At 39.3% G+C, this 72,089-nt stretch overlaps 1 protein-coding gene across 1 annotated transcript; it reads left to right on the forward strand.

Annotated features, from left to right (window-relative positions):
* The first annotated feature begins 6,169 nt into the window (after positions 1-6,169).
* Positions 6,170-44,989, forward strand: LOC131996102 (uncharacterized). The gene is made up of 2 exons (XM_059365552.1): positions 6,170-10,234; positions 44,861-44,989. Exons 1-2 carry the CDS (start codon positions 6,170-6,172, stop codon positions 44,987-44,989), a joined length of 4,194 nt encoding a protein of 1,397 aa, XP_059221535.1.
* Positions 44,990-72,089: the final 27,100 nt, after the last annotated feature.

Raw genomic sequence — 72,089 nt, forward strand, 5'->3', positions numbered from 1 at the left:
AGAGTCGAAAGCTTATAATTACAGAATTAATGGTAACATAATCATTGAGAAGCTTCAAACCAATTAAATCACCCGGACTTGATGCAATATTTTCGGCGTTACTACAGAAGGCACCCCATCTGGCCAATATTTTCACAGCGTGTCCTACAGACCTATATGCAATACGTTCTTTCTACTCAAAACCATGGAACGTATTGTGGACACCATTGTAAAGAGTAGGACATTCAGCGAACTGCTCAAATACAAACAGGATGCTTATGTCAAGGGAAGGTCAGTGGAAACTGCCTGCCGGATGTTGAGCATAAGATAGAAGATTCCTTCGATGCCGAAACGTACACAGTGGTGGTATGCCGTGACATCGAGAGGGATTTTAACAATGTGCGGACCGGCACGCTGATCCAATGCTTATAACAGTACCGGGTGGACCCGGTACTTAGAGGCTGAATAAACCATATGCTAAGGAACAGGTGGATAAATTGTGTGTCCTATGACATAAATGTAAGGGAAAAAATGGCAAAAGGCACGCCACAGGGGGCATTTTATCGCCACTCCTATGGGTGACCACCCTAAATGACCTATTTCGGATGCTAACTGAGGAGAGATTTGAACCCATCTGCTACGCAGACGATGTTATTGTACAATACTTTTAAGAGGTAAGGATCCCAACCAGCTATGCAGAGGGGCAGTGGGCCATCTGCGACTGGTCGAGACCTAGAGTTGTCAATGTTAACCCAGAGAAAGAAAGGTGGCCCAATTTGACGCACCACGTTTTCTAAAAAGAACGATTTCGATATCTGACAATGTCAAACACTTAGGTGTGATCCTGGACAGACAATTGGAAGTGACACATTCAGGACACTATGTAGACGGAGAACATGTTGTCTTGGTATAAGCGGAGCGATGAGGACCACGCCCCTAGGATACTGGAGTTTGTTGTGGATATCCGATCCATAGACATACTGTACAAATTAATTGGGAGACAGCCACTGCCGTTATGAGCCTTAAGGTAATGGGAGAATGGATTGGGGATAGGGTCAGCTCATACCATTGCCGTATAATCGAGGCGACGATAGGAAACCTGGAAGGAATGGAAGAGGTTTCCGATTGGATACCAGAGACGACACTTGAGGTCGAGTATTTGGAAAATCATGTTACACGGATGGATCAAAGTTAGAGGACAGAGTGTGCCTGGGGTTCTACATTGAGAATCCAGGTACTGAGGTCTGTTTAAGACTGCCTGACCATAATACGGTCCTGCAGGTGGAGATCCGGGCGATCATGGAATGCGTGAGGTGGTGTGGTGTTAACGCGAGAACGTTGAGTATGAACATCTTTACGGATAGTAAACAGGTCATAAGGGCAATAACAACCAATACGGTAAGATCACGAACAGTCTTGGTATATAAGAAGGTTATTAATGCCTTCTCTGAGGATGGCACGATCCGCATCGTTTGGGTGCAGATCCATAGCGGAGTAACTGGGAATGTGAAAGCAGACGATTTGGCTGTGAAGGCCGCAAAACTGCCGTCAATAAAATTGTTTAAGATTGTGGGCGACGAATGCGCATGTAACCCTGTCGAAAATCCTATGGGGAGATCCAGATCGTGAGAAGTCGACGCTATTACTGAAAACAATTAGGAAAGAGGCTCATTTATGAAAAATATTAAATTAAATTCTTTAAATTTAAACATATCGCAGCCCATATTTTGACTTGAAATCGTGAAGACTTTAGTACCATGAAGGGAAGCAATACATTTGGCAATAGCAAAAATACGTTAACGGTACGTGCCTAAGTGGTGTGTCGCCTCTTGTCTAACAGAGCTGTTCTTCAGCTGTGTTACTGTTACTGTATTGTTTTGTCCTTATACTGATTGGGCGGTATACGTTCCATAACCTTTGTCATCTCTACTTTTTCGCACGAAAATTCTCCTTAGCCAAGCTCATAACTACTCATAGCAGGGTTCCTGTGTATACCGCTTTTTTACCCACCACCATAGGATACTTATCTAGTCATTCCGTTGGCAACACCTTAGAATATTGATCTAGGACCCCATACAGTATATATATTCTTGATCGTTACGACATTCTGAGTCGATCTAGCCCTGTCTGTCCGTCAATCGAAACACGATAGCGGTCGAACGCGAAAAGCTAGCCGCTTGAAATTTTGCACGCATAACTAATATTGATGTAGGTCGTTGGGGTTTACAAATGGGCCATAACAGTTCAAATTTGGATATAGCTCCCATAAAACCGATCTCCCGATTTGACTTCTTGAGCTCCTGGAAGCCGCAATTTTGTTCGATTTGGCTGAAATTTTGCACATAGTGTTCCATGGCGGTGTGTTCCTCAGATTCGGCCCGTGCGAATTTATGACGCTTTTACTTGTTTAATTCAGTAGAGTCTCGGCACTCCTGGTAGTACAGTAGGTTTTTTGGAGAAGGCTTTTGAAATCCAAATGCGAATTTCACGTCGTTTTTCATTTAATCTGCAATGATTTGACGGTGCGCCGTTATGTCATCAGGACAAGTAGGGATTTCATTAAGCAATTGGATTAGTCGAATGGAATATTGTCGGATCTTCAGTAACGAGATAACAGTTCGTAACCCCAAGACATTTGCCTCATATTTGTTTGTTAAAAGTTGAGATTCCATTGCAGGATATTGTCCGGCTTTAGACCATTGTTAAATGCTTTCTATTCAAAGAATCCATTTGACATCTTCTGCTGATGTTTTTTCTTGGTCGAAAATGAAATCGCGATACGGGAAACCAATCAAATGCTTCCAGCACTACACACTTTTTGCCGACTTTTAAATGTTTTTGCTATACTATTCTTTGAATAGAAAGCATTAAGCAATGGTCTAAAGCCGGACAATATCCTGCAATGGAATCTCAATAAGATTTTAAGCAAAAACAAGTTAAAGCGTGCAAAGTTCGGCCGGGTCGAATCTTATATACCCTCCACCATGGATCGCATTTGTCGAGTTCTTTTCCCGGCATCTCTTCTTAGGCAAAAAAGGATATAAGAAAAGATTTCCTCTGCTATTAGAGCGATATCAAGATATGGTCCGGCTTGGACCACAATTAAATTATATGTTGGAGACCTGTGTAAAATGTAAGCTAAATCGAATAAGAATTGCGCCTTTGGGGGCTCAAGAAGAAAAATAGAGAGATCGATTTATATGAGAACAGTATCGGGCTATAGACCGATTCAGACCATAATAAATACGTATGTTGATGGTCATGAGAGGATCCGTCGCACAAAATTTCAGGCAAATTGGATAATAATTGCGACCTCTAGAGGTTCAAGAAGTCAAGATCCCAGATCGGTTTATATGGCAGCTATATCAGGTTATTAACCGATTTGAACCTTATTTGACATAGTTGTTGAAAAAAAATTTCAGCCAAATCGGATAGGAATTGCGCCCTCTAGAAGCTCAAGAAGTAAAGACCCCAGATCTGTTTATATGACAGCTATATCAGGTTATGAACCGATTTGAACTATACTTGGCACAGTTGTTGAATATCATAATAAAACACGTCGCGCAAAAATTCATTCAAATCGAATAAGAATTGCGCCCTCTAGAGGCTCAAGAAGTCAAGACCCAAGATCGGTTTATATGACTGCTATATCAGGTTATGGACCGATTTCAACCATACTCGGCACAGTTGTTGAAAATCATAACAAAACACGTCGTACAAAATTTAATTCCAATCGGATAAGAATTGCGCACTCTAGAGGCTCAAGAAGTCAAGACCCAAGATCGGTTTATATAACAGCTATATCAAAAGATGGACCGATTTGAACCATACTAGGCACATTTGTTGGATATCATAACAAAACACGTCGTGCAAAATTGCATTCCAATCGGATAAGAATTGCGCACTCTAGAGGCTCAAGAAGTCAAGACCCAAGATCGGTTCATATGGCAGCTATATCAAAACATGGACCGATATAGCCCATTTACAATACCAACCGACCTACACTAATAAGAAGTATTTGTGCAAAATGTTAAGCGGCTAGCTTTACTCCTTCGGAAGTTAGCGTGCTTTCGACAGACAAACGAACGGACGGACGGACATGGCTAGATCGATATAAAATGTCGCGACGATCAAGAATATATATACTTTATGGGGTCTCAGTCGAATATTTCGAGTAGTTACAAGCAGAATGACGAAATTAGTATACCCCCATCCTATAGTGGAGGGTATAAAAAAAAGGGTAAACAGACATATGTTAAAAATCTTATTTTATAAAATACAAGCTGACCCGGGCCCATTCCGCTGCGCCTTCTTTTACTTTTGTTAACGTAGAAGAAGCCTATACGATTTTATAACTATAACCCTCATTAGATTGAAATGCAGAGGGCGTTCAAATGTATCGTTAAGTGCCATATTTACACTATCACCTATCTTAGCCTTTAAGAATATTATAAATAAAATGTTCACTTTGGATTCAACCTCGAACACAAGAACATTGGTAAGAGTTTCCTTTCCTCCAAGATTTTCCGCTTGTGGATAATTCGTAACTCCAATATTGTCTTCGACTTCTTGCATGACCATCTCTCCTCGAGATTTAATTGCAAGAAGTTATTTCGCTTCAGTTGCTTATGGTCGTGCTGTGATTTTAGTTCCATTTCTTCACCCCCCAAAGAGATCCAACATCCTACATTTATTCATATGGTCCCATCGAGCCGGATTTCTGTACTGGGTACTCAATTACACAACAGCGATCATTGCAACAACTAAGTCATTCCTCGCAACAAAATCATTCTCGGATCATTCCTCCATTTCCATCATCCATTTCCATCATCCAGGTTCGCATTATTTCCATATTGGGTATGAACACTCGTTTTTGCATAACCAGTTTTAGTTTCTAACGAACTAATAAAGTGACAGTGCGATTAACCGGGAGAAGAAGAAGCTAAGAACGTGAACTTTTGTAGCAAAATGACTGGCGTTATTGTTTTTCTTTAAAAATCCATTTAATTATTAATTGTGAGACGTGGTTTTTAATATTAAATCGTGATTTTCTTATACATAAGTAGATGAGAGTATTTTAAGTGTTGGTCGCATATTTAGAGGTTAGGCCGTCTACCAAAAAAAAAAAAAAAGAAATTAACACGATACCGCGATAAACATTTCTTGGAAATCCAAAAGTGAACAAATTTTATCCGCTGATATTTTTTCGAAGAGAAAGAAAAGATTCAGAATCTTTAGTGAAACTATAGGCTTCCAATTGAGTGTCAAAATTCAAAAAAAAAGGAAGAAAAGAAAAAGATATTTGGAATACATAACCTCTTCTGAGACATGTGCTGAAATTTTATATATGTATATAGGCGAAGAAATGGATAATCTCCTATGTAAAACCTCATAGCCCTCAACTGTACAAAGTTTATATAAGCCTTATATGAAGCTGAAGCCGTTACATACATAACGTACGTACAGAACATATGTATATACATATTTCTTTTTTTTTTCTCCTCCTTTGTTATCCATATTTCGTTATTTATTGCTTGCCGATGAATTCAAATGAGAAGAAAGACAAAGAGTAATGAAAGTAACGAGCAATTTCCAGTGAGTTTTATCCATATATGCTTTACCAGCAGTCCAGCCTAGTAGAGTACTCTCAAGTTGTTTCAAGTTCCATTTGTTTCAATCATCTCACCCGCATCGATTTGATTTGCTTTTCTAGTGTATTTGCTATCCACTCATTATTAGGCTGTCTGCAGCACTGATGTTCTATTTTATTCTGACTGCGAGTACTCTCGACCGAAACTGGGAGTTTTTTTTTTTTTTTTTTTTTTTTGTTTTTAATATATAGAAATGCAAAGAGATACTTGTGTAATCTTAAGAATTCCGATTCAGATTTTATGCTTTTGAAATAAAATAGTCTTTGACAGCCGTCTCTAAAATTTACAGTGTTTTCCCCCCTTTTAAGACATTTCAGACAATTCAAACGAATTTAACGCATACATCAACGCTTGATCAATATTTGTGATTGATTCCTATCCATTTGTTTTGGTTTCCAATTGGTTTTTATTTATTTTTTTTTTCCTATTTTCCAAATAAATAAGTGTCTACTACACCTCTCCGAATAACGACATTGAAGTTCAGAGAAATATATAGCGAATTTTGTAAGAGATTGTTGCACAGATCTCACGACCAAGCCATGAGTACACTGGACCGATTTATACGCGCTAATATAAAGCTCGTTCACTTCGAACAGGAGCTTACCGATGCGTCCATAGAGAACTCTTCAGTTTTTGCTCTCGAGGTTCATCGAGAGGAGCTCAGGTCCATTTGGGGCTCAGTTAAGTCTCTTTACGAGAAATGTGTAGACGAAGTGGACCAAAAGGCCAAGAAAAAGGGCAAAGATGGGACAGATCCATTATCCTCTAGCGACGTCAGCGACGAGACTCATATGGAAAGCATTAATGCACGTTATCATGCATCATACGAAACGTATGTTAAGATAGTATCAAAAATCAGCGCTGGAATACATGACCGTGGCCGGAACACTTCTTCATTACCTCCCTCACCCTTTTCAATCACACCACACTCCAATTTCCATCTGCCTGCGTGTGATACTGAAACGTTTTGTGGGGACTATAAGTCCTGGCCTTCCTTTCGAGACATGTTCTCGGCAATTTATGTCAATAATTCCAGCCTATCTAACGTCCAAAAGCTTTTTTATTTAATGAAGAAAACGGAAGGTGAAGCTCATGACATCGTGATGAAAGGTCCTTTGACGAACAGTGGTTTCGACACGGCTTGGGCAAATCTTGTAGATAGATTTGAGAACAAGCGAATGCTAGTTCATAGCCAGCTGCGCGTTTTGTTTAATCTCTCCCCAGTCAAATCCGAAAATGGCGAGGATATAAAATGCTTACAGAGAGACATCAATTCTTGTATCTCATCACTACAGATGTACCATATTGATATCTCGAGTTGGGATCCAATCTTTGTTTATATCTGTTCGACAAAATTGCCCCGCACAACTCTTTCCTTGTGGGAACATTCAATACAAAACAAAAAGGACATTTCCAACTGGTCCGATTTAAATAATTTTCTTTCCAGTAGGTTTCAGACTCTTGAGACTATTTCTGAAATCAATTGCCAGTCGTCCTCACACGATTCTAGACAAACTGGTTTGAGAAAATCCAGTCAAAACGTTTCGAAACAAATTAACTCCAACCACACTAACGTTTCTGCTACCCCAGCGAAACATCTTTGTAACCTATGCAGTTTAGAGACTCACATTATCCGCAAATGCCCAAAATTTATTCAGATGTGTCCAGAGGAGAGATTATCGTGCATCAGGAAATTGAATTTGTGTTTGAATTGCTTTGCTGGTGGCCATAGTGTAAAGGAGTGTAAAAGCTCACACAACTGTTTTACATGTAAGAAACGACACAACACGCTACTTCACCGTGATGCAACCATTCAAGTTGCGCAATATCCTAACACTAATGCGCATGCTGTGCTAACGGATTTTGACCCAGATACATCCATCATACAGTCCACTTCTCTTAACCCAACTGAAACCTATAACGCTGTTTCAGAATCCGTAGCATGTTCTCCGACCTCTTTAAACAGTGTTCAGTCATGCTTTGCCTCGCACACCCGCAATGTCCTTTTAGGTACAGCGTTGGTTCAAATCAGGCATTCAGGGTTGACATACATCGTTCGGGCTTTAATAGACTCAGGTTCACAAGGAACTTTTCTGTCTGAGAAGATATTCCATACGCTTAAAATTCCATTTCAACGCATTGATGCTGAAATTACGGGCCTTAACGGCGTTCCTTCAGCCACCGTTAGGAAACTGGCAAAATTTACAATAAGTCCGCGTTTCGATTCTCAACTGGAGATGAACGTAACTGCGTTAGTAATTCCCCAACTTTCAAGAGACCTTCCCTCTAGATCGATCAATCCTTCAATATTAAGTGAGTTTCCGAAAATACAACTCGCAGATCCTCAATTTTTTCAAAGCTCTCGTATTGACCTTTTACTTGGTGCAGACCTTTTTAACAATATATTGCTTGATGGAGTAAAACGTGATATTTGTGGGTCGCTGGTTGCTCAAGAGACTATTTTTGGCTGGATTGTGTCCGGTTCAGTCCAAAATACGGAGAATATTTCCTCTTTTTCATCTCTAGTTTCATTTCTTTCTGAAAAAAGTTTGGAAAAAACGCTAAGACGTTTTTGGGAGGTGGAGAATCTTCCTCGAAAGCAGCATCTGTCCGAAGACGATGAGTTTTGCGAGAAACTGTATAAGGAAACCACAACTAGGGATGAAAGTGGCAGATTCACAGTTGGCCTTCCCTTCAAACACACAATTTTGAATTCAACGATGCAATTGGGACAGTCCAGGACCATTGCAAAGGCACAGTTCTTGCGGAATGAGTCTCGCTTATTGAAGAATCTGGAGCGAAAAAATGAGTACGATGCCGTAGTCGAAGAATACCTGGATTTAGGGCACATGAAAAGCGTTCCAGCTCCCATTCATCAAAATTATCCGCAGCACTATTACCTTCCACATCATTCAGTCGTTAAACCGGAGAGCACCACCACGAAAGTTCGAGTGGTATTTAATGCCTCCTGTCCGACTTCCTCCGGAGTATCCTTGAACGATATCCTTCACACTGGACCTGCATTACAGAATGATCTGGTCCTGCTTCTTCTTAGGTGGCGCTTTTATCGCTTCGTCTTTTGTGCTGACATTCAGAAGATGTATCGGCAAATTAAAGTCCATCCCAAAGACACTTGCTACCAAAGAATTCTATTTCGCAGGGATCCGTGTGAGGAAATATCTGATTATGAGTTAACGACAGTAACATTTGGCGTCAACGCAGCTCCTTATCTGGCAATAAGAACCCTCCTACAATTGGCGGAAGAGTCCGAGAGGTCCCTTCCCATTGCCAGTGAAATTATTAGGGATTCCATGTATGTTGATGATGTTATAGCTGGGAGCCATCATATTCCTGACGCTCTCTCCGCAAGGACACAGTTGATTATCGCGATGAGTTCGGCACATTTTCCTCTGCGTAAGTGGGCATCCAATTGTATTGAGATCCTTGCGGGTTTACCGAAAGATCATCTTCTGAAAGAGGACTTTTTAAGCTTCGACGATAGTAGCCACACTAAAACACTTGGTATCAGATGGAACGCCAAGTCAGATAACTTCTTCTTCAGGTGCAACGCAATTTCAGACAAATTATCCTATACAAAAAGGGAAGTGTTATCGGAGATTTCTAAAATCTTCGATCCAGCAGGCTGGCTAGCCCCCATTATAGTCCTGACCAAGATACTCATGCGAAAAATTTGGTTGTCTAATGTTGGTTGGGACGAATCCATTAATTCCGATTGCCTGCATGACTGGAAACGTTTCCTTAGCAGTTATTCATTGATAGACACCATTCAATTACCGAGATGGCTCTCATATTCCCCTTCCTGTCATGTTCAGTTCCATGCCTTCTGCGATGCATCGGAGAATGCATATGCGACAGTGATATACACCAGAATTCTTCTGGAGGACGACTCCGTTTATGTAGCACTATTAACCTCCAAGTCCAAAGTTGCTCCAGTCAATACGCTTTCCATACCCCGTCTGGAACTCTGTGGAGCCACACTTTTAGCTGAGTTAGTTGATTCTGTCATTCCATCCATGCACCTTCCAAGCTATGAAATATACAAGTGGACAGATTCTACTATAGTCCTGGCATGGCTTCGAAAGCCTTCATGTTATTGGAAAGTGTTTGTAGCGAACCGAGTATCTACAATTACCGAACTAGTTGGAATCGACAATTGGTTCCACGTTGAGTCTGAATCGAATCCAGCAGATTTAGTTAGTAGGGGAGTCTACCCCGAAGATCTAGTCGCCTGCAACCTTTGGTGGAATGGACCGCAATGGCTGCAGTTATCGCCAGAATTTTGGCCCGTAACTTCAGATACCGCCATGGATACAAAACTGGAACAGAAACCAATAGCTGCCCATATTTCCATACTGCCAGAAGAACCTGATCTTCTGGAACGTTTTTCCTCTTTTAATAGGGCAATTCAGGTTCTCTGTTACATTTTTCGTTTTTTCCATCGGACACATCCAAATCACCGGCAGTGCAAACAATTTACTTCAACACTTTTGACTGCCTCAGAAGTGACTCATGTGAAAAGACGTCTTATAACCTTAGCTCAAACCAGACACTTTCCTGAGATTTTTAAAGCTATAGAGAAAAAGGTAGACATTCCTAAGACATGCAAGATTATTAGCCTCAATCCTTTCTTGGACAAAGACGGGATAATAAGGGCATTCGGCCGGCTCGCTTATTCGCCGTCTTTAAGCTATGATGAAAGGTATCCAATTATATTGCCATACAATTGCCAGTTCAGCCGTTTACTGGTTTGTTTTACCCACAAAATCTCCTTGCACGGGGGCAATCAGCTAGTGCTAAATTTAATTCGCCTTCAATATTGGATACCAAAACTAAAAAATTTAATAAAGAGCCTTATTCATAAATGCAAAGAATGTATTGTCCACAAGAAGAAAGTCCAAACTCAGCTTATGGCCGCTCTACCCCCAGAAAGGACCCTGCTTCGGCGACCGTTTCACTGTACGGGCATCGATTTTGCTGGGCCCTTCGATATTAGAAGTTTCAGCGGGAGAGGAGTCAAAACAACGAAAGGTTACACCTGCGTTTTTGTTTGCTTCGCAACGAAAGCGATTCATTTGGAAGCAGTATCTTCCTTATCCACTGACGCCTTCCTTGCCGCCTTTGATCGGTTCATTTCAAGACGAGGGTGCCCTTTGCACGTTTATTCCGATAATGGAACCAACTTTCAAGGTGCATCCAAACAAATTGAAAAACAGTTCTTAGTAGCTGCCAAATCCAACGTCCAATCCAAATATGTGCACCAAAATCTGTCCTGGCACTTTATCCCTCCTGGAGCCCCCCATATGGGAGGTCTTTGGGAAGCTGGAGTGAAAAGTTTCAAGACCCACTTCAAAAGGGTCTCAAATAACTTTAACTACACCTTCGAAGAGTTTTCCACACTTCTTTCAAAAATCGAAGCGTGTCTTAACTCACGACCAATTTCCACCATGTCCGAAGACTCCACGGATCTTAACCCTCTTACTCCAGGACATTTTCTGACCGGGGGTCCGATTCTTGCATTACCGGAGCCTACCTTTGACATAGACCCAGAATCGGTTGTTAATCGATGGCAACGCGTTAAGGTTCAGCAACACCATTTCTGCCAACGCTGGAAAATGGAGTATTTAAAAGAATTACACAAGCGCTATAAGTGGCAGCATCCTAAAAAGGAAATTAAAATAGACTCAGTAGTCATTATTAAGGAAGAAAACCAGCCTCCAAATGAGTGGAGATTAGGTAGAGTAATCCATCTTTACCCAGGGAAAGATAATAGAACTCGAGTCGCAGATATTTATACGCAGAAGGGAACAGTCACCCGTCCAATCGTTAAACTGGTTTTGCTTCCCACTGAGTGATCTATATATACATATTTGTTTTTGTTTATCTTACGATTTTAATACTTATGTACAGCATGCCAAGAATAATTCAAAACCGTTCCATCACCCCAGAAGTTCCAATGAAACCAAAAAAAATCTACCGATGCCACGTGTGTAAAAGAGTTCATCCCTTACGTAGTTGCAGCAGATTTCTCAATATGGATGTCCATCAGCGGAGGAAAGTCGTCCACCGTTTCAAATATTGCCTTAATTGTCTGGCTCATAAACACTCACGAGGTAAATGCTTAAGCCGCTCTGGATGTCATATATGCAAGCGCCAACACCATACTCTTTTACACCACCGCGGTTCCCAACAGTACAGTCGCTCCGAACATGCTTCAACATCTCATCCAACGCACGCTATGCTACCACATCAAAGAATTACTGTACTACCCACGGCTATCATTAAAATTGCATGGAAAAAACCGCTTATATCCAGTAAGGGCACTTATCGATACGGGTTCTGCTGTAAGCCGTATTGCAAAAGCCATTGTGACAAAACACCACTTACTGACCAGCCGCATGGGAGAGTCGGAAATGTGCCAAATTGTTTTTCGGGCTCATTCTGGAAACACCACCAAGATTTCAATGTGCGCTCGTGTTGATAACCGAATCTCCATGGTAACACCCATCTCAACGTTGTCAATGGCATTCAAAGAAAAATTTCTTAACTTGGTACTGGCAGACCCCGACTTTCTTGAAAGTAACCCGATTTCAATAGTCCTCGGGGCTGACATCTACCCTAAGCTCATACTCAGCGGTGTCATACCCACCGGCGAGGGATCTTTAATGGCGCAAAACTCAACACTCGGATGGCTAGTATCTGGCACTTGTGCAGCATAAAGTAAACATTAGCAAAGAAATACCCAGCAAACAACTTTATAATCATTATGTATTAATCTGTTCGAATACCGCAAAAATCCGAATTATGAATTATGATTTTTTATGCAAGTTCGATGAATTAATTTCTTATTTGATGGTACCCATCAAGGGGCCCGGAATGTTAACGTAGAAGAAGCCTATACGATTTTATAACTATAACCCTCATTAGATTGAAATGCAGAGGGCGTTCAAATGTATCGTTAAGTGCCATATTTACACTATCACCTATCTTAGCCTTTAAGAATATTATAAATAAAATGTTCACTTTGGATTCAACCTCGAACACAAGAACATTGGTAAGAGTTTCCTTTCCTCCAAGATTTTCCGATTGTGGATAATTCGTAACTCCAATATTGTCTTCGACTTCTTGCATGACCATCTCTCCTCGAGATTTAATTGCAAGAAGTTATTTCGCTTCAGTTGCTTATGGTCGTGCTGTGATTTTAGTTCCATTTCTTCACCCCCCAAAGAGATCCAACATCCTACATTTATTCAACTTTATATGGAACAAAAGTTTCCTTGGAATATTTATTTATTCGACAATTAAAGATCTTTTAGTGAAATACCATGCTACGAAAATAGAATATCGCTAGACTAACAGTTTAACAATATAAGTGGCTTTATCTGAATCCCATATAATCTTTATTCGTCTACGAATTTAAGTTTGGATGTAAGGTGTACTCATTTCTTAAAATACTTTATATCAGCCCGATGTTCTCATAATGTCTGATTTAGTGGTGTTTTGAAAAAATATCAGCATCGTGCTCTTCTCTCAAATACCATTTATTTAAACCCCATATTGACATTGGCTTAAGAGGAGTTTACAGGATGAGGCGTCCCCCAAAGACATGGCCCCAAAATAGGTTATCAAATTCGTTTTCTAATCTCAAATACCTTTCATTTGAGCCACATATTGGTATGGTCGAAAATTTTTTTCCTTTGGGGGTGTTATGGAAAAGGGATGATGCCCTAAATAGATGGTCCTACATTTGGATATTAAATTGGTATTCTACTTCCAAATACCTTTATTTAAGCCCCATATTGCGATGTCCATTAAAAAACTGCTGTATGTGGGGTATTTTGGGAAAGGGGTAGACCCCCAGAAAACTGGTCCAGAAAATGGGTATCAATTCTTGCTCTACCCCCAATACCTTTCATTTAAGCCCCACATTGTCATGGTCGGTAAATATGCCCGATTTAGGGGTGTTTTGAGGAGTTTGATGGTCCCCCAAATTCGAATATATCAGCAACGTGCTCTATTCTCATATATCTATATATCATTTATTTGAACCCCATATTGCCATTGCCCCCAAAATTAGAGATCAAATTCGTTTTCTAATCTAATTTAAGCTCCTTATTGCAAAAGTCAGGAAATATGTCCGGTTTGGGGTATTGCCCTAAATACTATGAATATTTAGTTCCACTCTCTTTAAGACCCAAATTGTCGTGGTGAGCAAATACGTCCTATTTGGGGGTTGTTTTGGCGGTGGGACGTCCGGTAGACAGTTGGTCCCTAATGTTGATAGCAGATACGTGGTCTACTTTCAATTACTTAATTAATTTAATTTGAGCCCCATATTTCCATAGTCGGCAAACATGACCGGCTTGGGGAGTGTTTTGGGGGATGGGCGACCACTCAGTGAGTTGACCTTGAAAATATATATCAGATTCGTGTTCCACTTTAAAAATCCTCTTATTTGAGCCTTATTTTGCAATAGTCAGCAAATATTTCCAATTTGGGTGGTGTTGTGGAGGTGGGGTGGCCCCTTTGACACTTTTCCCGAATATTGATTTCAAATTCGTGCTTTACTCCCAAAGATCTTTCATTTGCTATGGTCGTAAATTTGTCCTCTTGGGGGATGTTTTTGAGGAGAAGCGGATCCCCAAACACTTGGTCCCATTTTTCTATATTTACATACCTTTTATTTAAGCCCCATATTCCTATGGTCAGTAAATAATTCCTGTTTGGGGGGTGTTTTGGAGAAGGGGTGGATACCCAAATACGTGGTCCCACATTTGGATATCAGATTCGTACTCTACTCGCGAATACCTTTCATTTGAGTCCCATATTGCTATAATCTGTAAATATGTCCGATTTAGGGGTGTTTTGGGGGTTGGGGTGGTCTTCTTAACACTTAGTCCGACATTCGGATACCAGATACGTTTTCGTATCCTAAATACCTTTTATTTGAGTCCCATATTGTCGTGATTGATTTAAATATATGTTTGGTAGGTTCTTTTAGGGTACTATATGAGAGCACACAAAAATTCGCTTAAATCGCACCACCCATCACCGAGATCTGGCGTTTCTGAAAATAAGGGTAAGGGGGAGGGTCCGCCCCCTTCAGATCTCAAACAAACAAACCTACAAACACAAATTGATGTTTATATATAAGATTCTCTAAATAGCTTGTCCACTGAGTTTTTTTTAACCACTTTACATATACATTCATTGTGTTGTACCTCAACAGCCTTGTCCTGCTATTTCGTCCTTACATGATTTTACACCAATTCGGCTATATTTCGTTTCTTCAACAGTACAAAATACTAATTAGGTAGAACCATATTGTAATGTTTGATTACTTTCTGTTCTCTGATAAGTGTTGTAAAGCATTAATAAAATTTTAATTGAATTTTCTGAAAATTTGGTTATAAGAGAATGAATTTAATGCACACATATACATACATACACGTGCTGCATAGTTTGCATATGTAGATTCATTTAATAGGTATTTAAAACACTGTAGACACAAAAAATCAAGCTGTCCATTTAGTGGACGTTGTTGTCAATTACCGTTCATGAAAATTTACAAAATTATTATTGGGTTGCCTAAAAAGTAATTGCGGATTTTTTAAAAGAAAGTAAATTCATTTTTAATAAAACTTAGAACGAACTTTAATCAAATATATAATTGCCATTTTGTTCGATAACCTTTTGCCATCTTCCTGGCAAATTTAGTATTTCACGCTCATAGAACTTCTGGCCTTTATCTGCAAAAAACTGAACCAAGTGCGATTTTATAGCCTCATCATTGCCGAAAGTTTTACAATTTAAGGAGTTCTGCAAAGATCGAAATAAATGGTAGTCTGATGGTGCAAGGTCAGGGCTATATGGTGGATGCATCAAAAGTTCCCAGCCAAGCTTACTCAGTTTTTGGCGAGTGACCAAAGATGCGTGCGGTCTAGCGTTGTCCTGGTGGAATATGACACCTTTACGATTGACCAATTCTGGTCGCTTCTCCTTGATGGCTGTATTCAATTTGTCCAATTGTTGACAGTAAACATCTGAATTAATCGTTTGGTTCCTTGGAAGCAGCTCAAAATATACCACACCCTTCCAATCCCACCAAACAGACAGCATAACCTTCTTTTGGTGGATATCAGCCTTTGAAGTGGTCCATGATCTTTTTCGACTAACGTTGTTGTAAACAATCCATTTTTCATCTCCAGTTATGATTCGTTTTAAAAACGGATCGAATTCATTGCGTTTAAGGTGCATATCACAATCGTTGATTCGGTTTGTTAGATGAATTTCTTTCAATACATGTGGTACCCATATTAAAATTGACGCCAAACAAACAAATGTAAAGAAAATTTCGCGCATTTTTTTTCTAAAGCAAGCTAAAAGTAACAGTTGATAACTGACAGAAGAAAGAATGCAACTACAGAGTCACAAGCCGTTGAAAAAATTTGTCAACGCCGACTATATTACTACTATATTACCGACAATTACTTTTTGGGCAGCCCAATATATAAAAGTCAACCGTTGCAGGCTGCATATCCGATCTAGCATTCCCTTCGCCAGAATATGGTTTAAATTGAGTGATGTCAATCGCATTGGGTAGGTAAAATCGAATTAGTTCGCATTAAATACATTTGCTATAATTCCCGTTAGAAATAAGTGGGAAGAGAGTAGTCAGCATCTACTTTTCGAGTGGCATATAATAAAATCAGCTTTGGTGTCATTGGTATTACTGCGAATCATATGTATTATCTTCAGCATTGCCTTTGGGCTTTGGACTTTTTCTACCAAATTTGCTAGGATTTACTTTCAAATTTATGAGTTTGAGCTGAAATTTGGCACAGGTGCGTCTTTTTGATGCACGCTGTGTTAAGTTCTTGAACGGGCCAAGTCGGACCGTATTTGGATATAGCTGCTATATAGACCGATCTTACGATAAAGGGACTAATGCCCATAAATGCTTTAATTTTTATCCGATTTCGCTAAAATTTTAAACAGTGAGTAGTTTAAAGCCATCCGTCATCTGACTCAAAAAAGGTTCAAATTGAACTATATTTACATATAGCTGCCATATAGACCGATCTGCCGATAAATGGTCTGAAGCCCATAAAAGCTTTATTTATAACCTGATTTCGCTAAAATTTGCAACAGTGGGTTATTTTAAGCCTCCCGACCTAAATATGGATTAGATCGGACTATATTTAGATATAGCTGTCACATAGACTGATCTCCCAATAAAGGGTGTAAAGGCCATAAAAGCTTTATATATTACCCGATTTCGCTAAAATTTAAAATAGTGGGTTATTTTAAGCCTGCCGACATCTGACCTAAATATGGTTCAGATCGGACTATCTGCCGATAAAGGGTCTGAAGCCCATAAAAGCTTTATAAATTACCCGAATTCGTTGAAATTTAAAACAGTGGGTTATTTTAAGCCTGCCGACATCTGACCTAAATATGGTTCAGATCGGACTATATTTAGATAAAGCTGCCACATAGACCGATCTCCCAATAAAGGGTCTGAAGGCCATAAAAGCTTTATTTTTTATCCGATTTCGCTGAAATTTGGAACAGTGGGTAGTTTTACGCTTCCCAACATCTAACTCAAATATGATACAGATCGGACTTTATTTAGATATAGCTGTCATATAGGCCGATCTGGCGATAAATGGCCTGAAGCTCATAAAAGCTTTATTTTTTAACCGATTTCCGACTTAAATATGGTTCAGATCGGACTATATTTAGATATATCTGCATTTATTTCGAAATGTTAACAAAATGTGGTTATCCAAAGTTGGGCACGGCCGAGCTTGATGTGTTTTTACTACTTTTATTTTACTTTATATAGTAAAATAAATAACAACTTTAACAAGAATAGGACGCGTATTTTGATTTAGTTTATAACTTTGGCCGACTAGGAGGAATTTCGGAAGTTCTTTTTGGAAAAATTATGGTCGGAAAATTTGTTTTGTAGTGGCAAAGCTGATTATTTTTCTCTGTTTATACCCTCTACCATAGGATGGTAGTATACTAATTTCGTCATTTGATTTGTAAAACCTCGAAAAATTCATCTAAGACCTCATAATGTACATTCTTGATCGTCATGACATTTTAAGTCCATCTAGTCATGTCCATCCGTCCGTCTGTCTGTCGAAAGCACGCTAACTTTCGAAGTTTGGGATTGTAAATGGGACAAATCGGTCCATGGTTTGAACCGATATTAGGTCTCGATTTCTTGAGCTTCTGGTGGGCAGAATTTTTATCCGATTTGGCTGAAATTTTGCATGTTGTGTGTTGTTATGACAACTTTGGTAAACATGATTCAAATCGATTTATAACCTGATATATGCAATAGAAACCGATCTCCCGATTAGACTTCTTGAGCTTCTAGAAAACGCAATTACCAACCGATTTGAATGAAATTTGGCACTCAGTTTAGGTATGTTTGGTTGGTGCTTTGATATGGTTTCCAACAACTGTACCAAGTATGATTTTAATCGGTTCATAATCTGATATAGCTGCGATATAAACCGTTCTCCCGAAATTTGGACGTGGAATTTTTCTATGGCTTCTAACAGCCATAATAAAACCAATGTCGGTCCATACTTTGATAAAGCTCTATATGGTTCCAAACGTCGTTCAAATAATTTGTCACATGCGATTCATGGTCGAGGGTATATAAAATTCGGCTCGGCCGATCCTAACGCGCTTTTGCTTGTTTCTTTTTATTGGCAATGGTGACATGCATGCACTTTAATGCTGTTTCTAAATGTTCTTCCAAGTAAAGCCCAAGCGAAATTTTCGATAGCAAACATGGTGGTAGAAAACTATACATTCGTTTTGCGTTTGAGGTGCGTACCGGCCTTAAAGGGAAAATCAAGTAATAATTTAACGTGGCCATATATATAGAAGGCTTAGTGAAATTAAAAGTAGATATATTCGAAAACTAAATCGCTTGGAATATCTTTGTGATGAACAAATCTGTTTTATTGAAAAATTACTATTTTCATAGCTACTGTCTTAAATGTCCGTCAAGTTTTGAACGCAAGTTACGAATTAGGGTTTCTTCGAATTTCAAATTCACTTCTTTTTTTTTTTGGTAAAACCTTCATGAACTAGTCGGGTATATAGAGGATTCTTTCGCTGTCAGGGAATACACAATGGTAATATTTCTTGGCATTGAGGTGCTTTCAATAATATTGGGTTACCCAAAAAGTAATTGCGGATTTTTCATATAGTCGGCGTTGACAAATTTTTTCACAGTTTGTGACTCTGTAATTGCATCCTTTCTTCTGTCAGTTATCAGCTGTTACTTTTAGCTTGCTTTAGAAAAAAAGTGTAAAAAAAGTATATTTGATTAAAGTTCATTCTAAGTTTTATTAAAAATGCATTTACTTTCTTTTAAAAAATCCGCAATTACTTTTTGGGCAACCCAATATAAAACCGCCTTCAATCATGATGGCACTAAAGTTTCGAGACATCAATACAATCGCAGGAATGGTTATTAATTACTTACTACAATGTGCATTATGGCAGGCCTGGGTTCTGTGGATGTACAAAGATGGATCAGCAGAGGAACACCTCAAGCAGGTGTAGTGTCTCCTCTACTTTGGAATATAACTATTTCAGGAGGAAATATATGTTAAAGTTGTCAATAACAGACGGGGTTATAAGTTGCCTGTCATGAATTGGCTTTTTACTGCAGTTATCAGACCTATAATGCTTTATTGTGTTGTGGCATGAAGAAGAACGCACTGTGGTTTGAATTCAATTTCACTGGCAAAAAAAAAAAATTTTTTATCATAACCGATTTCAAAAAAATTAATGTCAGGCAATACTAAACATGTAACAACTTAGGAAACCAAAAGATAGATGAAAATATTTGCTATTGTGGACGTGGTGTGCCGGTGAATACAAACGTTTTGTGGCACTTTAAAAAATCTTAATTTTTGAAATGTTATGCAGAATGAAATTACGATTTCTCGCTATCTAAACGCTATATCTGGGTAATTTTTTCTTATGAGGTTGGTAGGAGAGCCCGCTCCGCAGCGCCTTCTTTAACTCTCTAATATCTTTTTAGGGTGGGGACACTTCGCCCTGAATGCTTATATCGAATTCGTGCCATTGTAGCCTAAGATGCTGAACGCGATCGAATCCTGGCGAGAACATTGGAGAAAGCGGTGTTTATTTGCGAGGTAAAAGATATGCATGGTCATTTAAAACATTTACCGCAAAGAGATGTCGCACTGCGGGACGCCGTTCGGACTCGGCTAAAAAAAACACTCATTGATATGTGAGAATTTGCCCTTTCTCGGATCCTGGTGGTAAAGTTCTTTCTTAGGGTAATGTTCTCATTAGGGGACTCACATATGGATATCAAATTCGTTCTTTCTAACAGAAATGAAGCTCAGTTTAGGGGGTGCTTTAGGGCGTACCCCAAAACGAAATTGGATATCAAATTCGTTTTCTACCTTCAAATACCTTTTATTTAAGTCCCATATTGTCATAATGGGTCAAATAACCCATTTGACGTATCTTTAGGAGGAAAAGCGCCACCTGGACTTGAACGCAAATTTTAATGTCATATTCGTAATCTACTAATATTTGGGGGTATTTGGGGGTGGTCGACCTCCTATTACTTGGACCTAATATTTTATGCCACATTTGCAACCTACTGCCTAACACTTTTCATTTGAGTCCCATATTGACATGAACTTCGAATACATATGTGTTTACAGGAGTTTTGGGGTTGGGGGGCCCGCTCGGTACTTGGACCCAAATTTTAATACCATATATTTTTTCTGGTCTCCAATACCTCTCATTTGGAAGCCTTATTGTGGCTATCAGAACACTTTCGGATATGGCTGGCATTTTTGGGGTTAGGGGCGGGGTCCGCCTCCACCCGACATCTAAAAATTATGCAGCCTTTATATCCTTCCAGACAAACCTACACAATCTGCAAAAAATTCAAGGTAATAGGTTTAGCCGTTGTTTGGGGAAGTTTTGGGGTTAGGGCGGTCCGATGGGTACTTAGACTCAAATTTTAATATCATATTCGTTTTCTAGTTTCCAATACCTTTCATTTGATACCCTTATTGTGCCCATCGGACCACTTTTGGATATGGGTGGCGTTTTTGGGGTTATCGGGAGGGTTGGCCTCCACCCGATATTTAAAAATTATATAGCTTATGTCTTCCAATATGTCTGTTTGGGGAATTTTGGGGTTAGGGCACCCCGATGGGTACTGAGACTCAAATTTTAATAACATATTTGTATTCTACTCTCCAATACCTTTCATTTATTACCTATATTGTCCCGATCGGTCCACTTTTGATTTTGGGTTGTTCTTCTGGCCAAAAGGAAAGGGTCCGTCTCCCTTCCGATACCGAAAAATTATACACAATAAGCGACAATTTTGAGAAAACGGTTCTGCCGTTTATACGGATCAAACAAACCGAGTCCCAGATATTCGTGATTGGCTTTTGTGCCCATTTTGTTCGTTTTTGTGGGGGTGGTGTGACCCCTATACCTTGACATGAATTTGTATGTCAGATTTGTTATCTACTCCCGCATACTTTTCATTTGATACCCATATTGTCCTTATCGATTCACTTTAGATTTTGGGTGGTGTTTTTTGGTAACGGTGAAGGGTCCGCCCCCTTCCGTTATCAATAGATTATAAAGCCTACTAGCTGAAACGGGCCCGCTCCGCTTTCTTTTACTTTATGTGGAGCCAAAGTTTCCTTTGAATATTTATTTTCGACAATTAAAGAGCTTTTAGTGAAATACCATGCTACGAAAATTGTATATCGCTTGACTAACAGTTTAACTATTGTATATATAAGTGTCTTTATCTGCATCCCATATCATACCCATATTGGTCTTTGAATTTAAGTTTGGATGTAGGATGAACACCATTCCTAAAATACTTTATTTCAGCCCGATATTCTCATAATGTCTGATTTAGGGATGTTTTCGGGAGTGAGGTGGTCCTCCAGACACTTACCCCTGAAAAATATCAGCATCGTGCTCTTCTTTCAAATAACATTTATTTAAAACCTATATTGCCATTGGTTTTTGTGGATAACCAAAATTGGTTATCAAATTCCAATCTTAAATACCTTTCATTTAAGCCATGGCATGGTCGAAAAATTTTGACCCTATGGGGGCTGTTTTGGAAAAGGGGTGATCCCTAAATACAGGGTCCTACATTTGGATATCAAATTCGTATTCTACTCCCAATTACCTTTATTGGGTCCCATATTACGATTGTCAGTAAAAAAATTCTGTTTGTGGGGTATTTTGGGAAAGGGGTAGACCCCCAGAAAATTGGTCCCAAAAGTGGGTATCAGTTCTTGATCTACCCCCAATAGCTTTCATTTAAGCTACACATTGACATGGTCGGTAAATATGCCGAATTTAGGGGTGTTTTGGGGATTGTGGTGGTCCCCCAAACACTAAGCCCGGAAAATATATCAGCAACGTGCTCTATTCTCATATATCTATATATCATTTATTTGAACCTCATATCCCCATTGGCCTCAAAATTGGATATCAAATTTGTTTTCTAATCTCATTTAAACTCCTTATTGAAAAATTCAGCAAATATGTCAGGTTTGGGGTATTGGCGCTAAAAACTATAAATGTTTAGTTCCACTCTCTTTAAGACCCAAATTGTCTTGATGAGCAAACACGTCCTATTTGGGGGTTGTTATGGTGGTGGGATGTCCCCTAGACAGTTGGTCCCTAATGATGATATCAGATACATGGTCTGCTCCCAAATACCTTTAATTTGAGCCCCATATTTCCATAGTCGGCAAACATGACCGGCTTGGGAGGTGTTTTGGGGGATGGCCGGCCATTCAGTGAGTTGGCCTTGAAAATATATATATATATCTAATTTGTTTTCCCTCTTATTGAGCCTCATATTGCATGGTCTGCAAAACTTCCTATTTGGGTGGTGTTATGGAGTTGGGGTGGCCCCATTAACACTTTTCCCGAATATTGATATCAGATTCGTGCTTTATTCCCAAACACCTTTCATTTGAGCCCCATATTGCTATGGCCGTAAATTTGTCTTCTTTGGGGGATGTTCTCGGGGATGGGCGGTCCCTCAAACACTTGGTCCCACATCCGGATATCAGATTCGTATTCTACACTCAAATAACTTTCATTTAAGCCCCATATTGCCATGGTCAGTAAATAAGTCTTGTTTGGGTGTGTTTTGGGGAAGGGGAGGACCCCTAGAAACTTAGTCCCATATTTGGATATCAGATTCGTATTTTACTCGCAAATACCTTTCATTTGAGTCCCATATTGCCATGGTCGGTAAATATGTCCGATTAGGAGTTGTTTTCAAGAAAATCGGTTCAGCCGTTTCTGAGTCTATAAGGAACACACAAAGAAACAAACAAACCTACAAACTAACACAAATTGATTTATACCCTCCACCATAGGATGGGGGTATACTAATTTCATCATTCTGTTTGTAACTGCTCGAAATATTCGACTAAGACCCCATATATTCTTGTTCGTCGTGACATTTTAAGTCGATTAGGCATGTCCGTCTGTCTGTCTGTCGAAAGCACGCTAACTTTCGAAGGAGTAAAGCTAGCCGCTTGAAACTTTGCACAAATACTTCTTATTTGTGTAGGTCGATTGGGATTGTAAAAATGGGCTATATCGGTCAATGTTTTGGTATAGCTGCCATATAAACCGATCTCGGGTCTTGACTTCTTGAGCCTCTAGAGGGCACAATTCTTATCCGATTTGGCTGAAATTCAGCACGATGTGTTTTATTACGACTTCCAACAACTGTGCTAAGTATGGTTGAAATCGGTAAATAACCTGATATAGCTGTCATATAAACCGATCTCGGGTCTTGACTTCTTGAGCCTCTAGAGGGCACAATTCTTATCCGATTTGGCTGAAATTCAGCACGATGTGTTTTATTACGACTTCCAACAACTGTGCTAAGTATGGTTGAAATCGGTAAATAACCTGATGTAGCTGCCATATAAACCGATCTCGGGTCTTGACTTCTTGAGCCTCTAGAGGGCACAATTCTTATCCGATTTGGCTGAAATTCAGCACGATGTGTTTTATTACGACTTCCAACAACTGTGCTAAGTATGGTTGAAATCGTTCCATAACCTGATATAGCTGCCATACAAACCGATCTGTGATCTTGACTTCTTGAGCCTCCAGAGGGCGTAATTATTGTGTGATTTGGCTGAAATTTAGTAGAACGGCTTCTCCCATGACTTCAACATGCATGTCAAATATGGTCCAAATCGGTCCATAGACTGATATAACTCCCATATGAACCAATCTCTCTATATTACTTCTTGAGACCCTAAAGGGCACAATTCTTACTTGAATTGGCTGAAATTTTACACAATGACTTCTACTATTTTCTCCAACATTCAGTTCAGACCAGACCATAACTTGATATAGCTCTAATATTATAGCAATTCTTTTCTTTTATCCTTTGTTTTCCTAAAATGAGATATCGGGAAAAGAACTCGACAAATGCGATCTATGGTGGAGGGTATATATAAAATTCGGCCCGGCCGAACTTAGCGCGCTTTTACTTGTTATATATAAGACTAGCTGAACCCGGCCCGCTTCGCTGCGATTTCTTTTACACCATATGAATTAAAGCTTTTTTTTTCAATTACTCTTCTTTGCATTCTCTAAGTTACGTATGTATATATTCTGGGGTCATGTTTTTATAGAACTTTTAAACTATTGTGCTTGCTTGTCCCAGGGTAGGAGGGTTAAAAAAACAATACCGAAAACAGTCAAAGGTTAGTTCCTTTATTTTATTTATTGGAAGACAACTTGTCAAAACAGTAGTGAAAAGCATATGATCAACTTTGAACACACTCTCCTGTACCTCTCGCGGTCTTTTTCTTTGTTCGGGTTTGCTTGACAATTCAAATAATTTCTATCTCCCAATAGATGGCGCTGAATTTGCTGTTGGTGATGCTCGCTGTTGATTCCCATCACATTGTCTTCATTTTGTCTATTTTTGAATTGAATCGAATTTCCAGTTTTATCGGCCTATCTAATGTCACCGTTACTCATGGGCAAACACCTCCGGCTTACCCATGCCAAAAATATCAGAAAAAATTTTCTGCACTGGATATTCCTTCAATAATAGTTGCGACAATAATCATTATCCATTTAGACTTCAGTACAAAAATTGATGGCCTAGACCACTTAATTTGTTTTTTCTTTTTATACCCTCCATCATAATCTAATTTCGTCATTCCTTCCATAAAGCATCGAAATATTCATCTGAGACCCAACAAAGGATATATGTGTATTTTTGATCGTATTGGCATTCTTAGTCGCACGCTATGATACATTCTTAGTCGCACGCTAAGATATTTTGTTATGACTTCCAACATCTGTGCTAAGTATGGTTCAAACTGGTTTAAAACTTGCTGTACCTCCCATATAAACCGATCTCCTAATTTCACTCTCTGAGCCTCTAGAGGGCGCAATTAATATGCGATTTGACTAAACATTATTTTAACGACTTCTCCTATGACCTTCCACATACGTGCCAAATATGTTCTGATTGGGTCCATAACCTGATATAGCTCCCATATGAACCGATCTCCCGATTTTTACGCTTAAGCTAATATAGGGCTCAATTCTTATCCAATTTTTGCTGACATTTTGCGCAATGACAATTACTATGGTCTCCAACAGCCAAACCAAGCATGTTCCGAATTGGTTGATAACCTGAAATAGCTCCAATAGCTTTGCAATTTTTATCCATTATCCTTTGTTTGCCTATAAAGAGATATCGGGCAAAAAATGACAAATGAGATCCATGGTAGAGGGTATGTAAGATTCGGGCCGGCCGAACTTTTCCCGCTTTTACTTGTTGTCACTGCAAACAGCTATTTTTCCCTTATAAAATCAGCTGTTTTCAATGACTTGGGGAACGAATCGAGTGACAGAACGAAAAAATGTGTACTTATCGGCATGCCACTTGGGCTCGACTATAAAAAGGAGGCTTCTTATCTTTGAGCTAAATTTTCAATCAAACCCGCTTCACTGAGCTTTCGCTTTCAAGACGTAGAAAATGTCACATCTGTAATGTATTCTACTCTCCAATAGCTCTGATTCTGCGTACGTTCATAGAGACTTCCCATCTAACAGTTTAAGACAAACTTTGATATTCGCACAATACTAAATAAATTTCTATCTATGGCAAAGATAGCCACTTAAACTACCTGAAATTTAAAAAATATTACAGCAAACAACCGCAACGAAATTCCTATACTTTATTATACCCTCCACCATAGGATGGGGGTATACTAATTACGTCATTCTGTTTGTAACTACTCGAAATATTCGTCTCAGACCCCATAAAGTATATATATTTTTGATCGTCGTGACATTTTATGTCGATCTAGCCATGTCCGTCCGTCTGTCCGTCGAAAGCACTCTAGAGGGCGCAATTCTTATCCGATTGGAATGAAATTTTGCACTACGTGTTTCGTTATGACTTTCGACGACTGTGCCAAATATGGTTCATATCGGTTCATAACCTGATATAGTTGCCATATAAACCGATCTTGGGTCTTGACTTTTGAGCCTCTAGAGGGCGCATTTTCTATCCGATTGGAATGAAAGTTTGCACGACGTGTTTCGCTATTGACTGACTAACAACTGTGCCTGTATGGTTCAAATCGGACCATAACCTGATATAGCTGTCATATAAACCGATCTGGGGACTTGAGCTTCGATTTAGCTGAAATTTTGCATGACGTATTTTATTACGACTTTCAACAACTGTGCCGAATAAGGTCCAAATCGGTTCATAACCTGATATAGCTGTAATATATCGATCTGGGATCTAGACTTTTTGAGCCTCTAGAGGTCGCAATTATTATTCGATTTCCATGAAATTTTGTATGACGTATCCTCTCATGACCATCACCATACGTGTTTATTATGGTCTGAATCGGTCTATAGCTTGATACAGCTCCCATATAAATCGATCTCTCTATTTTACTTCTTGAGCCCCCAAATTCTTATTCGAATTGGCTGACATTTTACACAGGTCTATAACATATAATTGAATTGTGGTTCGTACCGGACCATATCGTGATATCGCTCTAATAGCAGAGTAAATCTTTTCTTTTATCCTTTTTTTGCCTAAGAAGAGTTGCCGGGAAAAGAACTCGACAAATGCGATCCATGGTGGAGGGTATATAAAATTCGGCTTGGCCGAACTTAGCACGCTTTTACTTGTTTTTCTTTATTTTACGGCCAAAACAAAGATAGACGCTGCAGGATTAATTTTTATCACTCTGCCCTCTTTCTGTTCTAGATGGCGCTTATTTAAATGTTGGTGCTGCCATCGATAAGGGAAAGGTTTAGACTTTAATACTCAAAATCTTAACAAAATAACTTAAAATTTTCCGTTCCCTGTCGCCCCGGATGGTTGCGCCGTCACATATAAACGACTGAGGATTTTACATTTCTCCCATCTATTAGACTTTTTGAACATATCTTATGAGTCTATAGATTTCCTTTGTCTATGCTGCTACTCGCTTGGAGCGGCTTAGCTCCTATAATATTGATCATGATGTGGTAGATGTCTATAACATACTATATGGCTACCTGTTGAATAGTCATAATTTAGTCTTTTTTAAATCAAATCAAATTGCCATTTTAAACGATTCTCAGTGGTAGAAAACTCCTTTGCCGGTCTTAATATTGGGTGCGGTGGCGACAGTTCTTAGTAATTAAACCATTTAAAACTTTTGAACATGAAAGTGTTGCCCAGCAGCACGTTGCTTGGACTTGTCTACAAAAAGAAGGCTCCTTGTCGATGAGCTAAAAATGGCGGCCATCTAGACTTAAGGTTTACAGCCGGTTGGTGGGGGCGCCTTACTTCATCTGCCATTTGAGCACAAATTTGAATGACGCACTCCACTTAAAAATATCTATCACTTGATCCCCCATTGTTTTAATGGGGAAGTAAAGCACCACCTAGATTCTTGGACACAAAGTTTAATGTCATATTCGTAATCTGCTACCAAATGCCTTTAGTTTGAGGCTCGTCTAGCTAGGATCGAATTATATTCCCATTTAAGGGTGGGCGACTCCCAATTACTTGGACCTTATTGTTTAAGTCATATTCGTAGTCTAGTTCCGAATACCTTTCATTTGAGTCCCATATTGATATTTTCGTCCAATATGTTTGTTTGGAGGAGTTTTTGGGGTTGGACGACCCCTCGCATACTTCATCCCAATTTTTAATACCATATTCGTATTCTACTCCCCAATACCTTTCATTTGATATTGTCCCTATCGGCCCACTTTCGAAATTAGGTGGTGTTTTTGGGGTAATGGGGGAGGGTCCGCCCCTTCCAATATCAACAACTAAAAAGCCTTTTCCTCCTGCCTGACCATTTTCTTAATCTACTCCCAAATATCTTTCATTCCATTCACATATTGTCATTATTGTCCAAACAATGTATTTTAGGGGTCTTGGGGTGGGGGCGGCCCCCAATTACTTGGATCAAATTTTTAAGTATGAAATTCATAGTCTACTCCTGAATACCTTTCATTTGAATCCCATATTGTCCCAATCGGTTCACTTTTATTTTGGGGTCGTCCTTTTAGGGTAAATGGGAGGGTCCGTCCCCCTACCAATATCAATAAAATATATAGATTATTGCTTCTTCCGGACCACTTCCCACAATCTGTGAAAATTTAAAAGAAATCGGTTCAGCTGTTTTTGAGTCTGTATGGAACAAACAAATTTACAAACAAACAAGCAAACAAACATACAAACAAACACAAATTCATTTCTATATATATAGATTAATATAGATTATATTGATTTGGGCGCTGAGGATGGAATATAACACATGTGGATCTAGACTTTATGGTATTGCATACAAAATGCTAAATTATATTGTTTGCAGACGGTCGCCGACAACGAAGAGAAGCTCAAAATGGAATCGAAATTTTTTTTTGAACCCTGGAACCATTAGTAAAAAACATATAAATATTTTAACGAATATATTTCATGTTTTATTCGCAATTTAATCCAATGCAATAACATTTTTTTTATTTATGTGAAAAATATCAATTATTTATTTTTATTGAAACAGTAAAAATGCCATTTAAAAAAATGGTAAATTTCAAATGAATGGTACAGGCACATCCTCCTTCAGATACAAAGAAGGAAATCCGGTAACTGCTGGTATCCGAGATGGTTATCATGAGTATACCTTAGAACCAATTCCTACCCATCGCATACAAGATACTATCGAGCCAACTGTGTGGTAGATTAAAGTCCAAAGTCAGCTTGAGCCCTAGCAGTGTGGCCTTAGACCTGGTAAATCCACCGCAGACCAGATATGTACACTGTACCAAAACCTGGAAAAGACCCTAGGAGGACAAATCAACCCCTACAATCTTTTCGCTGACTACAAAACCGCCTTCGACAGCCCTATACGTTCAAAGGTAATTCAAGCCATATCTGAGTTTGGTATGCAAAACTAATACGACTTTGCAGGATGAAGCTTGCTGATACACGCTCCTCAGTTGAAAAAAAGAAAGAACCTCTCTGTACCGTTCAATAACAATTAAGGTTTCAGACAGTGAGACAGACTATCGTGCGATCTTTTGTGCTTCTTTTCCAATCTCTGACACCCAATTTTGATATGTTGCTCTCCACTTGGTCACTCCATCGAACTTTTGGTTTTCTTTTATGGTCGTCTTCAAATTCGCCACTACCGCAGACAGCTCCATATATTTTACCAAGGATTTTCTCTCAAACACTCCAAGTACGCCTACGTCTTTCCATTTCCTTCTTCTTCTTCTTCTTCTTCTTGTGGATGAGACGATTTTCTTCTGTTCTTTTCTCCCGATACCTCTCCTTCATCTGGCGTTGCTACTGACTGTAAATTTGCCCTGTACGCCGCATTTATGGCGGCTCTTTCCATCGAGTGGGCAATGAATGGTTTGCCATTGCGCTGCTATACTATCGACAGGGACAGCATACTCCACTTCGGGTTAGCCGAGTGGAGTATGCTTTTGCCACCTGCTGTGTTTGCAGCTTTCCAAAGTCCAGCTTACGTGCAATGTCAGATCGTACGTTTCTTTAAACACTAAGACGGGTGCGAACTGCAAATAGGAAATGATCCGAATCGAAGTTCACCCTTCGATTGTAATTCCTTCCATCTATCACAACATGAGCTGTTTTTATCGGTAGGTAGTGTGAATCTTCGATGTTGGATTCTGGTGCTGCTAATACCATGTTCTTTGCCGCGGCAAAGTCTATTAGCACAGCCCATTATCGGAAGTTTTTCGTGTGTATTTTCTTTTCCTATTTTCGCATTAAAATCTCCCAGAATGGTACTCGTATTAATATCATGGGCGGGACAGCGGTCATATTCTCATAAAAAAAATCTTTGGTCTGCTCGTCCTTGTCCTCCTCTGTTCTTCACAAATTTCGTCGTCATTAGAGGGGATAACCACCGCTGATGTTTGCGACAGAATTCGAACCCAGGCATTCAATGTCATAGGCGGACATGCTACGACCGCCTCCTTCAATCCAGGATAAGTGCTAAAAGAGGTAAAATAATTTGGTAACCTACTAGCTTATAGGCTAATCCAAATTTTGAACCACTGAGGTCATAAAAAGGAATCTCTTTAAATTGGTGCTTTTTAGAAAAATGAACCGAAATTTACCATTTAGATTTTGAATAGGATAATAGAGATAAAACCATAAAGTGTTTATTTTTTAACCGATTCTCTCGAAGTTTTACAAGAAGGATCATATGACTCTCGATATTACTGGTAATTTTCATAGAAATCGGCCCTGGTTTAGATATAGCTGTCATATATGTATATAGATTTTCACCCCAAGAGCCACTGCAAGCTCATTGTTTGACCAATCTTGCCAAATTTTGAATGTCACCGGATTTTGACTAAGAGAGGTTTACATGTATGCCCGAGGTGGTGGGTATCCAAAGTTCGGCCCGGCCTGCCTTTTTACTTGTTTTACTTGCTTCTACAACGTGAAGAACTTCAAATTAGCAAGTCCGCAAAATGAATGTTAATAAGGTTCAGTAAAAATTTGCTACAAACATGTTTCTTCATTGCAAGTTTGGTCTCAGACTACAATTAAGGATGTAATTTTCCCTTCCGGGAGTATTTTTGAACCTAAATTTAATTTTTTTAAATTAAAAAATTTAAGAAATTACCCCACTTTAACTAATCGCAATTTCTTTAAAAATAGGATATATTCCTGTAATTTAGAAAATTTTCATAACAGAAGAGAACATTTTCAAAAAGCATATTAAATTTTTTTATCAATTTTAGGTTACCACATAATACGATACCCTTTTTGTTCAGTGTATATGAGAGCTACATCTAAGTCTGGGCCGATTTTGTTCAAAATCAATATCGTTCGTCCTTGTGTCCAAAAAAGTAACTTGTGTAAATTTTTATGACCATCGGACAATAAATGCGACATGTGCCTTCATAACAAGAATGTATTGACAGACGGACATAGCTAAATCGAATCAGGAAGTGATTCTAAGCCGATCGATATAAGGTTCTAGCTCCTGTCCATCTTAGCGTTGCAAACAAATGAACAAAGTTATAATAACCTGTTCCACAGAGGTGGTGTATGGTATAAATATGGTATGGCAGCCATGTAAAAACTTCTGCTCAAAGGGGTGTAGCATTGCGACACGCCGCTCGGACTCGGCTATAAAAAGGAGAGCTTAAACATGAAACGAACAGCACTTATTGATATGAGAGCAGTATCCCCTCTGTAAATCTGTACAATGATCATGGGCCAATTACAAATTTACATGCGATGGCTTGGTAGAAATTTTACTAGAATACACCGCATTTTTTTAATATCTCCGAATTCTACCTTTAATTGGATTGCTTAAAATATTTGTATAAGTATTTTAACTGAACTAAATAATGATCTGAGACCTTAAAAAATGTGTATAGTTTTGATTATCCTAAGATTCTTAGTTAATTCAATCTTATGCGCCTATTTGTCTATCAGTCTGTACACATCTGTTATGACACTTAAAATCTTTGCCGAGTTTGATATGAATCGGTTACTAACCCGATATAACCATTTTTGTTTTAATTTCTGCCAAAAAAAAACTGAATAAAGGCGATTTATTCGGGCCGGCCGAACCAAACGCAATTTTAGTGGTATTTTTGATTTTTTAATAATCTGTAATATAAATTTAAAATTCTCCTTCTTTTTAAGAACAAGCATTCCCCATTTTGCTGTAACGCAAAAATTTTTTTCTTAAAACTTATGTTTAGTGAACAAAATTCCTTGGTAAGTCAACGGTTAAACCAATATTTAGCAAATTGCCCAAAAATATGCTACTTTTATAATTAAATTCTACTTCACCACATTGTCCACATCATTCGGGAAGATTCCCCTTCCATAAAAATAAATTTCCCCTTTATAAACAACCGCTCAATGGTATAACAAATAACAGAAATACAACCACCAGCTATACAATATTTGCCCTTAGAATGTTATTCTTTGCATTTACGCAAGATGGCGCACAAGATTGAAACAATACGATTTCTACGTAGTACAACTCAACATGTAACCGTTTGTGGAACGTATGTTAAAATCTTTTGAAACAGGCACGAATGTTATTTAAAATTATCAAGGTTTTGGCATAGCCTTATGCAAAGGGTGGCGTTTGTTCTCACACACATTCAGTTGAAACTTGATTATCCGGGTTCCCGGGGATCGAGCTGAACACGGAAAGTTGAAAACACGGAGAATAGAGTTTTTTTTATACCCTCCACCATAAAATGGGGGGTATACTAATTTCGTCATTCTGTTTGTAACTACTCGAAATATTCGTCTGAGACCCCATAAAGTATATATATTCTTGATCGTCGTGAAATTTTATGTCGATCTAGCCATGTCCGTCCGTCCGTCCGTCTGTCTGTCGAAAGCACGCTAACTTCCGAAGAAGTAAAGCTAGCCGCTTGAAATTTTGCACAAATACTTCTTATTAGTGTAGATCGGCTGGTATTGTAAATGGGCTATATCGGTCCATGTTTTGATATAGCTGCCATATAAACCGATCTTGGGTCTTGACTTCTTGAGCCTCAAGAGTGTGCCATTCTTATCCGATTGGAATGAAATTTTGCATAACGTGTTTTGTTATGATATCCAACAACTGTGCCAAGTATAGTTCAAATCGGTAAATAACCTGATATAGCTGCCATATAAACCGATCTTGGGTCTTGACTTCTTGAGCCTCTAGCGTGCGCAGTTCTTATCTGATCAGAATGAAATTTTGCACGACGTGTTTTGTTATGATATCTAACAACTGTGCCAAGAATGGTTAAAATCGGTCCATAACATGATATAGCTGCCATATAAACCGATCTTGGGTCTTGACTTCTTGAGCCTCTAGAGTGCGCAATTCTTATCCGAATGGAATGGAATTTCGCACGACGTGTTTTGTTATGATACCCAACAACTGTGCCAAGTATGGTTTAAATCGGTCCATAACCTGATATAGTTGCCATATAAACCGATCTTGGGTCTTGACTTCTTGAGCCTCTAGAGGGCACAATTCTTATCCGATTTGAATGAATTTTTGCATAACGTATTTTATTTTTACTTTCAACAACTGTGTCAAATAAGGTTCAAATCGGTTCATAACCTGATATAGTTGCCATATAAACCGATCTGGGATCTTGACTTCTTGACCCCTAGAGGTCGCAATTATTATCCGATATGCCTGAAATTTTGTACGACAAATCCTCTCATGACCATCAACAAACGTGTTTATTATGGTCTGAATCGGTCTATAGCCCGATACAGATCCCATATAAATCGTTCTCTCTATTTTATTTCGTGAGCCCCAATGGGCGCAATTCTTATACGAATTGGCTGAAATTTTACACAGTTCTGCATAACATGTTCCTAAATGGCATTAATAAACAACGTTTTATTTTATTGGATAAAGCATGTAATATATTGCTTTAAAATATATATTTTTATTTTACATTTTTTAAAAGAAAGAATAAAAATTGCCTTTCCTTTGTGAGCCTCCTCTCCTAATTGTCGTGGATACCTTCTGTAAGAAGTATAATGAATAAAATAATTTATATACATATCAAAGTGAATCGAAATAAATACCAATCTTTGCATTTTGCACACAATGCTATGAAATCTAGATCCACGGAATCCAAGCCAATGTAGTCTCTATAGTGATAACGAGATATTAAAATAAAATAATATTTATAAATACCTCGTCTACCTTCTTATATGTTTTCAAATTTGTTTCGTTTGGAATGTACTTATTTCATTTATTCAAATCCTAATTTTTATACCCTCCACCATCGGATGGGGGGTATACTAATTTCGTCATAAAGTATATATATTCTTTATCGTTGCGACATTTTATGTCTATCTAGCCATCTCCGTCCGTTTGTCCGTACTTTCGTCCGTCCGTCTGTCTGTCGAAAGCATGCTAACTTCCGAAGGAGTAAAGCTAGCCGCTTGAAACGACGTGTTTTGTTATAATATACAACAACTGTGCCAAGTATGATTCAAATCGGTCCATAACCTGATACAGCTGCCATATAAACCGATCTTGGGTCTTGACTTCTTGAGCCTCTAGAGGGCGCAATTCTTATCCGATTAGCCTGAAATTTTGTATGACGGATTCTCTCATGACCATCAACATACGTGTTTATTATGGTCTGAATCGGTCTATAGCGCGATACAGCTCCCATATAAATCGATCTCTCTATTTTACTTCATGAGCCACCAAAGGGCCCAATTCTTATTCGAATTGGCTGACATTTTACACAGGTCTCCAACATATAATTTAATTGTGGTCCAAACCGGACCATATATTGATATCGCTCTAATAGCAGAGCAAATGTTTTCTTATATCCCTTTTTGCCTAAGAAGAGATGCCGGGAAAAAAAACTCGACAAATGCGATCCATGGTGGAGGGTATACAAGATTTGGCCCGTCCGAACTTGACAGGCTTTTACTTGTTTCTGCTTACACTATTTCAGCATAAAACTTTTTTACTAAATATTGTTTTTTACTTAACAATTATTACTTAATAAGTTATTTATAAAGAGATAAATAGAAACCACACTTTCTATTTTTCTTGATTTTTGTCTACCAACGCCACTATGTGTCTGTATATGAAACTAGACATATAGGAACAACAGATCGCAGATAAAGATACTCAAAATTTGTATTATTAAATAACAATTTAATTCGTACAATTAAAAATATGTTCAACGTGTAGCTTCTTTACCAATTACTTGGCATGTACAAAAAAATCGGATTTCAATGTCAAAAACAATGAAAGCAATTAACACCTCGTTTAAAAAGTTTTTTATTAGTCAATACTATGTTTATTCGGTCAAATATAGGTCTATATTTTTTCTGTGTACTTTACCCAATAAAACGAGGAAAAACAAATCAAGTAAAAAGGCGTTAAGTTCGGCCGGGCCGAACTTTGGATACCCACCACCTCGGGTATATATGTAAACCACCTTTCGTCAAAATCCGGTGAAAAATGCATAATATATGTCTTCATAGCTGCTATATCGAAATATGGTTCGATTTAGACCAAATTCGGCACGGACATTGATAGAGATGTGTTTCTACCGGGTAAATACCCAACGCTTGGGTATTTATTTGGGTATTTATAATTTTGCCGATATCTTGGACATAAAAATAATTTCCAAAAAATGTTTGATGATTTCGTATTCTTTGTATATAAACCGGATCTTCTGATCTCATAAAATCGAATCTTAATTATATAGAAGCTTTATAGACCAATCTCCAGTCTTTAAGTCTTGAGGCAATAGATTTGTCATTTTTCCATGGGTATTTACCCATCGCCCATCTCTGGCCATTGATCAATTTTATAGACCAAATTTTGGTCTTTTTGGTATACCAATTATTGACCGATCTCAACCATATACTACACGGATGTCGAAAAGCCTAACATAAGTCACTGTGTCAAATTTCAGCGAAATCGAATAATAAATTATTAGGGGGCCATGACTTTAAATCGAGAGATCGGTCTATATGGCAGCTATATCCAAATCTGGACCGATCTGGGCCAAATTGAAGAGGGATATCAAAGGTGCTAACACAACTTACTGTCCCAAATTTCGGTAAAGTCGCACAATAAATCCGAATTTTAAAGGCCCAAGTTCTTAACTCGAGAGATCAGTCTTTATGGCAGCTCTATTCAAATCTGGACCGATCTGGACCAAATTGAAGAACGGTCTGAAAGGCCTTAACACGACTCGCTGTCCCAAATTTCGGCGACATCGGACAAAAAATGCGCCTTTTATGGGTCCAAAACTTTAAATTGAGAGATCGGCCTATATGGCAGCTATATCCAAATATGAACTGAGCTTGCAGAAGGATGTCGAAGTGTCTAACACAACTCACTGTTCCAAATTTCGGCGTAATCGGACAATAAATGCGCCTTTTATGGGCCTAAGACCTTAAATCGAGAGATCGGTCTATATGGCAGCTATATCCAAATCTGGACCGATCTGAGCCAAATTGAAGGGGATGACGAAGGGCGTGAGGCTTTTATGGGCCTAAGACCTTAAATCGGTGGATCGGTCTATATAGGGGTTATATCAAGATATAGCCCATCTTCGAACTTAACCTGCTTATTGACGAAATAAGAATCTGTTCAAAGTTTCGGCTCAATATCTCAATTTTTAAAGACTGCATCGTAATTTCAGCAGACAGACGGTCAGACGGACGGACATGGCTAGATAGTCTAAGATTTTTATAACCATCAAGAATATATATATACTTTATAGGGTTGCAAATGGATATTTCGATGTGTTGCAAACGGAATGACAAAATGAATATACCCCCATCCTTCCGTGATGGGTATAAAAATGTCATAAGCTCGCTCGAGCCAAAAATTAGATAGTCACAACTACACATATATTTCTCATTTGGAGATCGGTATATATAATAGCTATATTCAACTTAGATGGAGGATGTAGAGAGGACAATACTACCCCACTTATCCAAATTTTAGGGAATTCGGTTAAAAAATAAGCCATTTATGGGGCCAAGAAGTTCAATCGAGAGATATATCTATATAGAAGGTATATCCAATATGGATCAAATTTAATGCGAATATAGAGCGAATCAGAACCCACTCTCTCCACAACACACTGACTGAAATTTTAGCGAAAGTAAGCATTTTACAAACTAAACCTTAAATTGGGAGATCGTTCTATGTGGCAGCTTTTCAAAATATGTTACAAAATTGACCTTTTCCGAAAAAAGGTCTAATATAACACATATTTGGAAATTTGGAAACATTTTTAAAAAATACTTCATTCATGAGCTGAGGGCGGTAAACCGGGTGATCGATTATATAGGGGCTGAATATTAATAATCGAACTGAACCTGACTGTGGATAGAAAAAAATCCATACCAAACTTCAGCTCTTAAATTGAAGAGGCCGCAGCGTGATTAAAGCAGTTAAGGGACATTTTTCGAATTTTCTCTCCAGGATTCAAATCCAGAGATTGAGATTCATAGGCGGATTATTAACTTCTGTGCCACAGGCGTGTAGTAGAGATTATTTTTTCGTCCATAGGCACGTTAATTTCGAAGGCATTGGACAATATATTGATATATCTTCCTCATAAACCGATCTGCCAATTCGAATTCCCAAGGACGCAGAAGAACCTTTTTCCAGACAGCACTCAAATGCCGACTACTAGAAAATCCAATTTTTATGATCCCTAAGGTCGTTATCGAAAAAAAATATACAAAAACATATTTTTTAAGTAATATTTTTTTTAAATAATATTTTTGATTAAAATATTCTTTTGATTTTTCCTTAATCATTAACAGTTGTTGTGATTAAACATTTTTATTTTTTCTATCATCTCTCTCAACTTATAAAGTGGGTACTTCCACTAATTTTGTTCTTAAGAACACACACTCTCGCACTAGTTGATGGACACCCTCTCACTAAAAGCGAAATCCTGACTTAATTTGTAATCTCTGCTCAAATATTTTTTTTCATAAGGAGAACCGAGAATATTATTGATGTTTATTGACCAATTTTATACCCACCACCAATGGATGGCGGTATATTCATTTTGTCATTCCGTTTGCAACACATCGAAATATCAATTTCCGATCCTCTAGAGTATATATATTTTTGATTGTCGTAAAAATCTAAGGGGTTCTAGCAATGTTTTTCCGTCTGTCTGTTGAAATGACGCTGCAGTCTGTTAAAATAGAGATATTGAGCCAAAATTTTGCACAGATTTTTTTTTGTCCATTGGCAGGGTAAGTTCAAGTTTGAAAATGGGCTATATCGGACAATATCTTGATAAAGCCCCCGTACAGACCGAACTGCTGTTTAAAGGTCTTAGACCCAATAAAGCCAAATTTATTATCCGATTTCGCTGAAATTTGGTACAGTGAGTTGAGTTAGGCCTCTCGACATCCTTGGTGAATACAGCTCAGATCGGTTCAAATTTAGATATATACGCCATCAGGGACGTAGCCAAGTTTCATGGAAATCGTATGAAAAATGCTCCTTTTCTAGGCTCAATGCTCTATATTGGGAGATCGGTATGGACGATATTCAACTAAACGGTGAAGGGGGGCACCAAAGCTCACTGTTCACTGTTATGGCAGCTATATGAGAATATAGTCCGGTTTGCACGATATTCAACAAAAAGTGTAGAGGTCGACCAAAACTCAATGTGCTAAATTTCAGCAAAATCGGATGAAAATGCTCCTCTTATGGGCTCTAAACTCTATATCGTTAGATCGGTCTATATGGAAAATATATCCAAATATGGTCCGATCTGGACGATATTCAAAGCGAATGTGAAGAGGGTACCAAAACCCAATCGGATGAAAAATTCTACTTTTAGGGGCTCAATACCCTATGTCTTGAGATAGGTCTATATGGCAGCTATATCCAAATATGACCCAATCTGGGCCACATTTCACAAGAATAGGAAGGAGCCTTCCAGAATTCACTGTGCCAAATTTCATCGAAATCGGATGCAAATTGCTTCTCCATATCGAAAGATCGGTCTATATGCCAGCTATATCCAAATATGGTCCGATCTGAACCTCATTCAACAAATATGTGAAATGCAAAATAAAAATGCCCTTTTATAGGCTCAATACACTTTATTGGGAATTCCGTCTATATGACAGCTACATCCAAATATGGTCCGATCTGGACCACATGTGACAGCAATAGTTAAGGGTCTACCAGAATTAACTGTGCCAATTTTCAAATGGGTAATAAATGGATCTTTTGTGGCCTTAATACCCTATATCGGGAGATCGGGCGGTCGGTTTATAACGAAGCTACATCCAAATATGGTCCGATCTGGACCTCACTTCAAAGATATGGGTAGGAATCTACCAGAACACACTGTACCAAATTTGATCGAAATCGCAAGAAAAAAGGTCTAATTTATTGCCTCAAGTCTTTAAGTCTGGAGATCGATCTGTATAGCGGGTATATATATATAACTAAATTCCGACTGTTTTGAAATCGGAAGGTCAGTTTTATATACAAAGAATACGAAATAATCAAAAATTGTTTCGAAAACGTTTTTATATCCAAGATATCTTCAAAATAATAAATACCCAGGTATACCCAAATACCTGGGTATTTATGGCTAAATACCCAGGTATTTGGCCAAAAGGTATTTACCCACCGCCTATCTCTAGTTATGAAACGATTTAAACCATACTAAGCACAGTTGTTTGAAGTCATACCAAACCACCACATCCAAAATTTCATATCAATTCTAATCCAAATCGGGCTTTAATTCAAGCGGGCTTGTCTGTATAGATACGAGATTTAACATAGCTCCACAAAAAAAATCTAAAAGCGTTATATCGCACGATCTAGGCGGCCAATTGACCGGCCCCAAACGTGAAATAAAATGTTCACCAAACTCACCTCTAAAGAAGTTCATTGTTACGCGTGCTGTATGTCATGTGGCACCGTCTAGTTGAAAACACATGTTATGCAAGTCAAGCTTCTGCATTTTGGGCAAAAAAAAAGTTTGATCTCATCTCACGATAGCGCTCCATTCACAGATACGTTACGATTCGCATCTTCTTTGAAGAAGTACGGTCACCAGCCCATAAACCGCACCAAACTGTGACTTTTTCTGGATGCGTTGGTAGCTCTTGCAATGCTTCTGGCTGATCTTCACTCCAAAATCGACAATTCCAGAGTTGCCAAAAAGATAATAGCTCAAAAATCACCCTTTATGTACTTTATGGGGTCTCAGAGGAATATTTCGAGGTGTTGCAAATGGAATGATGAAATTAGTGTACCCCATCCTATGGTGAAGGCGATAAAAATGTAGCTTTTCGTAGTTTCCAAGATATTCCATGTTTATAAAATTTAATTTTTTTGAAATGTCTTAACGTGTTTTTGAAGCAACAAATTACAAAGTTTCAATTTGGCATAAAAATCCGGGGTATATTTATGACTTTGAAGACCACCGTGGCGCAGAAATTAGCATGTTCGCCTATGACGCCGAACGCGGGTTTATACCCCGGCGTGAACATCAGAAAAATTTTCAACTGTGCTTATCCCCTTGCTATTGTTGGCTACATTTGTGAGGTATCCTGCCATGTTAAAACTTCTCTACCAAGTGTTATCACTATGCGGGACTCCGTTCGGACTAGGCATAAAAAGGAGGCCCCTTCTCATTGAGCTTAAAATTTAATCGGACTGCAATCATTGACATGAAAGACTTATCCCCAGTTGCTTGATGGAATGTTCATGAGAAATTTAGTAATAATGTTGAACTACTTCTGCTTTCTAGTGTGTGGTGGTGATAGACCTCTGGGACTTATCTCGAAGAATTAGCTAGTAAAAAATATTCCATAAAGATATCTCTTCGAAATGGTTAGATCCAGTAACGTAGCCAGGATTTTATTGCGGCGCACCTCACATTTTTTCAAAATCGAAAATTGTCAAAATTCTTCTGTTACTGTAAAATTGGTAAATTTTCCTCGAATATTTTTTATACCCTCCACCATAGGATGGGGGCATACTAATTTCGTCATTCTGTTTGTAACTACTCGAATTATTCGTCTGAGACCGCATATAGTAAAGAGTGATTTGTTAAGAGCTTGATAACTTTTTTTTAAAAAAAAACGCATAAAATTTGCAAAATCTCATTGGTTCTTTATTTGAAACGTTAGATTGGTCCATGACATTTACTTTTTGAAGATAATTTCATTTAAATGTTGACCGCGGCTGCGTCTTAGGTGGTCCATTCGGAAAGTCCAATTTTGGGCAACTTTTTCGAGCATTTCGGCCGGAATAGCCCGAATTTCTTCGGAAATGTTGTCTTCCAAAGCTGGAATAGTTGCTGGCTTATTTCTGTAGACTTTAGACTTGACGTAGCCCCACAAAAAATAGTCTAAAGGCGTCAAATCGCATGATCTTGGTGGCCAACTTACCGGTCCATTTCTTGAGATGAATTGTTCTCCGAAGTTTTCCCTCAAAATGGCCATAGAATCGCGAGCTGTGTGGCATGTAGCGCCATTTTGTTGAAACCACATGTCAACCAAGTTCAGTTCTTCCATTTTTGGCAATAAAAAGTTTGTTAGCATCGAACGAAAGCGATCGCCATTCACCGTAACGTTGCGTCCAACAGCATCTTTGAAAAAATACGGTCCAATGATTCCACCAGCGTACAAACCACACCAAACAGTGCATTTTTCGGGATGCATGGGCAGTTCTTGAACGGCTTCTGGTTGCTCTTCACTCGAAATGCGGCAATTTTGCTTATTTACGTAGCCATTCAACCAGAAATGAGCCACATCGCTGAACAAAATTTGTCGATAAAAAAGCGGATTTTCTGCCAACTTTTCTAGGGCCCATTCACTGAAAATTCGACGTTGTGGCAGATCGTTCGGCTTCAGTTCTTGCACGAGCTATATACGGTTTTACACCAAGATCTTTGCGTAAAATCTTCCATGTGGTCGAATAACACAAACCCAATTGCTGCGAACGGCGACGAATCGACATTTCACGGTCTTCAGCAACACTCTCAGAAACAGACGCAATATTCCCTTCTGTACGCACTGTACGCATTCGTGTGGTTGGTTTAATGTCCAATGAAGTAAACTGAGTGCGAAACTTGGTCACAATCGCATTAATTGTTTGCTCACTTGGTCGATTATGTAGACCATAAATCGGACGTAAAGCGCGAAACACATTTTGAACCGAACACTGATTTTGGTAATAAAATTCAATGATTTGCAAGCGTTGCTCGTTAGTAAGTCTATTCATGATGAAATGTCAAAGCATACTGAGCATCTTTCTCTTTGACACCATGTCTGAAATTCCACGTGATCTGTCAAATACTAATGCATGAAAATCCTTACCTCAAAAAAATCACCCTTTACATATATTCTTGATCGCCGTGACATTTTATGTCGATCTAGCCATGTCCGCCGCCTGTCCGTCTGTCTGTCAAGCACGCTAACTTTCGAAGGAGTAAATCTAGCCGCTTGAAAGTTTGCACAAATACTTCGTATTAGTGTATACATATTTTTGATAGAGTCTGGAACCGGCCCACCTAGTGAATACCCTTCAATAAGACGTGTAGTTCGAGTGGGATAATATGTGAATTAAAAGAAAGATCTATGTCAGTCGAATTCGAATCTTATGTTGATATAAGAATTCAAAAATCTGGGTCACGTCCACCAGTCCTGCCGTTCAGGAGGAATTAAAAATAATTCCTTCAGAATAGGATAGGGCAGTAAAAAAAGGTCTTTGGTAGTAGAGTACACTTTTTACCCTCAAATTGGGATAGGCACAGGAGGACCCACAGATCTTTAAAAATGTGTCATTCCAAGTGGTCGCTTTGAAATATGATTTTGAATGTAGATAACTAACAAAACAACAAAATAATAATTAGTGTGGATCAGTACGAGACCCGTTTCCCTGAATATCTTGATAGCCAACTTCAAAATGCTTGACATTAAGAGCCAAACAAAATCGTGCTGCAGCACGATGCTGATATTATTTCAGTGTCCGCCCCCTCAACTCCCTTCAAACCGGCTATGTTTACCTACTATAGCAATAAGGGGCACAAATGTCCAATTTTGAGGCCAAGTGTTTGGGGGTCGTCTCACCCCATAAACTCCCCCTAAACCAATAGCAATTAGGGCTCAAGAAAAAGAAATTTGAGAGTAGAGCACGATGCACGATGATGATAAACACTTTCGGGGCAAGGGGTTTGGCAACTCTCATCCACCACCAAATCCAAAAGAATGAACTAGATCTAACATCCAAACTTTAATGGGCGCACCCTCCCTTTACTTTATTTTCAAAAATGTCAGATCTCGAAGATGAGTGGGTCGATTTAAGCGAAATGTGGTTTGTTTATAATAACTCAAAAACAGAAATTTGGTATCCTTATTTAGGGTGGGATATCAAGGCGAGCCGACAATAATGACAAAATATGGCTCAAATGATAGATATTTGAGACTAGATCACCCATCTAATATATAGGCGTCCACTTCACCCTGAAAAATACCCCAAAACCGGATACATTTACCGACCGCCTCAATATGAGGCTCAAATGAAAGGTATTTGGGAGTAGAGGACGAAAATGATATCCACATTGGGGCGAAATGTCTGAAAGGCCGTACCAGCACCCCAAAACAGGACTTATTTCCTACCCGTGTCAGTATAGGGCTCAGATAAAATATAAGAAAGATGGCGCAACGGAGCGGGCCCTGTCCAGCTAGTCATCCATAAAAATGAAAACGATGAACCACAAATGCCTTCGTAAATTGCGAAATCGAAATCGAATCTCGAGCAAAAATTCAACAAATAAAAATTTAAATTTGTATATTGCATACCTCAAGCAGGGATTTTTGAGCACTATCCAGCAAAAAAAAGCATTTTGAAAATCGGACCACAAATGAAGATTTGGCTGCCCGAGCAATTTTTCGAAATGACGAGATGACCAAGTTTAGGTGCCCGCCAAGAGGCGCCCGGGCTTTGAAATTTTGATTTAAGAAATAGCTTAATTGAAATTCATATGTATGCCAAAAATTTCACAATTTAAAGATATCAACTCCGCTTAATTGAAGGTATTAACCATGCAATTTTTACGTTTGGACAAAGTTACGATTTAACCAATGGCACTAATTTCAAATTATTGGGTTGCCTAAAAAGTAATTGCGGGTTTTTTTAAAAGAAAGTAAATGCATTTTAAATAAAACTTAGAATGAACTTTAATCAAATATACTTTTTTTACACTTTTTTTCTAAAGCAAGCTAAAAGTAGCAGCTGATAATTGACAGAAGAAAGAATGCAATTATAGAGTCACAAGCTGTGAAAAAATTTGTCAACGCCGACTATATGAAAAATCCGCAGTTATTTTTTGGGCAACCCAATAGCTTCACATCGTCTATTCCTCATATTTTTATACCCTTCACCATAGGATGGGGGTATACAAATTTCGTCATCCTGTTTGTAACACTCCAAATATGGACTAAGAACCCAAAAAGTATATATATTCTTGATCGTCATGTCATTTTAAGTCGATATAGCCATGTCCGTCCGTCAAAAGCACGCTAACTTTCGAAGCAGTAAAGCTAGCCGCTTGAAATTTTGCGCAAATACATCTTATTAGTGTAGGTCAGTTGGAATTGTAAAAGGGCCAAGTCGTTTCATGTTCTGATATAGCTGCCATATAAACCGATCTTGGGTCTTGTTTTATTGAGCGTCTAGAGGGCGCAATTATTATCCGATTTGAATAAAATTTTGTACGTGTTTTGGTATCACTTCCAATAACTGTGCTAAGTATGGTTGAAATCGGCTCATAACCTAATATAGCTGCCATATAAACCGATCTGGGCTCAATTGTTATCCGATTTGGCTGTAATTTTGCGTGTGGTGTTTTGGTATCATTTTCCACAACTGTGCTAAGTATGGTTCAAATCGGTTCATAACCTGGCAGAACTGCCATATAAACTGATCTTGGATCTTGATTTCGTGAGCCGCTGGAGGTTGCCGATTTGGCTGAATTTAATAAAATATTTTTTCGAACAAAAAGTGATTTTAGGAGCCTATTAATTATTTTCGGATCATATTGATTAGCCACCTAACATAATGATTAACCACCTACAAGCTAGCAAATTAAAGGCTCCATGTCTCTATGAAGGTCACATTCAATTTGGTTTAGTTCTAACACCCTGGGCACAATCTACGTTGCAAAGATTCCAGTAACAGATTTAGGTAAACATATACCCTTGTACAAATTTGATATGTAAATATTTTGCTACACTCATACACGGGGTCCACCGTGGTGCATAGCTCAGCACACCCGCCTATCGTGCGCCCGGAGTCAAATCCTGCTGGCTAGAAAACACCTTACAAAATTTTTCAGCGATGGTTATCCCCTACCAAATGCTGGCAACATGTGTTTCAGCCATGTACAACTTCCCAACAAAGAGGTGTCACTTTTTACAAGCCGTTCGGACTCGGCATAAAATAGGTGGTCCCCTTATCATTGAGCTTAAATTTGAATCGGGCCGCACTCAATTGATACTGTGACAAGTAAGTTTTCCTCTAATTTGTTCCATAATGGGATGTTTGGGAAATACTAATCCAAATCCGTAAAAAACTTTTTATTAAAAACAGCAAACATGTTTGCTGAAACAGCCGAAAGTCTGCTGAAAATGGGACGGCAGTAATTTGTTGCTAAAAGAGCAAGCATTTTCTGCTTTTTTTTAATTTTGTCAATTTTATCAAAGCTCAAAAATGTCATTAATATCTCAAAAATATATCAAAAGAAAGTTGAAAAATTTTGAATGGATTTATTCACAAGATTAGAATTTTTTATTTTGATATTAGCAGATAGTGTTTGCTGATATCAGCAGGCTAATTTTTTGTACATTACAAACTTTTCAGCCAGACCCACTCGACTCAGACCTAGATCCCTCTGGATGCACCCCCCTTAGTCGCAGAGTTCTTGGATCTGAATATTCAACAGAACCAAGCGGACGAACCAAAGATAGAACACAATAAACAGGTACAACAAAAACAACCCCCAGCACAGGATTGCCCACATCACACAGCCGGGAACATTGAGGTCCGATCTGTGTGGTGTTCACTGCTGTCACAAGGTCATGTTCACTGCTGTCAGTGCTGCAGTCTACTTTAACTTTAAGAATCTTGACTTGATATATATTACAGTAATTGAAAATCTTCTCGATATGCTTAGATCAAGTTTTATCTCAAATTTCTCGTGACCATCTAACCTCTCCGTGTAATGTGGTAACCACTTTGACTAGTTTATCGGGCATAGTAACAAGAAAAACGGAGGGTTTAAATTGCGGCGTGAACACCAAAAAATGTTCAGCTATGGTTATCACCTTACTAATGCTGGTTACATTTGTATGGTATCGTGCCATGTTAAAACTTCTCTACCAAGTGGTTTCGTTATGCTGCACGAAGTTCGGACTTGGCATAAAAAGGAGGGCCCTTATCATTGAGCTGAAACTTTAATCTGAATGCTCTCATTGTAGGATAGTAAGTATATTTATTATGGAGGGTACCCAAAGTTCGTCAAACCCAAACTAAATGCTTTTTTACTTGTTTATACTCAAAGAGGACAACAATTGCAAACATTCTTTTTTCCAAAAGAGAATATACTACTTATTAATTACGTTTGTAGGATATAATGCATTTATTTTCTATACCATAAGCCCTCCCTTTTATTTATCCTGCATTAAGACCCTTATCTCTTAGTTAGTCATCGCTGTTTTCATGAAAATTAAGGAATCTCAGGTAAGAAAATATTCGTGGGTGGATATACAAGAATCAGCCAGGGTTCAGACCAGACATTCATATGGCAGCCGGTTGTACGCACCGGATTGACCCGATGGAATCCTTCATCGGCAAGGGCTGCCGCCTCAGTGTACGTGTTGGTCTTTTTCGTCATGGGAGAGGCACATCCCGGAGTGCCTTCTCCGCACGCTTCTGGTCCGTGCATGGATTGAAAAGAACCCGGGACCCTGGTTCTGTTCGGTTTGCCAGAACCGCCTCCATCATCGGTCGGTGTCGGTGTGGTGTAACCGGTGCATGGAGTGGGTATATTTCCGATCTTGTTCTGGCCCTACTTCGCTACGGGAGTTTAGTCATATTGGATATGTTGCAAGCTGCTGTGCGAACATAGCCAGCAGTGGGTCACAAGCGTCATCGGCGTCGCCTTCTGCTTCCTCGTCGTCGGACTATGTGACCCTCCCGACCTCTCACGTGCGGCAATAAACACAACGGCAGCATCCCAGCCCCAATATTGCCAGGCCAGTGCCGGGAAGTGTATCGTTTTTGCAACTAAACTGCAAGGGTTTCGATGAGATTGTGGATTTTATAAGTCGGAAAGATACATTGGTCGCAGCAATCCAGGAGACAAAGCTGACCAACATTGTGCTGCGTAAGGATCGCTCAAGGAATGGAAGTGGGGGATTGGCCTTCGTGAGACATCATTCCGTGCAATAAAGACCCATCTCGCCTGCGAATGGCGCTATTGACTCCTACATTGGGTGCATGGGTATAACAGTCAGTTCCGGTACTGCCAAGATAGAGCTATACAACGTGTGCATACCGCCGGTTGGTAGTTGTGTCCCAATTAATAGCCAAGCTTACAACCCCGACATAAGTGAGTTACTATCTGGTCATAATCGTCTGGGTCTAGGGGACTTTGGGCTGGCTTCCGAGAGTATACCATACGCCGTTCAATGAACTGCCACCCCCCTCGGATGTGCTAGTTGCCGAAAGAAAATTCCGATACATCATTAACGCAGCAGCTGCTCGCTTTATGCCAGCCGGTCGAATACCCCAAGTGTGGCCCAATTTTCTGGCACAGAATCAGCGAGCTGAATCTGCAAATAAACAGGGTAGTTAACGACCATAAGCGGAATTTGTGGCTGGAACACTTGGAGCAATGTAACTTAGGCACCGGTTTAGGCAAGCTGTGGTCTACGGTTAAGTCACTCTCGAACCCCGGTAGACGGGATGACAGGACCTCAGTCATTTTTGGCGAAGTAGCCGTGGCTGATCCGAAGAGATGCGCCAGGTTGTTCAACCGTCAATTTATTGTGCATCCCGAGAGTGACAGGGCAAGGAAGAGAGCCATTGATGGTAAAGAATCTGGATTTACCTGGAGTTGAGTACCTTATTACTGTCCTCAACCTGTTCTTGAACACTCTTATAGTTCCCGATGTCTCGAAAATAGACAGAGTGATCCCGCTACTGAAACCTGGAAAGGCTCCGATCTCTCACCAGTAACAAAGATACTTGAGGCATTACTCCTCCCGAGCCTCGTAGGAGAATTTCCATTCGCCGAGCACCAACATGGATTTCGAAGACTGTATAGCACAACAACAGCTTTGCATGCCATCACCGCACACATTTGCCGTGGCTTCAATCAGCCCAGGCCATGTGATAGGACGGTCCTCGTGGCACTGAACCTATCGAAGGCATTCGACACGGTCAGTCATGCCAAACTATTTCAGGACATCGCCAACACGTCCCTTCTGCCAGGCCTGAAACGCTGGCTCGCGAATTATCTGTCGCCAGGCATTTGTGGAATTTAGGGATAAGAAGTCGAAACACCGTAAAGTGAAACACGGAGTTCCCCATGGTGGGGTGATATCTCCGGAACTGTTTAACCTCTACCTATCCTCCATTCCACCCCCTCCAGACGGCATAGAGATCGTATCATATGCGGACGATTGTACGATCATGGCATCAGGCCCCCCACCCATTGTTGACATCTCCGATAGGTTGAACATCTACCCCAAAGAACTTGTCTCATATTTCGCTGCAAGAAATCTGAAGATATCTGCCACCAAATTTTCAGCCACATTGTTCACTACAAATACGCGAGAGGTGAATACTGAGCTGACTGCGATGGTCGATGGAGAAATGATTCCGTCCATCAAGTGTCCCATAATACTTGGCGTCACATTTGACAGCTCTTACACATTCTCCCCACATGCCGCAGCAATTTTCGATAAAGTCCAAAGTAGAAACAAGGTCCTCAAGTCACTTGCTGGCAGCACTTGAGGTGCAGAAAATGAAACCATGTTGACCTCGTACAAAGCAATTGGCCGGTCTTTGGTAAGTTATAGCCCTTCGAGAACGACCGCCTCACATTGCACCTGACCCTACTCGGCTCCCTGTTTGGCATACCCCATGTTTGACCCATCTCTCAATTAGTTATCCGAGTTGAAACCAGATATTGCACTATTTAGACTCAATATAAAAATCTTCATATGTTGAAAACGGAAAATCATACCACGATACATATAGATATGAATGGTTTATAGTAGTTTGCAAAAAATTATAATAATTTATTTCGCTGTGTTTGATGCATGCTGAAATTTGCCATAACTAGCTTAGGGTCATTTCATCCTCCGACTGAGTGATACTTTGCCTGTTCCTGCAAAAAACAGGAAATGCGACATTTTGGACATTAACGTCATTAGCAAATTTCCATTTTCTCCAAGGGAATTTGACCCAATTTCCTTTTATTATTAATCTTAATGAAAACTTCATCCTGTATTCCCGAAATACTACAAATGGGAAAACTGTTTGTACGAGTCCCAGGAGCAGTTTGTAGGTCAATCCATTTAAATTAAACGCAGAATTTGTTCTTATCAAACTCGCAAGCAACGAACAAAGCAAGCATCTGTCATCCGCCGCGTACATCGGCACGGGAGTATCTGGCAAAGTGTTTGGAACAATGTTATCGGCGATATCAGCCAACAACAACGACACCATGTTATTAATCAAGCTTTTGTCTGTCTGACCCACAGACATTTAGAGAGCGGAATAACGATACATTTAAACGCATCGACTGACAGACAGTCACACAAACATCAGAATGACAATCATATATGGGAGATATGCTTGCACAAGGGTATTGTGCCGTCATCATCATCTTGAGATTGAAGAAGTTCAGTACTTCTATTGGAATATGTAAAGAAGCGACGCTGTATGTAGGCAGTAACCACAGTTCTGTAGTGATTGTTACCTGTTCACTTCTGTTTGTACGACAGGATGGCACACAGACGATGTACAGCATCTTCAGCATGGAGTCGAAGAGAAAGTTATTGAACGCTGGCTCATTGCCGCCATACGCATATCATAAAAGGTGTACATTAAGAAGGACGAAGAAACAGGCAAACATGGAGACACGCATATATTTGTGTAATCGTTGCTCCGACTGGTGTGGGCACTAAACGTCACGCATCGCCGAGAGACTGGTGAATGAAGAGAAACTACATTTTGATAAATTATCCTGTTCGAATGTCACAGTGACGGAAATGTTGCATACATTTGGCTCTGTTGTTCCCGGTGCCGATTGGCGCTGTACCACAGTGGATATTTGCCATGACACTGTGAATGGATACTTATCTATGGTTGTCTGTGTGGCTTCCAGGCTATTTGCCTGTTTCAATGGATGCGTGGTACATACCAATCGCCTTGTTGGTATATTGTTTGTCCATATCGCGAGTTATAAACTTCTGCGGAGAATAATACCTGCCTCCCATTGAAATTTTCAGCTTATGCGGTATCATTTCCTTTCACGAATCCATTATAAAAAGAGGTTAGGTTAGGTTTAAGTGGCAGTCTGCCATCGGACTCACTTAAAGGTTCCTGTGGTAGACTGTTCTTCCTTTCCTTTCTTAGGCCACAACATTTGAAATGCTCACATGGATTTAATGGCTGCCTGCCTGTCTGAGAAGATATTTATGCTAGTTGTCGTTATGACATTGTACCTTAGCCATTCTACCATTTCCTTAATTGCAAGGATCTCCGTTTGGTACACATTGCAGTGGTCGGGTAGATATGATAGTTCTAGATCTTTAGAGTACACCCCAAAGCCCACCTGGTCGTCAAGTTTGGAACCATCCAGGGATATCATAGTTCCAATCTGTTCTATCAGGAATAGCGGTACAGTAATTTTTATCAAAAAGCAGTAATCCACACTGCCTGGAACATCGGATATTGTATCAAGGATAACAAAGTGTCCGTAGCCGCCAAATAACGAAAGAGAAAGCTCCCTTAAACTCACTGCAGTGATCGCAGCAATTTGCCTCGCCACAATATTCAGAGGCATTAGGGGTTTCCGAAATTTTGCATAACGCTTTTCCAAAAGACTACCACAATATCTAAGAAGTTTGGTCGAAATCGATTCAGATTTAGATATAGCTCCCATATATATGATCTTTCGATTTTGAGTAATTTGCAATTTGCAATAATGTTGTTATTTGTCAACCGATTATGACGAAAATTGGTGCATATATTTCACTTAAAATTTTTGACATTTTTGTTTAATTTTATAAAAATCGGTTCAAATAGATTTTTAACCTTCCTTTACATTTATGCATCGCTCTATCTGCACTTATAGAACCGTAGTTATTACACTTTTAACATATTCACCCTCATTATATACTAGCTGACCCGGGCCCGCTCCGCTGCGCCTTCTTTTACTTTATTTGGAAAAAAGTTTCCTTGGATATTTATTCTCGACAATTAAAGATCTTTTAGTAAAATACCATGCAAATTTGACTAACAGTTTAACAATATAAGTGCCTTTATCTGAATCTCTCATGATCTTTATTGGTCTACGAATTTAAGTTTGGATGTAAGGTGTACTCCATTCTTAAAATACTTCATTTCAGCCCGATATTCTCATGATGTCTGATTTAGTGGTGTTTTCGAGGGAGAGGTGTCTCCCAGACACTTGGCCCTGAAAAAATATCAGCATCATGCTCTTCTCTCAAATACCATTTATTTAAACCCCATATTGCCATTGGCTTAAGAAGAGTTTTCAGGATGAGGCGTCCCCCAAATTCAAATTCGTTTTCTAATCTGAAATACCTTTCATTTGAGCCACATTTTGGCATGGTCGAAAAATATTTTTCCTTTGGGGGTGTTTTGGGAAAGAGGTGATGCCCTAAATACGTGGTCCTAAATTTGGATATCAAATTCGTATTCTACTCCCAAATACCTATATTTGAGCCCCATATTGCAATGGTCACTAAAGACCCCCATTAAATTGGTCCCGAAAATGGGTATCAATTCTTGCTCTACCCCCCAATTCCTTTCATTTAAGCTCCACATTGACATGGTCGGTAAATATGCATGATTTATGGGTGTTTATGATTTAGGGTTTTTTTGGGGAGTGGGGTGGTGCCCCAAACACTAAGCCCGGAAAATATATCAGCAACGTGCTCTATTCCATATATTGGGTTGCGGATTTTTCATATAGTCGGCGTTAACAAATTTTTCACAGCTTGTGACTCTGTAATTGCATTCTTTCTTCAGTGATCAGCTGTTACTTTTAGCTTGCCTTAGAAAAAAAAAGTGTAAAAAATGTATATTTGATTAAAGTTCATTCTAAGTTTTATTAAAAATGCATTTACTTTCTTTTAAAAAATCCGCAATTACTTTTTGGCAACCCAATATCTGTATATTGGGTAAGGTATTGGGGTATATATTGGAAAGAATGCAATTACAGTCACAAGCTGTGAAAAAATTTGTCAACGCCGACTATATGAAAAATCCGCAATTACTTTTTTGGGCAACCCAATACATTTATTTGAACCCCATATGCCATTGCCCTCAAAATTGGATATCAAATTCGTTTTCTAATCTCATTTTAACTCCTTATTGCAAAAGTCAGCAAATATGTCCGATTTGAGGTATTAGCCCTTAAAACTATGAATATATAGTTTCACTCTCTTTAGGACCCAAATTGTCTTGGTGAGTAAATACGTCCTATTTGGGGGTTGTTATGGTCGTGGGACATTCCCTAGGACAGTTGGCCCCTAATGTTGATATCAGATACGTGGTCTACTCCCACATACCTTTAATTTGAGCCCCATATTTCCATAGTCGGCAAACATGACCGGCTTGGGGGGTGTTTTGTGGAATGGGCGGCCACTCAGGGAGTTGGCTTTGAAAATATATATCGGATTCGTGTTCCACTTAAAAACCGTCTTATTTGAGCCTCATATTGCAATAGTCAGCAAATACTTCCTATTTGGGAGGGTGTTGTGGGGGTGGGGTGGGCCCGTAGACACTTTTCCCGAATATTGATATCAAATTCGTGCTATATTCCCGAAGACCTTTCATTTGAGCCCAATATTGCTATGGTCGTTAATTTGTCCCCTTTGGGGGATGTTTTTGGTGAGAGGTCGGCCCCCCAAAAAAACTTTGGTCCCATATCTGAATGTCAGATTCGTATTCTACATTCAGATACCTTTTATTTAAGCCCCATATTTCCATGGCCAGTAAATAAGTCCTGTTTGGGGGGTGTTTTGGGAAAGAGGTGGACCCCCAGAAACGTGGTCCCACATTTGGATATCAGATTCGTATTCTACTCTCACATACCTTTTCATTTGAGTCCCATATTGCCATGGTCGGTAAATATGTCCGATTTAGGGGTGTTTTGGGACTTGGGGTGGTCCCCCTAGCACTTGGTCCGACAATTGGATATCAGATACGTTTTTTATCCTAAATACATTTCATTTGAGTCTCATATTGTCGTGATTGGTCTAAATATATGTTTCGTAGGTTTCCTAGGGGGGCTGCCCCATTCGAAACTTGGATACCAAATTTTTTAGAGTACTATATGAGAGTACACAAAATTTCGCTTAAATCGCACCACCCATCTCCGAGATCTGGCTTTTCTGAAAAGTAGGGTAAGGGGGAGGGTCCGCCCCCTCCTCCAGATATCAAAAAATGTAGTACCCTATTTTCACCACGGGGTCATTATGCACCATCTGTGAAAAATTTCAAGAAAATCGCTTCAGACGTTTCTGAGTCTATAAGGAACACACAAACATACAAGCAAACAAACCTACAAAAAAACACACAAATTGATTTTTATACCCTCCACAATAACTACTCGAAATATTCGTCTGAGACCCCATAAAGTATATATATCTTGATCGTCGCGACCATGTCCGTCCGTCTGTCTGTCGAAAGCACGCTAACTTCCGAGAGTAAAGCTAGCCGCTTTAAATTTTGCACAAATACTTCTTATTAGTTAGGTCGGTTGGTATTGTAAATGGGCCATATCGTCCATGTTTTGATATAGCTGCCATATAAACCGATCTTGGGTCTTGACTTCTTGAGCCTCTAGAGGGCGCAATTCCTCAGCAGATTTGTCTGATATTTTGAACATAGTGTTTTATTATGATATCCAATAACTGTGGCATGTGGCATATGGTCTTAATCGGTCCATAACCTGATATAGCACCCATATAAACCGATCTTGGGTCTTGACTTCTTGAGTCCTCTAGAGTGCGCAATTCTTATCCGATTGGAATGAAATTTTGCACGACTATGTTTTTATGTGTGTTTTGTTATGATATCCAATAACTGTGGTAAGTATGGTCTTAATCGGTCCATAACCTGATATAGCTCCCATATAAACCGATCTTGGGCCTTGATTTCTTGAGCCTCTATAGAGCGCAATTCTCATCCGATTTGACACAAATTTTGTACAATGGCTCCTCCCATGACCTTCAACATACGTGTGCAATATGGTCAGAATCGATCTAAAGCTTGATTCAGCTCCCATATAAACCGATCTCCCGATTTCGCGTCTTGAGCCCCGAATAGGACTATAACTTGATGTAGCTGCTCCTCCGTCCTTATTCATTATACTTTGTTTGCCTAAAAACAGATACAGCGCAAAGAACTCGACAGATGCGACCATGGTGGAGGGTATATAAGATTCGGCCGAACTTTGCACGCTCTTACCTGTTATATATAAGATGTCGTAGTCGAATTTCGAGAGCAGTCGTAGTCGAACTCGAATTTTCATTTCGTTGGTATTATGTTAAAACAAGTAAAAACGTGCTAAGTTCGGCTGGGCCGAATCTTATATACCCTCAACCATGGATCGCATTTGTCGAGTTCTTTCCCGGTATCTCTTTTTAGATAAACAAAGGATAAAAGAAAATAATTCCTTTGCTAATTGAATTGAATGCTGGAGACCACAGTAGAAGTTTATGTGTAAAATTTCAACCAATACGAATAAGAATTGGGCCTTTTGGGGGCTCAAGAAGTAAAATAGGGAGATCGGGTTAATAGGAGAGCTGTATCAAGCTAAAGACCGATTCAGGCCATATTTTACACGTGTGTTGGAGGTCATGGAAGAAGCCGTTGTACAAAATTTCAGCCAAATCGGATTATAATTAGACCTTCTTGAGGCTCAAGAATTAAATTCCCAGATCGGTTTATATGGCAGCTATATCAGGTTATAGACTGATTTGAACCATATTTGGCACAGTTGTTGGAAGTCATTACAAAACAACTCATGCAAAATTTCAGCCATATCGGATATGAATTGCGCCCTGTAGTGGGTAAGGAAGTCCATATTCAACATCGGTTTCTATGGCAGCTTTATCAGATTATGAACTGATTTAAACCATACAGTTGTTGGAAGTCATAGCGCAGCACGTCATGTAAAATTTCAGCCAAATCGGATAGGAAATACGACCTATAGAAGCTCAAGAAGTCAAGACCTCAGATCGGTTAATATAACAGCTATATCAGGTTATGGACCGATTTGAACCATACTAAAACAGTTGTTGGGAATCATAACAAAACCCCTCACGCAAAATTTTAGCCAAATCGGATAGGAAATGCGTCCTCTAGTTGCTCAAGAAGTCAAGATTTCAGATCGCTTTATAGGGCAGCTATATAAAAACAAGGACCGATATGGCCCATTTAGAATCCCAACCGACCTACACTAAAAGAAGTATTTGTGCAAAACTTTAAGCTGATAGCTTTACTCCTTCGAAAGTTAGAGTGCTTTCGACAGACAAACGGACGGACGGTCTGACAGACGGAAGGACGGACGGACATGGCTGGATCGACTTAAAATGGCATGTGGATCAAGAATATATATACTTTATGGGGTCTTAGACGAATATTTCGAAAAGTTACAAACAGAATGACGAAATTAGTATACCCCCATCCTATGGTGGAGGGTATAGAAAAATGACGTGAGTGTTTTTATATTGCTAAGCTTTTGTAATGCTCAAAATGCTTTTGTAATGCTCAAAATGCTAAGTGTTGGAAATTTTTCATATTCTTACTAAGAAGACGAAGTGGGTAAGGGTTTGAGGGTAATTTCATCCGTTCTGAATTCCAAGATGTTGGTCCTATAGTTTTCTTTATTTCTAATTTGTTCTTTAGCTTAAGCTTAAGCTTTTCCTTTTCCATTTTCAATAGTTTTTCTTAAACTTTATAATTTTTCCGATTTTCATAAAATTTTGTCTTTTTTGTTCCAAGGATGAACGCAATTGATTTTGAAAAAAATCGGTCCAGATTTAGATGTACCTCCCATACATATCTTTCATCCGATGTGCCCTTTTTAAACTGTAGATTTATGTTTAGGTTTAGCGGTTCAGATTCATATATAGCTCCCATATATAACTTTCGTCCGATTTGACCTATTAAGGCTGTAGATGTAAGGCTGTAGATGTAGGCTGTAATTTGGCACGAAGTGCTTTTTGTGTCGTCCCAATATGTGTGCAAAATTTCGTCATAATCGGAACAGATTTATATATAGATCCCATGTATATCTTTCACCCGATATGCCCTTTTAAAGCTGTAGTAGTAACAGTTTTGGTCTCATCCTTACAAAATTTGGCATGGAACGTTTTATTCAACGTCCTCATATCTGTGCAAAGTTCCATAAAAATCGGTCCAGATTTAGATATAGTTCCCATATATATTTTTCATCCGATATGGGCTTTTAAGGCTGTAGAAACCACAATTTTGGTCCGATCTCTACAAAATTTTGCATGAGATGGTTTAATTGACATCCCAATACATATGCAAAATTTATTCAAAATCGATTTCGATAAAACTCTCATATATATCTTTTATGCGTTTCGACTTTTAAGGCCGTAGAAGCCAAAATTTTCGTACAATCGTAAGAAAATCGTATAAGGTTCTATTCGATATTTCAATAGGTATGCAAAATTAAAATCTGACTAAATTTGGATATAAGTGCTATCTATTAAAAGTATTATGTATACTAGTTGGTGTAGGGTATTGTTTAGTCGGCTCCGTCCGACTTTTGCTTTTCCTTACTGAATCTAATTCTTTTTATTCAGTTTTTGTAATTTTTAATCTTGTCACTGGAAAAATTGTCTACGACTGTTTTTGTCGAATTTCATGTTAAAAAAATGCCATACATAATTCCGAAAAATGTAATATATTTTAAACATAGTCGCTTTCTAGTCGAAAATCGAGATATGTAATACCATTCACAATAAACGACAGGAATTGGTGACTACGACATACATAATAGAGGTGATTGGCTCGAAATTCGATGCGGATACTATAACCCATCTGAAAAACTCCGCCAAGGTCCATCAAAATTAGTTCAGAATTAGATATAGCTCCCAATTGGTACTTAATTTTAGGTGTAGGGTATTATGTAGTCGGAAAACATCATGATTCCAAGATTTCTTGTCTACTTCATTAACGTAATTTGTTATAATTTTTCATTATTATTATTTAAGATTATTTATTTTTTTCAGCTCAGCTTTTTATATGTTACATCCTATATTATTCCCCATGAATTACTTCGAGAATTCGTTTTGGCAGCAATTTAACTTACACAGATTGAATGACAAAGTACATACTTACACACATGTATTTACAAGTGAACTTATGTAACACGGATATAGGCACATGTCTTTCAGCCCGTCAGAATGGCGGTTTGGTTCGTCCTTTTAACTGTTTAAGAGCATCCAAACTCACTCGTATGTGAAAATATTCACATCTGGACGGTTGTGCTCAATTTGTTCTTTGCATTGGCTTTTATTAATCATTCCTCATTTTCGTCCCATTTCGTTTTTTCGTTGCCTCAGGTCGTTCTAGTTGTTCGTGGTTTATCGCAAAAGAGATATCGACATGCGATACATAAATAAAATAAATGATCTAAAGATTCGTTTGTTTTCGTCTCACCCCACATGAATAATTCTCTGCAGTGAAATTTCCCACTATGATGGGAAATGTCTCCCTATTGTGGCAAGAGAAGAAGGCTAAATTCGAGTTTATACAGATTGAATTTCAATGGAAATTAATGGAAATGCGCTTTACCATTTGCATAAATAAATTTTGTCAAATATTTCCTATTTCCTGCGGTATAGCTTTTAATTGTTTGAATGGAGTTGTGGACAAAAGGACAATTGTGACAGTCGACCACTGCGGATTCTTAGTGAGACTGGGGCTTAAACACCTTACCTTTAGATTATCTCTGTTGGATGTGAGGCCTAAGTTCATTTTCCGTATGGACGCAAGATATATGCTACACCGAAAAAATTTTGTCCGAACTTTAAAGATTTGAGCCAAAGAAAACGAAATTAATTTAGAAAAGACCAATTTTCTTACTTTTGAGTCGAAAATTTAAAAAAAAAATTAAAATTGAAAACGTCGAAATAAATGATTACCTAATGGCAGCACAAGAAGTAAAAGCTAATACGGATTGGCATCACTGTTTTTCAAAAATTGCTAAATCTTCAATGCTGGCTTTGATTATTACAAAAAAATGGAGTTTACAATTGAAAATTTGTCATTGAACTACGCCAACATTTGAGGTTCTAGTCAGTCCTAGTAAATTTTTCTTATAAAAAAGGACACAATGTTTTTTGTCATTCATTCAGTTTTAGTTTGGAGATTTCATGAAAAAACAAATACCATAAATGTTTTTACTAACTATGAAAACAACATGTTTTTATACCCTCCACAATGGGATGGGGGTATACTAATTTCGTCATTCTGTTTGTAACACATCGAAATATTAATCGGAGACCCAAACAAGTACATATATTTTGATCGTCTGGATAATCTAAGTCGATTTAGCCCAATCCATCCGTCTGTCGAAAGCACTCTAACTTTCAAAGATATAAAGCTAGACGATTGAAACTTTGCACGAATACTTCCTAGTAGTATAGGTCGGTTAGGTTGTAAATGGGCTATATTGGTCCATGTTTTTATATAGCTGCCATATAAACCGATCCTGGGTCTTGACTTCTTGAGCTTCCAGAGGGAGCAATTCATATCCGATATGGCAGAAATTTTGCATGATAATATATGCAGATTGGTATCTGTAGCGATATATTAAGATATATTTTGGTCCAAAGATTAGGTTAGGTTGATAAGAGGGAATGCATATTAATCCGCCCCATGCCACTATGGACATACACCTAAACCAGTATTAGGTTTGTTGTGCGCTCTTAATACAAAAAAAGTAATCTCGAAAAAGAAAATCTAAGTTAGGAATTCCGTGCTACTTACAAAATACTTAATTGTTTTCCATGCCACGCCCCTAAGTTGGTTCATGTCTGGTGTAGTGTCCCCACCTAAGTGTCGGTATCTGTTAGATGCGATAGCTGGGCAATGACAAAGGAAATGCTCCAACGACTCATCATCTTCCCCGCATGCCCAACACATGCTATCACTTGCCTCACCGATTTTGCATAAGTGAGCTCGTAGTCCTATGTGTCCCGTCATGATACCAATAGTTATACTGATCGCCTTCTTACTTCATTTCCGTAAGAGCCTTATCTTCTCACGATCTGGATCGCCCCATAGAATTTTCGCCGTCCTACTGACTGTTCCGCTGTTACACAGTGTTACATGTGCGTTCGTCGCCCACACCCTTAACTCGGACTGCGTCGACCCGAAAGACTGCAGTTTAACTAAGTTTATTGACGGCAGTCCTCTGGCCTTCACCGCCATATCGTCTGCCATTTCATTCGCCCTTATTCCGTCACGGCTCGCCATCTAAACAATGCGGATTGTGTCATCCTCAGAAAAGGCGTTAATCACCTTCTTACATTCCAAAATTGTTCGTCATCTTACCATCCTGGTTGTTATAGCCCTTATGGCCATCTTTGCTGTCCTTAAAGATGTGTCAAGACTGCGAGTTAATGTTTAAAATGTGATTTATTGATATAAAAGTATGTGTTTATTAAAATACAAGAAATAAAGAAATTCAGTAATACACGACACGTCTTCTCTCATTCGCGGCTCAATGACAACTGTCAACCGTCGTTGACAACTCGGCCTCTCCTGACTCCTCGTCGACCCTAGACGGATGGTCCTCTTCATCAGAATTGGCATCAAGATCTGGGCTACTGTAACACCATGGTTTCATGTGGTCATTTGACATGACATTGCAATATCTTCGCTGGGTTAAACTTAAGTCCGGTAGATCCTCGACGAGGTATCGATCGTTTCCCAATGTTCGTGTGATGATATAAGGCCCCTTATACTTCGGGTCCAACTTGTGTGACTGTCCTGTAGCTTGTGGAACACAATCGATAACCACCAAATCTCCTTCTTTATATTGAGTTGGTTTGACATGACGGGTGTCATATCGTAACTTCCATTTCTCTCTTTGAGCATTAATATTAGCAGCAGCTTGTTCTCGTTTGTCTTGTAGGGTACCTTCAAGATTTGGTTCATCACTCAATGCTTGGATGATTCGGTTGCAACTGACATCTCTTGGATTAAAATTGAAGATAAGTTCATTTGGAGTGAACTTTGACGTAGAATTGGGTTGAGAATTAATACTCCATTGAATTGTTGGGATTTTACTGTCCTATTCTTTGTTTTCATCCGTTAGACACCTCAGAGCATTCAAAAACGTCTGGTTAGCCCTTTCGGCTTGGCCATTTGCCCTTGGCGTCCTCACCGCTGTTTGGATATGCTGAATGCCATTTACTTCTATAAATCGCTGGAACTCTACTGACGTAAATGCTGTTCCCTTGTGAGATACTATCCGACGTGGCTGACCGAAGATTGACATTACTTCTTGTAGTGCTGTGATAACTGGGGTAGTCTTCGTGTTTCTTGTAGGTTTAATTATCGTGTACTTAGTAAAAGAGCATACAATGACCAACACGTACAGAAATCCTCTTTTGCTCTTTGGAAATGGCCCCAAATGGTCGATGTTGATACTTCTGAATGGTATTGGTATTATTTCCACGACATGTAATTCACCTTCGGGTTTTCCCCCTTTAACTTTTCTGTAGCAGCATTCGGGACACGATGAGATATAAGATTTTACATACCTTCTCATTCTTGGGAACCAGAAATCTTTCTGTAGTCGGTTTAAAGTCTTTTCTATGCTGAAATGACCTACATCATCATGACACGCCTTGGTTATTCGCCATCTGACTTTCTCTGGAATAACCATTCGCTTTAAATCTCCTATCTTTCGGAACAGTCTTCCGTTTTCCATAAAGTAATCCGTTCGTATCTGAGCACATTCACCGTCGTCTGCTCCAGAACATCCACTAAGGACTTTGGCAATATTTCTTAGCTTCGCGTCAGACATCTGGAGTTGGTAAAGCCAATCGTTTACGTTCGCGTTAATGACTAATACTTTGTCTGCAACCGTTTCCGTTTCGATCGGTGGTAAAGTTGGACTGCGGCTCATACCATCCACATGCGTCATCTTCGCCCCGGATCGATGTACCATGGTGTAGTCAAACTCTTGTAGCTTAAACCACCACCTTGCAATACGCGGTGGCAATGGAGTCGTCGCTTTCGTAGTTGCCACAGCGTTACAATCCGTTACAATGCGGAAGAGTTTTCCCAATAAATATATTCTGAATCTCTCCACAGTTTCAACAATCGCCAAAACCTCTAGTTGGTGACTGGTATATTGACTTTCTGCTTCCGAACATCTACGGCTATAGTAGAATACAGGCCGGAGTGCCGTGCCTTCACCATCTGCCTGGAACAATATACCTGACAATCCAATAGCACTGGCATCCGTATGCACTTCATGTTCCTTTCCGGGATCAAATAGGGTCAGCAAAGGTTGGGACGTAATCTTAGATTTTAGCACTTCAAATGCTTCTTCTTGCTCCGCTTGCCATGAAAATTGTACATCGTTCTTTAAAAGCCTCGTTAACGGCATAGCTATATGGCTGTAATTGTGGACAAACTTTCGGAAAAAGTTGGTGATACCTAAAAACCTTCTGACATCGGATACATTTCCAGGACGTGGAAATTCTTTTATACTTTCGTCTTCTCTTCGCCAGGACTTATCCCTTCAGAGCTTATTATGTGTCCCAAGAAATTCACGGTTTTCCTCATAAATGAACATTTCGTCGGTCTCAGTGTCAAACCCTCCTCTTGAACGGTTGCCAAAAATTCCGTTAACACTTGGATTCCATCTTCGACCGTTTTGCTCGGTATTATCACCTCGTCCACATAACTTACCATGTTCTTTCGATGGTCTAATCTTCTTATAATTTGCATAATCATTTCCTGGAATGCCATGGGCGCATTCGTTAAGCCAAAAGACATGACGTTGTATTCATAAAGCCCCTCTGGTGTTATGAATGCAGTGTACTTTTTGCATTCCTCTTTTATGGGTATCTGATAGTAGCCTGAAGTCATATCCAAAGTGGTGAAATACTTGTTTCCCGCCAATAACGACAACTGTTCCTCGGCCACTGGCATAGAATATTGCTTTTTATACCCACCACCGAAGGATGGGGGTATATTCATTTTGTCATTCCGTTTGCAACACATCGAAATATCCATTTCCGACCCTATAAAGTATATATATTCTTGATCAGCGTAAAAATCTAAGACGATCTAGACATGTCCGTCCGTCTGTCCGTCTGTCTGTTGAAATCACGCTGCAGTCTTCAAAAATTGAGATATTGAGCTGAAACTTTGCACAGATTCTTTTTTTGTTCATAAGCAGGTTAAGTTCGAAGATGGGCCAAATCGGGCTATATCTAGATATAGCCCCCATATAGACCGATCCGCCGATTTAGGGTCTTAGGCCCATAAAAGTCACATTTATTATCCGATTTTGCTGAAATTTCGGACAGTGAGTTGTCTTAGGCCCTTCGACATCCCTCGTCAATATGGCCCAGATCGGTTCAGTTTTGGATATAGCTGCCATATAGACCGATCCTCCGATTTAGGGTCTTAGACCCATAAAAGCCACATTTATTATCCGATTTTGCTGAAATTTGGGACAATGAGTTGTCTTAGGCCCTTCGACATCCCTCGTCAATTTGGCCCAGATCGTTTCAGTTTTGGATATAGCTGCCATATAGACCGATCCGCCGATTTAGGGTCTTGGACCCATAAAAGCCACATTTATTATCCGATTTTGCTGAAATTTGGGACAATGAGTTGTCTAAGGCTCTTCGACATCCTTCGCCAATTTGGCCCAGATCGGTCGAGTTTTGGGTATAGCTGCCATATAGACCGATCCTCGGATTTAGGGTCTTAGACCCATAAAAGCCACATTTATTATCCGATTTTGCTGAAATTTGGGACAGTGAGTTGCGTTAGGCCCTTCGATATCCTTCGCCAATTTGGCCCAGATCGGTCTAGTTTTGGATATAGCTGCCATATAGACCGATCCTCCGATTTAGGGTCTTAGACCCATAAAAGCCACATTTATTATCCGATTTTGCTGAAATTTGGGACAGTGAGTTGTCTAGGCCCTTCGACATCCTTTGTCAATTCGGCTCAGATCGGTTCAGATTTGGATATAGCTGCCATATAGACCAATCTCTCGATTTAAGGTTTTGAGCCCACAAAAGGCGCATTTATTGTCCGATGTCGCCGAAATTTGGGACAGTGAGTTGTGATAAAACTTTCGATATAACTTTCGTGTCGTTTATGGTTCAGAGCGGTTTATTTTTAGATACAGCTACTAAAAAGAGCAACATTTTATTTTACATTGATTGTACTTATTATGAACAATGACTTGTACTTATTAGTATTTGGTCCAAATCGGAACATATTTCTATATAGCTGCTAGGGGTCATAAGGTATACATTTTTCCCCGGATTTGACGAAAGGTGGTTTATATATATACCCGAGGTGGTGGGTATCCAAAGTTCGGCCCGGCCGAACTTAACGCCTTTTTACTTGTTGATCGTTACAGTATTTAACGCACTGAAGTCAGTACACATATGACTTTCACCATTAAACTTCTTCACCAATAAAACTGAGGCGGCATATGGGGAGTTACTTTGACGAATAATCCCACAACGTAGCAGCTTGTCTATGATGACAGATAATGTTTGCCGTTGACTGAATGGAACTTGGTACCTCTTACCAACTACCGGAGTATCCGTGGATACCGATATTTCCATACAGGTATTCTTATATCGTCCTAGGTCTTCTAAGTTTTCTGCAAAACACTCTTTGTGCGACATAAGCAAATTGTTTAGGGTGTCCTTGTGTCCCTCACCGATGTCTTCGCCAATGTCAAATTTGTTTGTTTCTGCAGCTTCGACTTTCAAAATTCCGTACTCAATTGTTAGACGCTTGTCTTGCTTGCATAGCACATCTCTGCCCAACAGAACATCATATGGCATTAGTTCATCAGGAACCACAAAAATAGAAACCTTCGTAAGATCCTCGCCTATCATAATGTCGCATTCAACCATTCCTTTGGCTTCGATTACAGATCCACCAAATCCTTTCATTCTCTTTAACGTTGGTTTACAATTTGCGTTCACCGGGACTGCAGATTCTTTAATCAGGGTGAAGTCACTTCCCGCATCCACGAAACCCAGAAACTTTTCCTTATTTATCGTTACCTTCCTTCATCACAGGTGGGCATGACTCTACACTTGGGTCACCGGACATTGCAGCTACATTTGTCCCTTAAGAGTTACACTGAGATGCCTCATGTCCGACCTTCGAACAGCTTGTACATTTTAGTCTTCTTTGAGGTTGTGGGCAGTTCGTAGATATGTGCCCAAAATTATTACAATTGAAACATTTTGGCCCTTTGCTTCTAGCACCAGATGTAACATTCACATTTCTTCCTTCGTCGTCACCGCTTTGTTGCACCTTCCTCATGACCACTGTCGTCGTTGGCAACCCTTCGAGTGACCTAAGCAGTTCGTTGCAGGTTTGAAGATTCATGGCCAAAAGCGTTCTTGTTAATCCATTGTCATTCAAGCCATTGATAACATATGACACAATGGATTGATCATCGATGTCTCCTTTTCTTCCAATAGCCAGCATCGAGTAGTAGTATTGAACTAATGACTCACCTGGGGTCCGTCGTCTAGACATCAATTCACGATGAATATCGGCAATACTTACTCGGCATGGAAAATCTTTGAAGAACACTCGCTTAAATTCCTCCCAATTCGTTACTATAGGAAGAGCGTCTATCCACATCTTGGCAACGCCTTTCATTTTGTGATGTACTGCAAACAATGATGTTTGATCTGACCAAGCATGCATTTGTCTTAGCTTTTCAATTTTGTCAATAAATTGCGTGGATGTGACCGTTTGATTGATGGGTCAAAATATAATCCTTCAAACAACCTGATGTATTTGTGGTTGTTGCTTGGTTTCCACTTGGCGGTAAACTACCACAATTCTGCACATGAGTACGGCTTGTCGTACCTTCACTTCTTCCAGAATTCACCGTCAATTGCTGTACACTTTGCGCCAAAGACATCACCACGCTCGCAATTCTGCCATTTGCCTTTGCATTGAATTTTCATTGGTCTCGGCCTCATCAAACCCTCGGAAATCATCCTGCGATTCATTATCGTCGATTTCTACTTCGTCTCATCCGCATAAAGCCATTAGAGCAGCAATTTTATCAGCCTTATTTCCCGATTGCGGTAAATTCCTTTCCCTTAGAAGTTCGTTCAATTGTGCCACCTTTAATGAATTTAACTTTGCTTTCATTCCTAAAGCTTAGTTTTTCTTCCTTTCGATTCTAGAAAGTACTTTTCTTCGTCTGATCCTCTAGAGTACTCAATCACTTTTTTCCCAAAACAGCCGTTAATTTTTCCGTCTTGGTCTTGTGTTACTCGCTTTACAGTTCTCGTTAAGAAACTTGCAAAACTCTTCTTGAAGCAGCCGTTGACTTGCTTTTTGTTTTGACTCGTTGCACTCCCTTGTGAGTGGCGAAATTCACTTTTGAATTCCTCTCGTGTGTCTGTGTGGCTGTCAATGATACTCGTTCCGTTGAATGTAGTCGTGTATTCTCCCTTATTTCAGCCGTGTATCCTAAACACACATAAAACCGTGGCGTTGATTTATTTCAATAAAATAAACTCCAAACTTGGATCTCTTATTCCGATCCCACTTCTGAATTTGTCAAGACTGCGAGTTAATGTTTAAAATGTGATTTATTGATATAAAAGTATGTGTTTATTAAAATACAAGAAATAAAGAAATTCAGTAATACACGAGACGTCTTCTCTCATTCGCGGCTCAATGACAACTGTCAACCGTCGTTGACAGATGTTTACACTCGACGTCCTCGCGCTAGCACTACACCACCTCACGCTTTCTGTGATCGCCCGCCCGAATCTCCGCCTGCAGGACCGTATTATGGTCAAGCAGTCTAAAACAGCTCTTAGTCCCTGGGTTATCAATGTAGACTTCCAGACCCAATCTGTCTTCCAGCTTTGATCCATCCGTGTAACATGATCTTCCACATGGCAATATTAGGGTTCTGTCAGTCCAAGACTCTGCCGCTGGCATCAGTGCATCGCACTCGACCTCAAGTGTCGTCTCAGGTATCCAATCGGAAACATCTTCCATTCCTTCCAGATTTCCTATCGTCGCCTTGATTATACCGCTATGGTATGTATGAGCTGCCCCCATCCTCAATCCATTCTCCCATCGTCTTAAGTCTCATAGATACAATGGTTGCCTTACACTTAATCTGTACGTCTATGGGTCTGATATCTTTAATAGTCTCCTGTGCCCTAGTGGGCATGGTCCTCATCTTTCCGCCTATGCTAAGACATGATGTTCTCTGAACCTGTTGTATGATCCTTATGCTGCATTCCACCAAACCGCTGAGGTGTACGTAAATATTGGTCTATCAAGCTCCTGTAGAGCCAGTGGATTGTTTGCGTCAAATTGACCAACCTTCGTCTTCCTCGTGAACAGGCATATTTCAGTCTTCTCTGAGTTAATATTTAGACATCTGGGTCTAGCCCAGTCATATACCATATGCAAGACCTTTTTGGCCCTTTTGAGACGAAAATAGGGAGATCGGTTTATAGGGGAGCTGTATTAGGCAAAAAACCGATTCATGCCATATTCGACTCGTATGTTAAAGGTCATGGGAGAAGCCGTTGTACCTAATTTCAGCAAAATCGGATAATAATTAATTTATTTGTTATCGATGAATCAACCGGTTTCGTAGTTCACTCCAAGACGAATTTCGTGAAAATCAGTTGTTGTTCCAAAAACCATTGTTGCTGTGCGCCAACTGATTTTGCAAGATCGTCGAGTGACCTATTGTGAGATTGAAACTACCTTAGGGATTAGTGGGACCAGCAATTATTCAAAATTGCATGAACCTTTGACCGTCAATAAACTTGTTCACGTTGGATCCTACATAATTTGCCAATAGCTCAAAAAAGGCTTATGTCGGTTGGTCTAAAGAAATGCTCCAAAAATACGATCGGGGTGCCTCGTGACACGTCTATGACATGGTAACATGTGATGAATCGTGAATTTAAGCCTATGAGCCCGAAAGCAAACAGCAGTCGACTGTATGGGTGTTTCAAGATGAGACAAATTCAACAAAAGTTGCTCGAGCACGAAATACTTCCAAGCAAATGATCGCCTGTATTTCGGAAAAACTGAACATTTCGCAATCGTACCACTAGAAAAACGCAGAACCGTCAATTCTGAGTGGTACACAACAATTTGTTTGCCAGTTGTCTTCCAAGAAATACGGAAAACTAACCACCGAAAACGGACCACTCGGACAATGCGAGCTCACACACATCGGCTCAAACAACTGCATTTTTATACCCTCCACCATAAGATGGGGGGTATACTAATTTCGTCATTCTGTTTGTAACTACTCGAAATATTCGTCTGAGACCCCATAAAGTATATATATTCTTGATCGTCGTGAAATTTTATTTCGATCTAGCCATGTCCGTCCGTCTGTCCGTCCGTCCGTCTGTCTGTCGAAAGCACGCTAACTTCCGAAGGAGTAAAGCTAACCGCTTGAAATTTTGCACAAATACTTCTTATTAGTGTAGGTCGGTTGGTATTGTAAATGGGCCATATCGGTCCATGTTTTGATATAGCTGCCATATAAACCGATCTTGGGTCTTGACTTCTTGAGCCTCTAGAGTGCGCAATTCTTATCCGATTGGAATGAATTTTTGCACGACGTGTTTTGTTATGACATCCAACAACTGCGCCAAGTATAGTTCAAATCGGTCCATAACCTGATATAGCTGCCATATAAACCGATCTTGGGTCTTGACATCTTGAGCCTCTAGCGTGCGCAATTCTTACCCGATCAGAATGAAATTTTGCACGTCGTGTTTCGTTATTATATCCAACAACTGTGCCAAGTATGGTTCAAATCGGCCCATAACCTGATATAGCTCCCATATAAACCGATCTTGGGTCTTGATTTCTTGAGCCTCTAGCGTGCACAATTCTTATCCGATCAGAATGAAATTGTGCACGACGTGTTTTGTTATGATATCCAACAACTGTGCCAAGTATAGTTCAAACCGGCCCATAACCTGATATAGCTGCCATATAAACCGATCTTGGGTCGTGACTTCTTGAGCCTCTAGAGGGCGCAATTCTTATCCGAATGGAATGGAATTTCGCACGACGTGTTTTGTTATGATACCCAACAACTGTGCCAAGTATGGTTCAAATCGGTTCATAACCTGATATAGCTGCCATATAAACCGATCTTGGGTCTTGACTTCTTGACCCTCTAGAGGGCACAATTCTTATCCGATTTGAATGAATTTTTGCACGAAGTATTTCGTTATGATATCCAACAACTGTGCCAAGTATGGTTGAAATCGGTCGATAACCTGATATAGCTGTCATATAAACAGATCTGAGGATTTGACTTCTTGAGCTTTTAGAGGGCGCAATTCCTATCCGATTTGGCTGAAATTTTGCATGGCGTATTTTATTTTTACTTTCAACAACTGTGTCAAATAAGGTTCAAATCGGTTCTTAACCTGATATAGCTGCCATATAAACCGATCTGGGATCTTGACTTCTTGACCCCTAGAGGTCGCAATTATTATCCGATATGCCTGAAATTTTGTACGACGGATCCTCTCATGACCATCAACAAACGTGTTTATAATGGTCTGAATCGTTCTATAGCCCGATACAGATCCCATATAAATCGTTCTCTCTATTTTACTTCGTGAGCCCCAATGGACGCAATTCTTATACGAATTGGCTGACATTTTACACAGGTCTCCAACATATAATTTAATTGTGGTCCGAACCGGACCATATCTTGATATCGTTTTAATAGCAGAGCAACTCTTTTCTTATATCCTTTTTTGCCTAAGAAGAGATGCCGGGAAAAGAACTCGACAAATGCGATCCATGGTGGAGGGTATATAAGATTCGGCCCGGCCGATCTTAGCACGCTTTTACTTGTTAAGCACTCAAAACATCGATTTGATGAGTCATCCGCCGTAAAGTCCTGACTTGGTATCGAATGACTTCTTTTTATTCCCGTAACTATTAATTGCCCAAAAAGTAATTGCGGACTTTTCATATAGTCGGCGTTGACAAATTTTTACACAGCTTGTGACTCTGTTATTGCATTCTTTCTTCTGTCAGTTATCAGCTGTTACTTTTAGCTTGCTTTAGAAAAAAAGTGTAAAAAAGTATAATTGAATAAAGTTAATTCTAAGTTTTCTTAAAAATGCATTTACTTTCTTTTAAAAAATCCGCAATTACTTTTTGGGCAACCCAATAAAAACTAAAATGAGAGGTCAACGTTTTCCGACACCTAAAGAAGGGGTTGATGCATTTAGAAGCATGTTTTGGAGATACCTCAATCAGAGTGACAAAAGTGCTTCGATTGATTTTCAATGATTAGTATATATTATTAATCTCTAATCCCGAAATATAAAAGGCACGTATGAGCAAAAAGATACTCCGCATCGTCCGCCACATTTAAGTGTAATGGTCGTTATAAATAAAGCCTTATTTTTTGAAAGTTTATGTAAGTGGGGGTAGAAAAATATACATCAGATGAAGGAAAATTATGTGAACGTTTATTTCAGAAATTATTAAATGATGTTCACATTAGCCATTGTTAGGCAATCTAGAGATTGGAGAAAATCCTAAAAATTTCCCTAATTGTAACGGTAAGGCCAGATACGCTAGCTTTGATGCCAGTTTCATGTTATATTCTGACAACACCTATGACCGATTCGAGCCATACTTGGTTTTAATGTTAGAGACCATAGTAGAAGCCAAATTGGATAAGAATTGCACCCTATAGCACCATTTGCAATAAAATCGGGAGATTTATATGAAAGCTATATCAGGTTGACGAGTGAATTTAAGCTAAATCAGATAAGAAAGGCGCCCACTAGGGGCACAAGAAGTGCAATCGGGAGGTCGGTTTACATGGAAGCTATATCAGCTATATATATGAACCGATTCCGACCATACTTTGCACGTATGTTGGAAGTTATAGGAGAAGACGTTGTGCAATATGCTAGACATATTGGAAAAGAATTGCGCCCCCAGAGGCTCAAGAAGTATAATGGGGGATCGGTCTATATTGGAGTTATATCAGGTTTTAGACCGATTCGAACCATACTTAGCACATCTGTTAAATGTCATTGAAAACGTCATAGTATAAAATTTTAGCCAAATTAGATAAGAATTGCGTTGACTAAAGTATCAACAAATATATTTGGGAGACCGGTTTATATAGGACCTTCATCAAAACATTTGCAAATTTTCCAGCGCCTAGCTTTACTCCTTCAAAAGTTAAACTGATAGACGGACGGACGGGCATATCAAGATCGATAGATATACTTTATGGGGTCTTGGACATATATTACGATGTGCTACAGGCGGAATGACTATGTTAGTGCACCCCTACCCTAGGGGAGAGGCATAAAAAAGCTATGACATTAGAGGTCCTAAGCTTTAATAGATAAATGGGATAAATACAGTTGAACCTGGATTATCCGTATTAACCGTTTACCCCTGCTAACCGGAACCAACAACAAAAGAGAAAAAAGAGCTCGTGAAGTTCTTTCCTTTAAGGAAAAATTATAACTGATTAAAGATCATAGTAAAACATTGTCTTTTAGTTTTATATGAAACTAGCTGGACAGGGCCCGCTCCGCTGCGCCGTCTTTCACTCTCTTGTTTTATCTGAGCCCTATGCGGTCACGTCGGAAATATGTCCTGTTTGGGGGTGCTGATACAGCCTTTCAGATATTTCGCGCCAATGTGGATATTATATTGGTGCTCTTCTCCCAAATGCCATTCATTGCAGCCTTATACTGCTATGGTCGGCAAATATGTCCGGTATGGGGGTGTTTTTGGGGGTGTCAAATAAATGTCATTTCAGTCCCATATTTTCATTATTGGCTAGTGGCTTTGGAGGCGGGGCGGGCCCCTAGATATCCCACCCTAAATAAGGCTACAAACTTCTATATTTAAATTATTATGAACAAAATTTCGCTTAAATCGCCCCACCCAACTCCGAGTTCTGGCGTTTTTGAAACTAAAGTAAAGGGAGGGTTCGCCCATTAAAGTTTAGATGTTTGATCTACTTCATTCTCTTCGATTTGGTGGTGGATTGGAGCAGCCAAACTTTTTGCCCCGAAAGTGGATATTAGATTCATATTCCACTCCCAAAAACCACATAGGAGCTATATATTGCTATTGTCGGTATATATTGTATATGTGGTTTAGGGGGAATTTATGAGATGAGGCGTCCCTGAAACACTTGACCATGAAACAGATACAGATTTGAGCCCCCTTTTTGCCACAATCCACAAATATGTCCAGTTTAAGGGGTATGCAGGGTGGGGCGGCAACCCATGTACTTAGCCCTGAAAAAATATCTTCATCGTGCTCCAATTGCCATTGGTTTAGGCGGAGCTTATGGGGTGACACGACGCCCAAACATTTGGCCTCAAAATTGGATATCAAATTAGTTTTTTACTATCAAGTACCTATTATTTATCGCCATAGTAGGCAGGGGAGGTTTAAAGGGAGCTTAGAGGCGAACCCTGAAGTAATATCAGCATCGTGTTAGAGCACGATTTTGTTTGAGCTCCATAATGTCAAGCATTTTGAAGGAGGCAATCGATACTCAGGGCTACGGGTCTCGTTCAGATTTACAAAAATTAATTTTTTTGTATTGGTTATCTACATTCTAAATCATATTTCAAAGCGACCACATGGGATATTACATTCTTAATGATCCGCAGGTTCTCCTGCGTCCATCCCAATTTGAGGGTAAAAA

The sequence above is a fragment of the Stomoxys calcitrans genome, chromosome 3 (genome assembly GCF_963082655.1).
Source record: "Stomoxys calcitrans chromosome 3, idStoCalc2.1, whole genome shotgun sequence".
NCBI classification, from domain to species: Eukaryota; Metazoa; Arthropoda; class Insecta; order Diptera; family Muscidae; genus Stomoxys; species Stomoxys calcitrans.

Coding starts and splice junctions, on each gene's coding strand:
- LOC131996102 (XM_059365552.1), top strand. CDS start 6,170: ATGAGTACACTGGACCGATTTATACGCGCTAATATAAAGCTCGTTCAC. Junction 10,235..44,860: donor TTAAAGCTATAGAGAAAAAG/GTAGACATTCCT, acceptor CATATTGATTAG/CCACCTAACATAATGATTAA.